The following is a 72,089-nucleotide window of genomic DNA, read 5'->3' on the forward strand; positions in this document are numbered from 1 at the left end:
AACTTTATATCCAGTAGCTGCTGTGCTTTGGAGTTAGTATGAGAATAATGTTAGTTGCCAGGTAATGTTTATGTTCCACTGGAATACAATTAATTTTCTTCCCAGTGACTGCTTGTTTTTAGATTCAGTATGAAAAGAATGTGGAAAATATACTGATGAGTTTTTAGCTGTTGGTAAGAAATCAAGGATTTTTCAGTTTCCTTTTTTTTTTGCTAGTGTACAGGTGCAGAGCCAGGACAACTAACCCAAACTGGGCAATGGAATATTCCATGCCATAACATCATGTTCAGTATAAAAATAGGAATTTGGCTGAAGGGTAGCCAGGTGATCTGAGTTCTGCATTCAGCATTCCGTGTTCTGCTATCACAGAGCTCACTATAATTACTACGCTTGCTGCTACCACTGCACTCACTGAAGTTACTGCTCAGGACAGTTTAATCATCTTGTGATGTGCGGTTGTATTCTGAGATATTAATTTATATTTATGTTCACATCTATAGTATTCTTTTATTGGTCTGGTGAAACTGTCTTTATCTCAACCCACGAGTTTTCATTTTGTTTTCTGACTTTTATCCCCCATCCCACTGCGGGAGATGGTGTGCGCGTGTGTGAGAGAAATTGGAGAGAATGGCTGCAAATTGTGTAGCTACCAGCTAAAGGATAATCTGCGGTAGAGTTAAACCACAGCAATGCCACAGCCCAGGAACATCACTTGTGGCATTGGAAACCTCCTAGTTCTGTAGATTTTTCAAGGTTTTTACCTGCTGAGTTATAGTCCCCAGTTTTCCAGATATCTGTGTCAAAGAGATAATCCTTAAAAAGATGACTTCTCACGTCTGCTTCCTTCAGGTTTGTCGAAGTAGTTTCCCTTTCTCCATTTTGCTTTCAGAGTTCAGTGCCCCAGATTTATTAGGCTTTGCAGCAATGTTACCACACCCAGAATATGCAATTTGGAATCTCACTTTGATTGCCTGCTTAAGAAATGAAATGCCACAGTGTGTAGAAATATCTTTCCGTTTGAAAATAAAGTGCATAACTTAATGCAGGGGCAATCAATACTTGCAATGACTGATGGAAAACGAGGGGAGTGGTGAAACTCATGCATGGATTATTATGGCTTCTGTACATGTTAAGCCTTACAAATAAGTTACGTGGAATAACTTCTCTAAAGTGTGCTGGCTTCTGTTTGAAATTAAACTCTATCTACAGGGTGTGAAAGTCTTACACGAGATAATTACTAACAGGGATAAAAGCATGACTTTGACATTTTGAACATGCATCTTTCTAAATTCTGTTAGAGTCATTTGTAGTATCTAAGCAGCTATAAAACAGATTGGTGGCATCTCTTCTGACATATTTTATGTGTGCAAGTTCCTTGCGCTCTACAAATATCATAACTACTTGCGGTGTTTTAATGCCTCCCTAGATCACAGCTGAAATCTTGCCCTCATCAAAAAGGACAGAAATGACATTGAATTTAGTTACATCAGAATTTATTCTCATGTATTTGTTAAACCTCCTCTGATCGAGGGTTCAGTGGAAGTCTGAAGATAGCTGTGGTGGTGATTAATCTGTCAATTTGACTGATGTTTTAAAAATATATCTGAGTAGAAGAATTTCCATCCACGCAAGAGCAGTAGAGAGTATTAAATCAGGATCTCCTGTGCTCTGCCAGGCTTGAGCCTTGGGATCACCTTGGATTACAGAAGGTACTGTGACTGACTTGTCCCCTGGAGCTGGGGCTTTGCAGGGTATGCACTGAGACTTTGCAGCAGGATGAAGCCCAGCAAGTTCACCAGCCTAAATGACCAGGGAAACAAAAGAGCACAATATTGTAGAAACAAACAATATGAATCAACAGTTTTGAAGACCAATGTACTGCTATTGACCTCACCACCAGTTCTATGACTCAGTTTCCCTGCTGCAAATAAAAGATTGCTTTATTCCTTTTAAAGACTTGAGAATTTCCAATAAAGAGCACGGAAGAGCTACAAAATAAAAAATCTGCATAGTTTGATGAAGAAATGTTTTTTATCCTGAGGGCATTATTCTGTGTCCACTGGGTTCCACTGTCCTCATTGCTCCTCTTGGATCGTTATTTAGACAGAAGCATGGAAGTAAAAGAAGTGTTGAAAACCTGTAACTGTTTTGTCTAAATTCCATTTTAAATTAATTGAAAAATAATCTGTTAGTGAATAAAATATGTCTGGCAGTCACAGGGGGATTGTGCTGCACAGTCTTGTGTTTCATCATGAGTCCACTAAACACTACAGCTACCAAAGACAGTTGGAAGAATTTTTTCCCCTTTTAAAGTGAAGACAAGCTTCCCATGGTGCAAGTCAGAGTGCTGTCCACTTCATGCAGCAGAAATTTTTGAGATCCATAGGTATTTTCTATAATTACTTTGCTGACAGTGTAGGTTCATCCATGAAAGAAAACCCATGGGCATGTGTTATATTATGAAACGTAAGACACTAAAAAACTGGTGAAGACACTTGTTCTCTATTCTCCAACAGCCTCAAACCGTCATGTACATGTTAGTTCAGCAGATAGTGTTGAGCTCTGATGTGTTTCATTTTGTTTAGAACCTCTCCTGACTCAGGGCAGGTTTCTACTTTCAGCTCATACAGTCATCGTTGCAGGTTTAATGTCTGCCAGGTACGGCTTTTGTAAGGTTCACTAAGTAAATATTGCATTTTTCATTCATTTGAACATTGTAAACTATGTTTTTATAGATAGAACAAAGACCAAATTCCACAAATTGTGACCTTTCATAGAGCTTACCACCGTGAACCTCATCACTGTGGAAGTATACGGTGAGCAGAGGTTAGGTATTACTGGCTGTTTTCAGTGGGTCACTCTCTTGTACACATGCAATGTACACCTTGACATCTGAGCTATATTTCATAGAATCATAGAATCGCTTGGTTGGAAAAGACCTTTGAGATCATCAAGTCCAACCATACCTGTCCACTACTAAATCATATCCCCAAGCACTTCACCTAACCATCTTCTAAACCCCTTCAGGGATGGGGACTCCACCACCTCCCTGGGCAGCCTCTGCCAGTGCTCGAGAACCCTTTCAGAGCAGAAATTTTTTCTAAGTTCCAATCTGAACCTGCTCTGGTGCAGATTGAGGCCATTCCCTCTTGCCCTATCACGTGTCACTTGGGAGAAGAGACCAACACCCCTCTCTCTACAACCTCTCGTCAGGTTTAAATTGATGGAAGAAAAATAAGTATTTTGAGGGACCAATTAATTTGGTGAATTGTAGATATATTTTTAAGGATGGTCATTCTTTTTTTTCTTGTCTATTGCCTCAAGGGTGAATTGTTAAGGTGTAGAGGTCTACCCCATAAACGTCTACACGTGGAGAGATGAATCATCACTGCAGAGTCCAGCACACCTCGTTAACAAATTCATGGGAAAGTAGCTGTGAGGTGTGTGTACTTAGATGATACATGTATGCTATTTACAAGCTGGTTTCAAAACATCATCTTTCTTAATTGCTTAGATAATCATAATAATGCTATGCTTTATTGTGATCTTTCCAAACATCACTGTAAATTATTGTGAAGCAATATCTGAGCTCCTCACAGCTATAGCAATTAAGTCGAGCAGAATTCTAAATTACAGATGTTCGTTTACAAAAATTGACAAGAGTATTTTAGAGCTCTGTCTACAGCACAGGTTATTCCTGGATGTCAGGTTATCCAGTGGCATAAATGCTGTATTACAAGTGTCATTTTAAATATCTTAAGATTTGCTAATCTAAACTAAGCATTGTGTCATTTTTCTTGTTTATCATCATTGACTGTTACTGTAAACGTTATTTAGAATCTACTAATTCTGGAAAGTATTTAATATCCTAAGCTTCAAGGGGTAAGTAACGTTCAATAAGAAGCATTAGAGATCCTGGCCCTGGTAGCAGCTTCTCACAGAATCTCTTACTTGGTTTTTAACACTCATATCTGATATAGGAGGAAATGGCCAGGGTTAGTGGAAGGAACCCGAGTAAGACATCAAACTGGTTTGATTCAGTCTGGTAGTTTGATTGTAGAATGTCAGCACATCACAGGCTTCAGAAATCAAAGAAATCACAACCTGTTGTCTAATTTGACCAAATGGCCATCTGCATTTTGAACTGTCTACCATCACTCTTCACCCTCAAGACCCTTGATAGTTCAGTATTGCCTTTTCTAAATTTGTCCCCCTCCTTCATTAGTGTTTTTTTTGTTACCTCTAAGCAGCAGACATGGGACTGCTGTGCACAGGTTGCATTTCTTGCACATGGAATCCGAGGCCACCACAACCCCCTCTGCAGAAGGCCAGTTCGCTGTCAGCTGCCTGCAGACAGATGGCTCTTCCATTCCCTCACCATATGATGAGAAAGAACTGTGTGTCAACTCCAAGTAGACTGGCGCAGTGTGTGGACACAGCTGGAAGAGCCATTTGAAGCAGTTCAGGTGCCAGAAGCTGCCTCTGCACTGGGCCAGGGATCTGCTGCGCTGGCACCCAGCCTGGAAGAGCAGCTGTGGGGGCTGTTTCCCAGCCCCACTGCCGGCTCCTGCACTGCCTGTGTGTGAATACATGGTCCTTCAACATGTGCTTGGCTGCCTTGAGGCCTTTTCATAGTGTCTTGTGTTTCAAACAGTAATTTTTTACTTGTAAGAAAGACTGAGGTCATTTCATCAACATTTCCGAAAACTCATACCCATTTTTTTTGAAATTCTATTGAATGCTTTGTCACAGAATCATAGAAAAGACCTTTGAGATCTTCAACCGTACCTGTCCACTACTAAATCAGATCCCTAAGCACTTCATCTGCCTGTCTTTTAAATACTTCCATGAGCAGTAATCTCCAGTCACTTTACCAGCTGAGGGTATCAGTGTTATTGAGATTAAGTCTCATCCTCCAATGCAATGACTCAATATCATATTATTGCATGTTCTCCAGATCCAGCCATGAATTTAGGCTTTCCTCCTTTCCCCTAGGGTTTCCAAAAGTGCAAAGCTAGTGCTACCCTTTGCAATCTGATTACGTCATGATCAGTGTTAAGCTGTGCGACGAAGAACCTTTCAGTCTCATTTTACAGAGTGAGGAAGCGAGTCATAGAGACTGGAGCAAAAAGTTTACTTAAATTTTGGTGTGCGGAGGTGATGAGGATGTGAGCTTTTTTTCCAGCAGGTTTAGCATGGGAAGGTAGCACTGCAGATGTTCAAAATGCAGCTCCAGTTGACTTTTGTTCCAGGTCTGAGAGCACACAGGAGGAAAACTGGAGGCGTGATCATTTTTATGATCACTTGAGTTACAGGGTAAAGACTACGAACGTGATGTTTCTTGCATCATGCTGTCTCAGGGGAGGAGGAAGCCAGGGAAGTGGATCCTCGTCCAACCCACGGCAGGCATTACAGCAACAGGCCAGCCGAAAGCAATAAAAAATGTGATTTGAACCAGTGATGGCACCAGTACTGAAATAAATGCAGCCTGATACCATCGACCGCCGCTTTATTGCTCAGCCCTTTGGGCAAAGGCTCATTAAGCCCACTGGGAACTGCACTGGAAGGACATTGTTGCCACATCAAGTGCCTGCTCCCCAAATGTTTTACCCTCCTGGGGTTTTACATCAGGCCCAGGCAGATGTGACCCCATCCTTAGAGGACCCAGAACTGCAAAATGATTGAGGGGCCTCTGGTGTATCAGTTCCACTGAGGACTGGGGTGAGCTGTGCAAAACGGTTCAAATTTTAAAAAGCAGACAATTTCAAAACTTTTCTCATCTTATCCAGGCATGCTTGTCACTCTTGGTTCTAAGGGGAATCACTCTTTGGTGAGGAGGACACACAGTCAACCCGTTCTCAGCAGCAGCTGTGGGTTGGGGCACCCGCAGTCCCTGCTCACGTGGTGACTTGCCCTGGTCCCAACGAAAGCAGGCTGGGTGAGCACGCTGAAAAAGGTATCATTTTCATAAATCCTTAGCTCCAGACCTTAACTGACCTGGGAGTTTTACAGGCCTTTAGGATGAGCAAGTATCTGATTGTCTTCTCAGGGTGACGATAAAGGACACTTTGGTTTTACGAGGATGACCTCTCTGTCAAATTTCTGAATCACGATGGTGTTAGAGATGCTCACCAGCGATTTTCAGCATGGGGAACACAAGGTATTTCCCCCAGACATGTTCTTAGAGGTGACTAAAGTCTGTGCTGACATTCCCTTCTCCCTCAGCCTGCTTCTTTCCACTGAAACAACCTTTTGGAGTTTATCAATTTCTGTGCTTGATCGGAACTGTCAAGCAACCCTGAAACAGGCTTTATCACCAACAGCCATTAAATCTGAGGTGGCTTATTGCAGTGATGAATAAGCACCCTCTCTCCTTCCACCCACAGATACACACCTGCCCTTGGTGACTATCACAAACCCTACAACAAATTCCTGTGGGCAGGACCTTAATTATTTCCCTCAGTTTCCCTCATATCTCCTTAGAAAACTCTCCAATGCAATGTTATCATTGAGTTGGGAGTCTGCTGATTTGCAAAGCAAGAACTCGTTAAAGGGTCTTTTAAGAGATCAGGGGTGCTGTAAGGTTAAAATTAACGGCATCTGCGCTGAGGTGCACGGTGGCTGCGATACCTGCAGCAGATGTAGCACGTCTGCATCCGACACAGCGGCACAGCTACCCTAGGTCTGTGTCAGCCTCAGCTTTATCACTGGAGAGGAAAAGGGCTGACTATAAGCCCAGCCCAGCGCTTGCTTGAGGCAGACAGGCTTGAGAACCATCCCTGAGGTAATACTGTTTTCTAGCAAAGTCTAGTTTACATTACAAGGCAAAAAAAAAAATAATGAAAAAATTCCTTTAATATGTAGCAGTTGCCTTGAACTTGTCTGAGCACAGTGAGTTCAGTGGTTCTCTGGACTGACAAAGTATATTTTCTCTGGAGCTCATTATAGAGCTGGACTGTGTCAGAAACAAAGAAGAGGCTTTATGTAAAGACTTGAAAGAGAGGGCAGAGGGTTTGCAAGCCGGTTCAAGAAAGGCGTTCGATGCAAAGGGGCCACAGAAGAAGAAGCTGCGGAGACAGTTGCAAGAGAATTTAGCACATAAAAATATGTGCGACGCTACACTGAGGGTGAATATGTAATATTCATAAGACTGTCTTTTAGATGCACTCTTCCTCTAGATTTTGAAGCTGTCTGAAACCTGCAGACTTTCAAACCACTTAAATATAATAAAGCCTGCGCTGATTATATCATGATTGCTGACATTTGGTGTCTGTCAGTCTGAAATAACTTTTCCTCCTTGCTATAATTTCCTCTAAAAAGCAAAGCAGAGTCAGTGATTTTCCACAAAGCTTTCTCTGAGCACCTCCTGCCTGAACGCCTTGCTGGTTTCTTTCTAAGGTCAAACACTGTTGCCCGAAAGCTTTTCTTTTCTTCCCATGTTTACTGCATTTGTTTGTCTGGTACTTTTGTGTCTGATGCTCCTGACTGACAAACTGGAGTGCTACCTTTGTATAAAAGAATGTTATTAAAAAAATCTTTAAAAGATCCTATTAATATTTTATTAGCATTTCTTTTCTTCCTGAGACTGAATGACAGCTTACCCAAGATAGCAAATTTTAATTATTTTTTCCAACCTGTATTCCTCTTGTCACCGTCTCTTCCAGCATCAATCCAGTCAGATGTTTTTCGTTATTATTACCATAAGGCCTCAGCAGCCTATAATTACTCTAAAGAATTTCTTATCTTTTATTTCTGAAGCTTAGATTTTTCCTTCTTTTCATTTTCTTTTTCTCTTTTTTAATATATTTTGGTAAGATCTGTAATTAACCTTGCAGCTGTTGATAGTCTGCTCCAGTCTGTAACTATTACATTTTGTGTCACTTCTTTCTGTCCCCACCCCCTCCTTTCTGCTCGTGAAGAGCTGGTTACAGTAATGATATTCCTGTCTTCAAAGCGAGGAACAAAATGTATACAACAAATTCCCTTTGGGTTTGCTTTGCGGAATCCATTTTTAATGCTAAGATGATTAAAAGTCCTGCTCTTAATAGCACGCAGCGCATCTTTCTAGACATTTCTACCCTGCCGTGGCCTGAGATTTCCAACGATAGGGATGCAGAGGAGATGGCTGGGTGGTGGCATCTCCTCCACTGGAAGGGAAGCAGCAGGAGTCCAGCGCTGGCTTTTGTCTGGGAGGGTGCCACGCCTCAGCTCTAGGAACTCAAATATAAATGATTGTGTAGATGACATGGCTACACTGCTTCCCCTGGAAATCAATCTACGCCTTCCACTGAAGAGGTGGAATTACAGAAATAGGAAAGAAATAGTTTTAGATCTGTGATGAAAAATATATAAGGCTGCTCTCAAGGCGCATCGCCTTGTCATTAGATATAAAAGGATTCTTTCAGGATACTGCATCATTTTCCTAGAATGTCTTGTGAGCAGAGCTAAATGCAGATGCAATGTTTCCATGATAATTGTCCTTTCTTATATTTTTACAGAGGTATCCCTGCCTTGCACAGGCTCCTAGACATCACTGCACATCTCTAAGATAGTGACACCTCTAAGAGATTTCTCTGAAAAGAAGGAAACTATGCCCAAACAGAACACGTGAGAAACGTATTTAATGAAGGCATTGCTTCAGCATTTCAAGATTTCAGTTTAGTCTTTTCCATGGGCTATTGAGAGAAAGTCCTCTAGTGATGGAGAAACCAGGTAAAGGTAGTCATAGATAGATCTGTATCATCAGTATTCTCCTTGAAGGCTTCTATAATGACCTCCACCATAACATGCAGAGATCACCTATTTTATGAGTCAAAGATCATTTTGGCTTTTCAAAACCTCAGGAATGAGGTCTGCCGAGAAGAGATTACTGATTTTGAAGTGGTATATGTCATGATTTTAAGCTGTGTCTCACAACAGAGGGACAGAACTGAAACTTCTCCACTTGTTTAATTTCTTCTTGTGTAACAGGCAAAATAAATCAGTATCCAGTTCTTCATCCATGAATTACTTCTTAACTTTTAGAGCTCTTGATAAAAAAAGACAATATAAAAGACGTTCTTAATGACAGCTGAACTCGGACTTGTATACTAACCTAATTCATTATTTGTTTCACTGGTTTGATTTCAACATCTCATCTTCTAAGTCCTTGATAAGGAAAATCAGAGCCAGAAGAAATTGAAGCAAGGGTAAGAGTCACCTAAACTACCTCTAGTTGTTTAAGTTCAGATAAAGCTGGTGACTTGGGTTCACTGTACTGCTGGGGAAGACAATCTGGTGCCCATTTGGTGAGCAGTTCACTCTATCCTAGCATGTGCCCAAAGAAGATGAGTGAGTTGGCTTCTAAACATGTCTGGCTTTCTCCGAAGAATACTGCTTGCTTCTTGAATGAGAAACATCGATTAAACACTTAACTTTTCAGCAGACAATTTTACATGCAGTGAGCCTTTCTGATGCAACTAAGTGAGAAGAAGTGTTGAAATTTAGCTGGCCTGTCTGTACCCAAGTACTCATATCACTGACATTTATATATTGCTGAGACAATAAAAAGCATAAAGATCTCTCAGGCAACATTTGTGAAGTCCTTTGAAAAGTATCCCAAACAGCTAAAGCAAAATAAAAATTACCAAATATTGCAAAAAAAATATTTTCATAATTATTTTTAAAAGAAGATTGAGCAAAATTCGAGAGCTCTGTTTTAAACAGAACAGCTCTCTGAGCAGCATTTGCTCAATTCATTTCAATACACATGATCTTCAGGACTGTAATAGAAAAGAATACAGCTGAAAATCCATCGTACGTTACATCTCAACATGTATCAGGCAGCAAATACATTAGAGCTTGGTACTTTTTTCTTACTGTGTTTCGGGAAACAGGGGTTTGTTGAAATTCTAACTGTGTTCAGACTCGCAGTAACCTGCAGTGGAAATAAAAATTTCCTCTATCCAGTACAGACGTAAGTCTATGGTACACTTCATCGCATGTTGTTGCTCTATTAACAAATCTAGCTGCTCGCTCCCTTTCTCCTTTGGTTCCTCTACAGAAATCTTGTCAAATTCCATGATGTACTATGGCAGTCAACACATCTGAAATCTCTCCTTTAGACTGGACCTATAGTGCATGTGAAACCACGATGTTCAGCCACGTGCTTCCTGGTAGCAGACAATTCATGAACTGTAGCACTCGCATGTAGTGACCATACAGCACCCTGGAAACTAAAGCATCGCTCATGTCAGCTTACAAGAATAAATGTCTTAAAGCAAAATGTAACAAGATGAAGAATTCAAAACAGCTACTGAAATGCATTTCTGCCTTGTCAGATTCCTTCCATGCAATTCTGGTTATTAGTCCAGCTCATTTCTCCTTCCCACCCCTAAACTGTTATCTGTCTGAAGAAGCACTTCTTCCAGTTCAGGCAGGATTCTTCTCTTTGCCTGTGTTGAAAAAAATTTCCTGTCCAGGTTTAAACTGGCTTTGAGAACAGCTGACATCAGCAAAAAAAAACCTGTCAAAGCTGCTGGTTTTGGCATTGTCAAAGAAACAGGCACAGTCGATGAAATTATCAGGTATTGGGTTGAAAACAAACCAAAGAAAGTGCTTTTTCACACAGTATATAATAAAACTATGGAATTCATTGCCAGAGGATGTTGTGAAAGCCCAACAAATACATGTTTTCTTAAGAAGGAACTCGTCCAACTCACGGAGGACACGTCCATCAGTGGCTACTGAATGCAAGGGTCAGATTTGACCTTTCTTTCTGCACTACCAACCGCAGCCAACAGGAGCTTCCTGGGGTGGATGAGGTCTTGTTCTGGCTCAGCGTGGTCACTCTTATTTTCTTGAATGCCTTAAGTGTTTGATGAACTATGTCTACCCTGAGCCATTCTTTTCTGTCTGTGTTTCAGGACAGATCTTTGTGAGTTTAAACCTGCGCAGTAAACAGGTCATATGTACAATATATGTCAGGTTTATTCCAATCTACCAGTTCCCCCTTTATTGTCATTTTAGAGTTCATGCACTCAAGTCTTCATGTACAATCTCTAGACAAAACTAATTGGAAATATTATTTGTGAATTTTGTCATTAATGATATATACAATATATAAACATATAATAGAATCATAGAATAAATGAATGGTTTGGGTTAGAAGGGACTTCAAAGCAGTTCCATTCCCCTGCCATGGGCAGGGACACCTCCCACTGGATCAGGGGTTCCAACCCCCATCCAACCTGGCCTCGAACACCTCCAGGGATGGGGCAGCCACAGCTTCCCTGGGCAACCTGGGACAGGGCCTCCCCACCCATCTCTTTGTGAAAAATTTCCTCCTTATGTCTAGTTTAAATCTTCCCCTCTCCAATTTAGAGCCATTCCTCCTAGTCCTATCACCACAAGCCTTTGTGAACAGTCCCTCTCCATCTTTCTTGTAGTCCCTTCGGGTACTGGAAGGTCACTATAAGGTCTCCTTGGAGCCTTCTCTTCTTGAGGGTGAGCAACCCCAACTCTCTCAGCCTGTCCTTTCATGGGCCTTTGTTTGCAGAAAGTGAAATGTGAAATAAAATAACACTTACATTAGTCACCAGTTGTTAGTGGTTTTAGAAATATTCAATTTATCTTACCTAACTGGCAGGAGAATTCTCTGGAAAAGCTGAGAAGCAGATAGACCGAGACAGCTCTGTCTGCTGAAATGTGAGCTTCATTTTTCTGACTCCAACCTCCAGAGCCCTAAGGAGACATAGCTGCCTGTGAGATTCTCCTTGTCCAATTTTACCATCACCAGAACTGCAAGGTAAAATTCATACTAATTACTGACTGATTACAATAACATCCATTTTCCTAAGCAGTCTTCTACACAGTTTTTTTGAACATATGCTATTGCGCTGTTTCATGATTCCTAAATTTTCCAGTTTTTCTTTTAAAAGCGAGCAGTAAAAAAAGAATTCTTCTTCCAGGACAATCCCTGTAACTTATAAAGTATTATCACTAATGCTCTGGTTGATCACAAAAGCCCAGATAGAGTCCCAGTTTGTGGGATTTTTAATCCATCTCAGCAAAGACAAAGGCACAATCTGTCTCCCAAGGAGAATGAAAATGGGCATGAAATGCAAAATTTTAGGAGAGAGGGGATCCATAAACAGAACTTGATTTTTCAAGGCGTTGGACAAGGAAAGAACCAAAACCACAGTCTTGTGGTTAGCAAAAAAATTTCATATGCAACTTCATGGTTCAAATAATGTTAGGGTTTCTGGTTTGGTTTTGATTTTGTTATGGTTTGAAGTTAGATTGGGTTGGGTTTGTTCTATTTCTTTTAATTTTGTTTTAAATAGCTAAAGGCACACTTGTTTTTCTTAGGAGTTCTTCCGTGGTGCATCGGTGGGCCTGGGGCATGCACCCAGGTGGATTGTGTTTGGAGGTATCCAAACAGAGCAGTGGACTTCTGGGTTAGATCTGTGAATAGATCTTTTCTTTAAAATGAAGCTACATTTGTGTAGTTTTGCTCATCCCCCAGCAAAACTTGAATATAAGAGCTTCTGCTTCTAAGTGTCTTGTTTTAATTGTAAGTGCCTTGGAACTGCTGCTCTAGTTTAAGAGTTGGAAAATTTAATTTACTCTTTATTGAAAACCTTCCTCCTCATACCCTTCTTAGTGAAATGATACAGTTTGGTTGATTTTGGAAAGTCAGGGGTCCCATCAGAGCTCTAGCATTGTTTTCAGGATCTTCAACTGTTTTACCTAACAGTGAGAAGAGATATCGGAGATGAGGTTTCTATTCTAATTTGTATTTTGGCTGACACAGGGAGGTAGACTCTGGTTTTGAACATTGACATTGATATCCAACATGACTTGCAATAGAACAATTGGGTGCTGGCCTCTTCTCCCAAGGGACAGGGGACAGGACAAGAGGGAATGGCCTCAAGCTCTGCCAGGGGAGGTTTAGGCTAGACGTTAGGAAAAAATTCTTTACAGAAAGGGTCATTGGGCACTGGAACAGGCTGCCCAGGGAGGTGGTTGAGTCACCTTCCCTGGAGGGGTTTAAGGCACGGGTGGACGAGGTGCTGAGGGACATGGTTTAGTGTTTGATAGGAACGGTTGGACTCGATGATCCGGTGGGTCTCTTCCAACCTGGTTATTCTGTGATTCTGTGATTCTGTGAATTATTCCATTTTTGTCCTGGTTAAACAAAAAAAAGAATTTTGAAGGGTAGACGTCCTTTTGGTTCGTGTTTGGTCTTTACAAGCTGCCATGTGTTTCAGTCACATGCCCACTACAGTTTCATTATCATTCAGTCACCTGACTTCAGGATTTCATGTTCATTACCACATTTCTGTAAAACAATAGTTTATTTTTTGTCTTTTTTGCCAGTCACAGACCAGTTCCACTAAAGTGTTCTCCGCCCCAGAGAGAAATCTCTGCCTGCTAGAATTAAACACACCAGAAAATAGAGGGAAATTTGACCAGACTCTTCCTTTCGGTGCATCACAATGTCAGTACTTCTTCTGCTCTACACTTTCTCTTTCTGAGTAGCACTCATTTTCATCCTTTTTACAACTAACATCAAAGCATCAATCACGGAAAAACAAATGTAATCTTTCTGATAATGTCCTTTTTCTTTTCTTACTTACCTTTCAATTCTCTCAGGAAATCACTCCCAGACCACGAGTAGACCACACACTGAATGAAACTACTTTGCTCTGAGAAAGATAAAGATGATTCAACAGCAGCGTGTTGCTGTTAGAGGATTTCACTGTCTTTATCTTAAGTCATCCCCTAATCTCTGTTTCACGTGTGCTCAGTATTTTAATGGAGTTTTGTCTTGACTCCTGAATGCTTCCACTTGTACTACTGTCATTTAAAAGTGAGAGAGTCCCCAGGTACAAACTCTTTGTCACATGAGGGCTGGCTGGTGAGATGGCTTGGGCAGAGGTTACGTGTTCACCACACTGGACTGAAAAGCAGGAGAGGATGAAGTAAATAGACTGGGAGTATAAACATCCATGAGCTGTAACAGGCTTTCAGTTTGAGCATTTCAGCTGAACTCCTTAATTATATAGAATCATAGAATCTCACTAGGTTGGAGAAGATCTTTGAGACCATCAAGTCCAACCATACATGTCCACTACTAAATCATATCCCTAAGCACCTCGTCTGCCTTTCTTTTAAGCACCCTGAGGGATGGTGACTCCACCACCTCCCTGAGCATCCTCTGCCAGTGCTCGAGAACCCTTTTGGTGAAGGAGTTTTCCCTAATGCTCAATCTGAACCTCCCCTGGAGCAGCTTGAGGCCATTCCTTCTCATAATATCACCTATTACTTGGGAGAAGAGACCAATACCCACATCTCTACAACCTCCTTTCAGGTTATCTCCAGGCTCATTCACTCTTTCATGCACTTTCTCAGTGGAGCAACTATGGTGTCTGTGGGATTTTTTTTAACATGTATCTTTGGCCACTGAGAGCTGGACCAAAACACTGTTTATTTTCATTCTGAGGGCCTTGTGTCTACACTGTCACTTCTTTCAGTTTTTTAGGGGACTCTGTTATTTCCTCTTTTTTCTTTTCTTCCAAGATGCCATTAAAAGATGACAAAAAAACCAAACAAAAAATGAAAAACAACAGGGAGAGAAGAAAACCCACTCTAAAGGACTTTAAACATGTGTTATACATGATGGGAACAGCTGCAGCCTTGTTGACAGTATAATACCACTGCAATCCCCAGGATATAACTCAGATACTGAATTTCAGACTGCAGAAGAAGGGTGCTCGAGGATCCTTGAAAAGAGTGATGTTTGAGTCCACTGGAAGGGGAAACAAAGTTTAAGTAAAACAAAGAGGAAGAGTGCTGGTGGTCCAGTGCAGAAACCACAAATACAGATTGGTAAAAAAAAATAAGAGAAAAGTTAGTACACCCGTAATAAACACATTCAGTTGATATGTGTGCTTATTCTGTTATAGTCTTAAGTTTTCAGGGTTTATTTGGTTTTAGTGCTGTTAGGGACTGAAACACATGGTGAAGGCTGCTGGTTTTGTATTGCTATGCTGTTAACAAGCAAGGAACACATGCTAATATTAGAGTAATGACGGAAATAAAAATAATATCAATGATGTAACTGAAGAACATTGACAGAACAAGACTCTTTTGCTCTTCTTCTCTTCCTGTAAAATGAGCAAATGTCAAGACTAGTTGCAAGATGACTTTTAATCCTTTTCCTCATCTTTAATTACAGTGATGTTTGCTTTCAGAAAGAATTCATTATAAAATATATAAGAAGTGAAAAGAAATACAACCGTAGACCTTGTTTCAGTTTCTACTGTGAATGAAAGTGTCCACTCTGCTAATAATCCCCCTGCAAAATTTCTAGAGTAAATTAAACCAGTTTGTTTACAGTATTATATCTTTTTCTTCGCTTTTGCTAAGCCTGTCAGTTCTATGGGACAAATAGTTCTTGGAAAAGATAGGAAATTCTTTATTAACCCCCTATCCCCACCAATTACCACTGTAGTCAACCTTTGCATTATACTTGCTTAGGAAGAAGAGGGCTCCAGGAAAGCTGGGAGGGATTTTTTACAGAATGACAGAATCACTAGGTTGGAAAGGACCTCCAGGATCATTGAGTCCAACCATTCCTATCAATCACTAACCCATGTCCCTCAGCACCTCGTCCACCAGTCCCTTAAACCCCTCCAGGGAAGGTGACTCAACCCCCTCCCTGGGCAGCCTGTTCCAGGACAATGGAAGTAGATGCTCTTAATGAATCGTACTTGCTGCACTCTAGTTTCCGTGGAAAATAAAATACCTGACATGCTTCTTCACATCTCAGCTAGGTCAAGCAACCCAGACAGTCACAATAAACCAAGGTATTCTCTTAGTCCTCAGAACTGTCAGATATTAGAAGCCGTGTAGCCTCCTTCTGTACACACCAGCTGTATAAACGGATACTTTTCTTATCTAAATGGTCAGTAAGAGTAAGCAAAAATAATAATTATATAACAAATAATTACATAACAGATTTGCCCTTATTCTTTCACACTGCTTTGACCTCCAGTAAATACTACCCTGCAGTATTTATTTTGCTTGCACTGGTAGTTGAGTCTGAGCTTGGGCTGAATGGACTGCAAAATCTTGCCAACACATAGTAAATTCAAACATAAATCACGGTTGGGGAAATGCTCAGGCGAGCTTAAGCTTGTCTCTCAGGGGAGAAACTTTACAAGACTGAACTTGCTGGCAGTAATAATATCTATACCTTCTTGAATTATATTTTCACCTTATTTTTCTTTTTTTTCCTTGCTCCCTCCCACTTTTCTTTTTTTTTCCTGGACAACAGTTAAGTTGCAGTTTTAATGCTTTCAGTGAGCTTCTGGAAAACAGTATCAGAACATTATTTACATATTGAAGCCAAACTATGTCTGGAGAATTTCAATCACATCGTTTTTATGAGATTCTACAAACCAAATGCTGAAATGACTTCTGTGGCACTTTTCTTTAAAGCAGAGCAGAAAACAGAGGAGAGGGGAAAACTAAGAAAAAGAGAGAGAAACTTTGCACTGCAAATACATGTTTCACTTTTCAGTAATAATCGTTCCTCAGTGCAGCTGTATTAACATGATATCCTTTCTGTAGACTGGATTTAGAGTAGCTTTGTATAAAAGCTATGCTCTGATACTGAATTTTATTTCATATAATCCATGCTTAATCTGGCCTTAATGAAAAAATAAATGTTAGTAAGTGGATAGTAAAATGTACAAGCTGTTCTCCAGGGCTGTGGAGGGAGTTTCGTGTCTCATACACAGTACAAAGGAGAACAAAAAATTGTGCACACCTAAAGCAAGCATGCAAATCATGAATTTAAAGTAGAAGAAATGCAGCAACAAACTCAAAAACTGAATTGAAGAGGGGAATTTGGCAGTGTCATGTTGATGGATGTAAAAGAGATGCAATAAAATTGTTGGTTTAGTAAAAAGTGATGGTTCTAACATGAACAGGTTAGTAGTAGGCACAGCAGGTCATGAGAGCACGGACAGTGTCACATTCATCCCATCATCATTTCTATTATTTCTGTGAAGAGAATGGCTAACACAGCAGCCAAGCAGATGATTTGAGAATGTCCAGGGGTTTTGTCGTTCTTAAAGAACCTTCAGCCTATACCTTATTAAAGACATACAGCCTGCCGATGGAGGCAAGATAAAGTTGCAAATCACATTCTCAACTAATCTTTCCAGTCCAATTAAAGCCAATGGAGCTACATGGATCATCAAAATACGAGATTCGTCCTTATATATGCCTCCAGAAGCTATCTAGCCAGCAGCAGAGATAAAATCCCAGCAGTCATTAGAGCTTTTATCTCTTTTCCAGGTAGGGTCTGATTGGTTGGATTCAAATCAGATCTTGCTGTTACCTTTATTTTTCTTTTTTTTCTGTTAAGCTGTTTGATTTTGAGGTAATTGATGAGCTTGTCGGACAACTGATATATTAAAACTGGCAGCAATATCTCAGAATGGGTTATCTTTTATCGAAAACCGATAAAACTACTCACTGTAAGTGGGTGTGGGCAAAGATCAAAACAATGGGAAGCTCAGTGCATCTTAAAACCAACAATATTTTACATCTTCAGTCAAATCATTGTGCAAACATTAAGTAGTCAATCATTTCAGTGATGCTACAACTTGGTAAGTACTAAATTTATTTACATCTCAACTGTATTTGTCTTTCTTTAGCTGACAAAAGCAAAATACAAACTAACAATATATTATTCCCGGCATTGCACCTCTTGAGTGTTTCTGTTATTTTGGATGGAAGGTCTTGATATCGTTCACCCCCATGACTTAGCAATGGTTTACAAAGTTGGTTTTTGGTTGTTTTTTTTGTTTTAATCCAAGGGAAGAAACTGCTGGGAGGCAGAGAATGGACAACAACACATCATCTTGTGTGTTTCCAGGTGCTAGTGTGCTTACTTTTAGTAATGTCACAAAAACATAGAATCATAGAATCACCAGGTTGGAAAAGACCTATCAGATCATCGAGTCCAACCATTCCTATCAAACACTAAATCATGTCCCTCAGCACCTCGTCCACCCGTCCCTTAAACACCTCCAGGGAAGGTGACTCAACTATCATGGCTATCATTTTCTAGCACTGCTTGTTGCTACCCAGCCTCTAGTAGCATGGCCACCATCATCTAGGCAAATTCTTCTGGAGGATGTAATGGATTGTAACAGCTCATCGACACACATCTCAGGTGCCAGAATGCAAGGTGTGCAGAGAAGGTGCATGTCACTACCCCATTTTAGAAGAAGCAGAAGCAGAATGGAATGGAACAGCAGTTGGTGTTGGTAGTCTATGGTCTTCCTTTCCAGTTAGATTTTTCTGCATTCTGAGTAGAAAGCGATAGAAGGAGAAGACATCCTTTCTTATGATGAGTCTTTCTTCCCCCAGTCCCTGCTTTCCCAGAAGAGTTCACTTCAGCAACTGCTACTGTCAAAGAAGATGCCACATCTGTACCCTACAGGACAACTCATCAGGAAAGCAGCTTTGACCAGAGCAGGTAGAGCCACATGTACCTCTTTTTCTTTTTTTTTTTTAACCATTTGTGTCAAGAAGACACCTCTTCAGCATGCTGGTGAGCAGGAGAAGGCCTGTCTTTAAGCTCTAGTCAGGCTGATCACGTATCTGTTTCTATATGAGACTGGCCTGGTTTTTAGATTGTGCAGCATGCATATATTTTCAAATATATGAGGTGCTGAGGGACATGGTTTAGTATTTGATAGAATGGTTGGACTCGATGATCCGGTGGGTCTCTTCCAACCTGGTTATTCTATGATTCTATGATTCTATGAATATATATGTTTCATGGTAGATTGGTCATTCTGAATGAAGTGTCTATCAGGGGTTGGAGTCCTTGCATATTTTTGTCTCTCAGAGGCACAATGTGGAGAACACAGACTGTCTAAGTGTCTCACATCTAGGTAACAAAGATATGGGAGGGGAGAAATTGCTGAGAGGTACTATCTGCCTGTGTAGACAATTTAGTTGCTTGGCCTTACAGAGGCTTTTCATCTTGCCTGTGTTGTTGTAACCCCACAGATATTATAGATGAGAAAGATTGAGCTTAGCAGAGTAATGGATGCTTCAAAGGGATGCTGCAGTTTATTGCATAGGTGTGTGAGAGAAGTGAGATGTGAATTCATGTATTCATTTATTTTTTAATTGCTGTGAGAATTGGGAAAACTAATTTACACTATATCTGTGGTATTTCATAAGGAGATGTGAGAGGAGGACTCAGGAGAAACATAATTCACATTTTTGAGTTTTTTATGGAAGTGGATTTAGAGAGTAAAGAAGTCTATCAATATTTTAGACTTTTTCTTTGTGAGGGAGACATTGGAAGGGTTTCTTTATATGTTATATGTCACGTTTGTCTACATTTTGTTTAGCAGTTGACTTGATGGCCATGAGGGTTCAAGCAATGTGCTTCTGGCTATACTTTGCTAGGCTTTAGCACTGAAGAGCACTAGAGAAAGCCCTTCAGCACGTGGAGCATAAAATGCGTGAATGGAGAACGTTTCAGCATGCGACACATGCATGGGACACCCCACAACCGCACCATACACACCTGGAAAATGATGTGAGCTGGGAAAGCTCTTGCACAGAGTCACAAAAGGGAGATGCAATAGCCATGAGACAAAGATTTGTGTCATTAATATGACACATGAACACAACTAGTCCTTTCCAGAAGTTCATATGGTATCACAGAATATTTGGAAGAGACCTTAAAGATATCTTCTTCCACTCTCCTGCCATGGGCAGGGACACCTCCCACTAGATCAGGATGCTCAAAGCCCCATCACGGCCTGGCCTTGAACACCTCCAGGGTTGGGGCAGCCACAACTTCTCTGAGCAACTTGCTCCAGGGCCTCACCATCATCTTTGTGAGGAATTTCCTCCTAATGTCTAGTCTAAATCTTCCCCTCTCCAGTTTAAAGCCATCCCTCATCATCCTATCCCTCCATGCCTTTGTAAAAAGTCCCTCCCCAGTTTTCCTGCAGCCCCCTCAGGTACTGGAAGGTCACTATAAGGTCTCCTTGGAGCCTTCTCTTATCATTGAATAGTGCAGACATGAGACACTCTGGTTGCCCTGGGGACCAGGGTGTCCTTCCTGGTACCAAGGTGAAGGTGTAGCTGTGGATGTACGAAATACTTTTTATAGGCCTGTGTCTCAGTGACTCAGTCTTACACAGAGGTCTCTGAGAAAACCCGAACTGCTCTGGACACAAATGGTGTAAATTAGCATGAGAAGCACTAGGCTGTGCTCTTTCTCCCCTGTTCGATGCAGATAACCATAAGTCAAACAGTGGGGAAAGTCAGTAGAGGCAACCCCCCTTCATTTGGCTTTAGGTCCAGATTTCATCCTTTTTCTGTAAATTTGTTATTGTATCTGTCTCAGTAATATGAGATGAGCGGAGCTGTAGCAATCCACGAGGGGAAGCTCTTCCGTAAATGCTTTATTGCTTCAGCCTTCTAAACAGCTGGTTTGTTTCTTAGGAAAAGCTGACAGCTCCACCAGACTCTGCTGCATTATGTATCGTACGTTTGGGGAGTGAGCTGCAGTATGTGATGCAGTGAGCCAAGCTTTCCATATACATTTGTCTAAGGATAAGACGCAGCTCCAAGTCCAGGAGGTGATAAACCCAGTGGCTTGTGTTCCAATCACTCAGAGCTGTGCTCAAAAACAATACTGTGTAAGTGCACATTAGAGGCAATGGAGCACAAAATTACACATGCAAATATAACTCAAGACACTGAGCTTATTGTCGGAAAAGAATTCTTCTCTTTTGTAAAAGAGCACTGAAGAGCAGTGCTGTTAACAGGGTTCTTATGCGTTCTGCCATCTAAATTATGACCCTGGCAGACAAAGAGAGCAGGTGTGAAAAAAGATTTCACTTGGGTACAAGAAGGGCTCAAGCTGCGTTTGGGGAAGTTTAGGTTCAACTTTAGGAAAAATCTCTTCACTGAAAGAGTTCTCAGGCACTGGCAGAGGCTGCCCAGGGAGGCGTTTGAATTCCCATCCTTGGAGGTATTTGAAAGAAGGGTAGATGAAGTGCTTAGGGATGTGATTTAGTAGAGGACTGGTACGGCTGGAGTTGATGGTCTCTAAGGTCTTTTCTGACTTAGGGATTCTCTGATTCTGAGGTGCCAAAGTGTTGTAGGACAATATTGATCCAGAAATTCTTTGATTATGAGAAATCTTTCTAATCATGAGGTTCTGTAGCTGGAGAAAAAGTGAAGTGTGGGCCTTGACACTAGGAGTCATGTTTATGAATGTCAATAATAAGATAAAATTATACAGGTTATAATTTCTTTATGCAATGTCAAACCCCCAAGAAATAACAAAAAAAGAAAAAATGCCTTTGTCAATGTCCCCCATGTAAGGTCACTCCACCTGAAAGACAACCCAAACACTCAACAAATTGCAGAGCTCCAGACCTTTGTTGCTGGGATAGTAGACCACCTCACCATGAACCTAAAGATCCTCCCAATTATACAAAGAGATTCACAGCCCGTAGCTCCCATACCTCACCACACACACAGCATGATTCCCTGTCATGAAACATCTGGCCCTGAACTTCTTGACTCTAATTAGCATTCTGTTCCCTCAAATTATTTTCCCTCACCCAGAGCATTACTAAAATAATTTGCTAGTCTTCAGCAGTAAATGTAGGTACTTAATAACTGTAAAGATGCCCACTAAATACAGCCTCTGGATATTTCCTTGAAAGGTGTAGTTCAGGTTAAGGATCTTCTCTGTAGGCAGTTAATTAGCAATAAACAAGTTGTCTTCTGCAGGCAACAACAACAATATGTTAACACCTTTCCAGAAAAGAAAAAAAATCAGCCTCCTTATTAATAGAAACCACTCAATATTAGGAATTTATTTTTATTAATCCCCTCAGATAGTTCTAATTCTGATAACTCAGAGACACTCTAGGTCTGCCCTGAGAATTAGTCCATGAGCCTAGGATGTTCTTGTTGACAGAATGTGTTCATTAAATCAAGAACACAGCTGACTCACAGTGAAACGAGAGTGGATGATTGACAGCAAGATGGGAAAAGGGTTCAAAACATGGGTCCAATGTGAGCAAAAGCACTGAAATGAGAGGAAGACTGATGGCAGAAGAAGAAGGAGGTGAGATACTAACAGCATCGTGGAGGAGACTGAGGTTATGAGAAGACTGGTGTAAGGGCATTCTGATCTATGTTAAAGATGAGTTGCTGATCTAGAAAACAACACTAGAAGGCTCCAAGGAGGCCTTATAACAACCTTCCAGTACATGAAAGGGGCTACAGGTAAGCTGTGGAGGAACTGTTTACAAAGTCAAGGAGTCATAGGATGAGGGGGAAAGGCTATAAACTGGAGAGGAAAAGATTTAGACTAAACCTAAGGAGGAATTTCCTCTCAATGAGGGTGTGGAGGCCCTGGCCCAGGTTGTCCAGGGAAGCTGTGGCTGCCCCATCCCTGGAGGGGTTCAAGGCCAGGTTGGATGGGTCTTGGAGCCCCTGATCCAGTGGGAGGTGTCCCTGCCCATGGCAGATCGGTTGGAATTAGATGATCTTTAAGATCGTTTCTGACTCAAGCCATTCTATGCTTCTACGATTCTATATAACTCCAATTTCCATTTCTACTCTTTCTTTGACATTACATTTGGAAGTGGTCACCTACCAACTCAGAGGAGCTTGGACACAAGGGTAAGAAAAATTTGGAAGTCTACCAGCCTCTGGTGGCACATTAAAGTTCTGCAGAAAGATGAGAGCGACCGGTGGAAGGCGAATCCTGGCTGTAATCACTTCTGCAGCTATTCGGCTGTTACCTGCTTGGGGTATTGGAGCAGATAAGTCACAAAATCTGACAGATGAACAGGAGTATCTAAATAAGAGACATGAATCCATAATTTTTCTCATTTTTGCCTTACAGAGAGAAAAAATTTGAAGGGTTTAATTTGAAGGGTGGGACATTTCTTATAGACTGAGCAGGACACGTGAGATCACTCAATAGAAATCCCACCTTGAATCACTAGCGCGTGAATAACAAGTGACTCCACTGAGTCAATGACAAATCAGTTTGGAGAAGACAATAGAAGTAGAATTCCACTAGATGGAAGAGTTGAAGCAAATATTAACAGACCATGTACGGAAACATAAGATTTGGGCCAACACATCCTATTATTTTAATTTACTTGGAATATGAGCACAAACAGCCAAAATACACACACTTGTTCATGCTTGGGAACAAGCTGAAGGGGTAATCTTGTGAGGTTTTCCTGTGTAAGACTTGAGTTAAAGGGAATATTTTTACCTAGGACCTTCCAGGTTTAGGACCAACTCACTAAAAAAGAATTTTAGTTCTTTAATTACAGAATAGTAGGAACACCACTGGTGCTAAAGTTATTATATATAAATCTAGCGTGTGAGATGAAAAAAAAATCCCATTTTAACTTCAGATTGAACAACTGTTTCAATTGTGGATCATTTAAACTTCTTTATTCTGCTTTTAAAGCTCTTCAGTTTCAAAATGCAAGGATTGTTTCCAATATTTGTGAAAAGCTGAAAGAAAAATACCTCACTCAAAGGAGATCTTGTTCCCTTGAAAGCATTTATACAAAACTTTCCAATACCTTCAAAACTGTTTTCTGACCTTTTTGTTTCTTAAAATTGTTTATAAAATAGAAAAAGTTGAAGGCCTGGCTGTTAGCTGTTGATGGGCAGCTGCTAATTGCTCTGAAATTACTTTTTTTTCTGAATTTATTACATTGTAAAACATTTTATCCTGCTCAAGGGCAAAGCCTAGATGCATGGAAGCTGTAGAGGGGCCTTGGAGCTCAGGGAATAGCTTTACCTGAAGGAAAAGATAATATCAGGATCAGTATAGGACTGTCTGGGAAAAGACAGAGAACTCCTTTCAGCAGGTCTCACTTCCTTCTGAAAGCCTCCTGCTTTTCACCCGTTGTTGCTGGCATTTTTGACACAACACCACTCTGGAAATTGGAAACCAAGGCTACCATGGTCAAGCAATATATCTCACTCCTTTGTGCACCTGGTCAATAGTCGCTTGTATTGCTGAACTCAGGGCACAGATGGTTTACAGAGCTGAAAGACCCACCACGCTCTTACTGCAATATGATCCACCACCAGGATTTAGTTCCTTAGGCAGCAATATTAATTGTAATTTGACTGAATGACTAAAACACTCTAATGAATTTCAAAGGTCCATTATAATCTACTTAGAGAATATAAAATTTTCTGCATTTTTTTTATAATGAAAAAACTCTAGGATACTAATGCATGTGTTCTGTAACATTTGTAGAAAGAGGGTTTGTTACATCAGAGACGATTTTCCTCAGACTGCATTTCCTGGATATCATTAGAATTTTAGAGTCAATAAAAAGATGTCATGAGATTTACTGCAAAGCATTAAGCCACATTTTAGTTGCAGTTCTTAGAAGTTGAACTGGTGCAGAGGCACTTCCAATAACACTCTGATCTGAACCCAGCTCCCAGTTTCATCACTGAAAGTCACACAAGTCTATTAGATACACAAAAGTCTTCCTGACCCAATTACTCATAATGGGATATACACAGCAAAAATCAATGTCACCGTCTTTTAAGGGATGTGTTCAGAATGGTTGAGAGCTGACTGCTATTGCATTCATTTCCAAAACTTTTGGCTGGTTCTGTAGTGTTTACCTTTGTGAATGACGGTGATCTATTATCTATGGGTGAGCAACACCCTCCATCAATGCATAAATGAGCATGAAGGAGCTCAGGCAATTACAGTGCAAGCAAGGCTGTCGTATTAACTTCAGGAACTAGTCTGAAACTGTTCATTTGATGGTTGCCAGAGCTGAAGATTGCTGAAAGGGAGGGGAATTGCCTCGAAATACACTGACAAATGAGCTTTAAGGACTTCTTTTAGGTGTTTCTGCCCGTCCTGTCTGAGTGTCAGAGGTTATCTTGGGCTTCTGAGGGACAGCAGCACTAGCCACAATGATTCCTAGGATACTGTCTGAATTTATACTGCCTGGGAATGTCAGTTTGACAAAGACACGGAATGCAAACAGACCTTGCTAGATGTGAACTCAAATCCTCCTAAGCTGCCATTGTGACATTGATGGCAGCTTCTGGCAAGCTAGTGAAAAAAATCAGGTGGAGATGTAAACTGCTGCAGAGAAATTTGCAGGAGCCCAGCTATGTCTTAAACTCCTTCTCCCCATGTACGAAACTCTGCTGATTAACAGCTGAAAAAGGATGCTTTCTCCAGCCATAAGTGAGAGCAGCACTGTGAGCTCAGCTCCCATCCTGCCTGCCCTCTGCAGTAACCTTTACTCTCTCTAACCAGGGGACTGCAGCCCGTGCTTCTCATTGCAGATATATCTTCCTCTGCCTCTGCTTTGCAGTTACTTTTATCTGTTATGTGCACCTTTACAGTGAACTCCAGCAATACTTCACCACCCATGAAAGAAGCTTTGTGGATGACAATAATCATAACTCGCTATCATACAATGATTTAATTGTTTTTATATTTTATCACAAATTAATGATTTGATTCATTTCAAGTTATTGATGCTGGAGTTTTCTTGGAGAAGCAGGGTCTGATTTTATTTACAGTCAATCCACGTATAGATTAATCCACTTCAGTTGTCTGAGATATTGCAGGGAAACTCGCAGAGCAGAAGTAAGTTTCTTTAAGGCTTTTCTCAGTTTTCCTTTCTTTTCCACTTTCTTTCCCTCTCAGTTCTCGTATTCAGCAATCAGATCTCATTGAAAGACTCACAACATTCACATACTTAAAGATATGCAGATGTTGATACTGACGTTTCTGCAATCTGGGTTCAAATTTATCCTTGTGGGAACCATTCTCAGAGTTGAAGACTATTGCAGATTTTGCAGAAATTTTCCATGATTTACTGTTTGTCTCAGGCAATTATCATAATCTTCTACTTCTCTTACAGGTGTTCCATCTTTTTCAAATCATAATCTGGATTGAATACAGCATACACCGATGTTTTTCAAGCAATTCACATAATTTGTGACTCTAATTGTGATCGAGTTTTGTTATACATAGCCAACATTTGGTAACAGTTAAGGGTGTATTTATAAATAGAGGAGATCACATCACTTGTTACACAATATTTTCCTAACCATAAAGTGTGTATAAATCTAGATCTGAGCACTCATCATCTCTCATCCAGAAGCTGAGCTGCTGGACTAGGAATGGAAAATTTGTAGGTGCAGAAAAAAAGGACAAATAAGAGCCAGCCCAGCTGGACAGATTAGTAGTAAGATTGCTGAGCTGTAAGGAGACCCAAATCTATCAAATTCTGCTCCTTGAAGTATTTCCATTTGTTGGTTATTGATTGTGTAATGACAATGCACTGCCCAGGGAGTGAGAGGTAGAACTTTGCCTCCGAAATTAAAGCCTTAAAGGTTGTGTCAGTGCCTGACAAAACATACAGACCACCAGTGTACCAAGAAACTCTCCCTGGGAAATGCTGATTCTGAAAAGAACACAGAGATATAGCGTAAGGAGCCAGCTGTGAGCCATCCTATCAGCTCCCTGTGTGATGCTGCACATAAGCAACTCTTGAAGGTTCAAAGAAGGATACTTGGAAAAGAAGGTAACTTCTACATGGAAGCACTGGATAAAATTGGAAGAACACCCCAACAAATTGGAGAAGATTCAAAGAAGGGCCTTGAGAACGACTGGACAACTGGACTTGTAATGAGACATTGAATGAATATAGTCTTAATAAGAAAAAGTTGTTCACCTCTGTGATGGACTTGTATGGAAAAAAGGCTGCCTAACTCGATTTGCGCTGCAATTTCAGGTGCTACCAAAGGGCCAGGGCTGAGCCGGGGAAGCTCTGTGTCTGCTCAGTAGAGATCCCCAGGAGAAAGTTCTGGCAACACAGTTTAGGCATGATGGTCCATCTGAAGAGTCCAAAAGCACTTGCCTCCATTGACCATGTAGAATGTACATCCCTGCAGGGAATGGGTTCCCAGAACTACATATATACTAGTTTATTAGATGTGTTTGTGACAACTGTCTGTCACTGAGGCTGAGTGACAGAGCACACCCTTTAGTCAGCTCTCTTACCTTCCAGAACAGAGCAGACACTGATGGCAAAGGTTTTTCTCACCTACTCTCTGCTGTCATGCAAACTCTTCCTGGGAGCTGCTTGAAAAGCTCCTACTTATTGGAGGAAAATGTTTCTACTATCATTCCAGCAATGAAACTCTATGAACAATTAAGTCCCAGTGCTTAGTTTCCGTCCTAGACTTTTAGATTTACTAGCACAGATTGCAGAACTATAGAATCACCGGGTTGGAAGAGACCTTTGAGATCATCAAGCCCAACCATATGTATCCACCACTAAACCATATTCCTGTGCTCCTCATGTGTCCATCTTTTAAACACCTCAGGGATGGGGACTCAGTCATCTCCCTGGGCAGCCTCTGCCAGTGCTTGAGAACCCTTTCCATGAAGAAATGTTTCCTGATGTCCAATCTGAACCTCTCCTGGTGCAGCTTGAGGCGATTTCCTCAAGCAAGATACATCTTCAAAAAGCAGGAGCGAGCTAGGTAAACTGGATTCTACACTGGTGTACTCCAGGCACAGATCTAGCTGCACCTCTGAAGCACATACTCTCTTTTTGGCAACAGAAAGATGACAAGAGTTAGCTGTAGATGCTGCAACCTGAAAAATGAGGGCACTGTTTTCTTTTTATAATTCTTGTACGTGGTCTTCTGGGCACTGAGAAATGGCCGCTTGGACAAAAATGGAATAGCTGAGGTCATTACAAAAGTAAGAGTAATAAATCTGGAATATTCCTTAATAATAAGTGGTCATTTGATGCATTGCAAAAAATTCCAAGAAAAATTTGGTTTAGCAGGTTTCTAACAAAAATTTGACTATCCAGTTATACTGGTTAACACGCAAATAGAACAGGGAGATTAACATAAACCCTGATGTTTCAAGTTGCAAAAATATTCTTAAATTTCAAGGATTAGCATGAGATCTTCCTGGCAAGGAGATGGGGACAGATTCTACCCCATGTGCCTGCTGTGGAATTTCCTACATGCTTTTCTGAAGCATCTGCTGCTGGCTGTCATATGAAATAGGCAGGACTGAATAAGCCAAGGTTTTCTGCCCCTCTGTCCTCCCCAAATGACACTTTCTGTACTTCCAAATCGAGATGGAGTTGATTGTTTTTTTGCTGACTATTTTCTCCACACCATTCAATGCATACGCCGAGATTTATGATTCCTGGGGTTCCTTTTGGTCATCATTCTCCCTGGTTTTATTAAAGCGCTAGCTCAGGGACCATTGTAATATGGGTTGCAATCAATAAATCTTCAGCCGTTTGCACTTACTTTACCAGAAAAGTTATATTTCTATATTGTAGTCCCCTGACACCTAGAATATTTGCTTATTTTTCCATTGTTCCCTCTCACTTCCTCAACCAGCTGAAGGGATGTTCTGCCCCATCATGAGCAGTCACAGGGAGTTAACAGCAAACTCCCTCGGTGCAGCACTTGCTGCTTTCCAGACACACGTGCTCAGGTAGTTTGCAACAGAAACCAGCTCTTCTCCTCATAAAAAAACTTCCTGATTATATTGCAATTAAATGATCCACCGTGTGCCTCAGATTTTTACCCTGGTAGAGTAATAGCTGCTTTGGGCTTCCTCTGCCTTGCATTCTCACCTTACATGCACAGACTAGAATACATAGATCAGCAGAGGATTAAAGACAGAAGTGTTGCAGGAGCTGTCACTTTAGACGTTTAATTAGTTTGAAGTACAGAGAAAGTGGAAGAAAGGTCTCTGAGTTAAAAAAAGAAATGCTGGAGGCTTGACAGCAATACTGGAAATTCCACCTCCTGCCACATTCCCCAGTCACCTCCACAGCTTGTGTCTTCAACCACCAATCCAGCAGTTGCTAACAGCTTCTTTTCAATGGAAGATACCTAATTAAGCACTTCGAAACCTTTGAGTTCTGGGCTAATTTCAGTATAGAGCTAAATCTCCAGCTTGCATCTCCTTGCATGTTAATGGCAGTAATGTGACAGTTTTGTTTGGTATTTCTACCTATTAGATTATTCTAATACATCCACGAGCATGCTCATCCTTTTTAAACAAGCAAAACAGAAAAAAAAAATAAAAAGAAGATAAACCCAGCCAATCCCAATTTTTAGCTAAGCTTTCAGATTTGCGATGAAGACACAAAGCTTCTGCAATGGTTTTAGTTCCACACTAGGCTGTTACAGACACTGTTTTGCGGGGGTTACTCTTGGCTGGTGCAGCCTTAGCTTCTCAAAATGCATCATATCCCTCAGTGCCAAATGTAATTGCCAGCATTTGCCAATTTTCCAGATCTGCAACAAAAGAAAGGGGCAGCAGCCTGCTGACCTGTTCTTGGAATGAGAAATTAGAAAAGCACCAGCTGGTGTCAGAAGACGTCCACCTATGAGGCAAAGAACACGGGGAACATCTTGAATAAAAGAGTTATCTGAACATTTGAGGGTTTTACAAATCAGAGCTGCTTCACAAAGGGCCATCTTAAAATTAATCATCTGGTTTACAAGGCATTTGTGACTAACGAAGGCATGTGCTCTGCTCGCTGTAAAATGCAGCTGAATGAATGAGCTGCAAGCACAGGGCACCTAGCAGGACTGAGACGAGCATAAATCGCAGAGTTACAATGTTCATTTGTAGGACACCAGCAAAAAAATTAGGTTCATCATTAAGTACTAATTAAGTTTCCAGCAGTTAAGTTTCTGTCAGACTTTGTCTTGAATCTGAGTTTTGTTTTGTTGCTTTATTATTACTGAAGTGTTTAAAGAGATGATACGCATAAGGAGAAACCAAAAAGCTATGAAAATGGATCAGAAGTCATTAATAGTCCCAGTGGAATTGTTCTCAGTGGCAGTAAGTACAGAGAAGTTGTCCAAGTCTAAGGTACATTACAAAAGTAGGGGAATGTTATCCTCTGCTGACACTTGCTTCCTTCCGCCTGTGACGAAAGGAAGCGCTGTGTGACCAAGTTAGACAATGAACTTATAGGCAGCTACAATTAGATTCATAGAATCATAGAATCATAGAATAACCAGGTTGGAAGAGACCCACCGGATCATCGAGTCCAACCATTCCTATCAAACACTAACCCATGTCCCTCAGCACCTCGTCCACCCGTGGCTTAAACCCCTCCAGGGAAGGGGACTAAACCACCTCCCTGGGCAGCCTCTGCCAGTGCCCAATGACCCTTTCTGTGAAAAAGTTTTTCCTAATGTCCAGCCTAAATCTCCCCTGGAGGAGCTTGAGACCATTCCCTCTCGTCCTGTCCCCCGTCACTTGGGAGAAGAGCCCAGCTCCCTCCTCTCCACAACCTCCTTTCAGGGAGTTGTAGAGAGCAATGAGGTCTCCCCTCAGCCTCCTCCAGGCTAAACACCCCCAGCTCTCTCAGCCGCTCCTCTTCTTCTCCAGCCCCCTCACCAGCTTCATTGCTCTTCTCTGGACTCTCTCCAGAGCCTCAACATCCTTCTTGTGGTGAGGGGCCAGAACTGAACACAGGATTCGTGAAGCAGTCTCACCAGTGAGGTGAGGAAAATTTCACTTTATTGTGACCAGGTTTATGAGGTAAAATCAGCATTTATTGGACTGGAGGGGGGAACTGTCGGGAAAAGAAAAGGGAGAAAATGGTTTTGCACAGAAGTGCTCAAAACCCTCCCTTTCTGCAAGGCTTTTACCTCCTGTTTCCAATGGATTCCCAGCCTCACCGCAAAGCTGGAGGCTAGAGGCAGTCAGGGGAATAAAACAATGACTTTGTCTTGGCAAGGAAAGTATGAACATGAGAAAAAGAAGGTGACTCTTAGAAGCCTCATCTTTAGATGCTGGAAGTGAGAATAGATTCATGAGTTGAAAGGACAACATATACCAGCTGAGATTTCAAGGGTCTTTAAAACCTCAGCACTACCAGCATCTCCCTGGAATACAGTCAGATGTCTGACAAGTTAGATTTTTATTGTTTTAATACCTGGTGGTTTTTTTTTCAAAATTTTTCTGTTCCTAATGCTGCTTTAAGGAGATTGTTTCATCTCTGGCTGTAATTGCTATTGCTCCCAGCGTGAGGAGACATCTAGATGATGGATATGCCAGAGGTGCTGGGATAATTGCTGTCAATGTACATAGGATTTCAGGCTCCAGGTCTGCCCTGAAAATAGGAGAACTGTGTGATGATCAGACCTCCAAACAGGTTACACCGAATGAAACCAAAATGACTATCAATTGATAAAACCCTCCAGTCTCAACTGGAACCTCAGCAGTTCAAAAATGCAAAGGAATTAGTCTCGTTCTGAGCTGCAAAGAGGTTTTTGCCCGCTTTGTGCCAAGCCCAGTCACTTTGCAAGATCTTCAGTGTGTTAGAAGGCGGCACAAGCACTGCCTGCCGCAGAACTGGGTTTTGGATGTCTTATGGGTGCATCAGGGAGCAGCTCTTTTGAGACCTCATCAGATCATCAGTGTTTATTAATAGCAACTATTTTCAAAGCTATTTCGAGCTGCATTTTCACTTCTATTTTCCCTTCCTGTCACCCTGTCCATTATACATTCCTCTTCTCCTCTCACCCACCATGATGTACAGCACGTGGGATCATTGTTTTTTCCCAGTGCGCTTTTTCCCCCTGTTCTTTCATACCCTTTCCAAGGCTTTTACTTTAATGACATCTCCAAACCGCTTCCTGTGCTTTCGTTAATCTTCCCGTACAGATCTGCTCTCGGCAGACCGCTCCTCTTATTTGCATGCCAGCACACTTTTAAGCCCTTTCAGCCTGATTTGAGTGATTGACAATTTTAGTTCCTTTTAGCAGTCTGGAACAACTGATTTACCACTGTGGGTGTAACTGCTTTCTCTCTGACACTGCTAATTTACCAAATGAATTGTGTTCTTGCACATTTAGTGAGGTTAATAGAAATTGGAAGTTAAAATTATGTAAGTCAGTTGCAAAGTTATTCTGAATATTTCACTTAAATTGTGTTTTATCTTTGCAAAAGTAGGTTCCATCTTCTGCCATCAGCTAAGGAGTAATTGATACAGATGGGTATCACATATTTATTTCTAAGTAAATAAAAAAAATCCACCTCTGACATACAGCTAATGTTCATAGAAAAATCAATATTATAGCAGTAAATTCCTGCACGTGCCTTTTATGATTGTTTTCCTCATTCTATACAACTACAAATGAAACTGAATTAAAAGCAAAGTATTTGCAGTTAACCCAGGATTAATTGCCAGTTCAAGACTTAAGTGAATTTACATTGAAGAAAACCAGTAGAAATGTAGAGGCAGTTAATTACTTTCATATACTTCATTTCAGGCTACTTCATGTTTTGTAAGGAGCAAGGAAGGCATGGCAAAGAATACGGTGACATTTTTGTGTAACTTAACGTTACATTAAATATCTTCTAGGTTTGCAGAGCTGCTCTCTGTGTCCTTGCCATGTCAAACTCAGCCCTGTGCTCCTAAGGAAGCAGGAGGTGGCTTCCTTGCTTTGCAGGATGGATGAGCTGAAATTAAACAAACACCAGTTGGAGGAGGGATAAAAGCTTCGCTGAAATTTCCCACTTATCAAAACCAAACCTCTTCTTTCAATGGATTGCAATTTCAAGCTTTTTCAGCCTTAAAGAAACCACACGGTAGGGTTTTTCATTTTTTTTCAGATTTGTTAAAATCCCTCTCAATTGATAAAAAAGTTCTGTTTCATAATTTCAGATTGGCTTGTTACATACTTACATTTGGTTATAGAAAAAAAATTACTAATTTTGACATGGGACTGAAATCTGTTCCTTAAAGGTGATTTCTCTTCCTAAATGTTATATGTCAAAATTACTCCAAGCAAGTTCTGACTGGGATGAGTTTAATTTTCTGGGGAAAAGAGCATTTACAATGAGAAATCTTTGGCAACTTTGGCAGAGGATGTTAATGCAGAACTATCTGCAAGGAGAGAACAATAAATCAACTTCTTTTGGATTTGCTAATAGAGAAAAATAATTAATGGTGAAGAAAACTGACCCAAATGACCACGTTAGTTCCATATGCAGGTCACGCCTTATTGAAGGACCAGATGAATGTTCTAAGGTAAAAATTAAGGAAAGTTTTAGTGTATACTGTGGTAAACCTAGAAAATCGCTGAGGAATATCAAACAGAATTTGCCAGGCTCCTGCTACACTTGAGGTTCATTGATGCAAGTAAGGGTGAACAGGATTCCAACATGTCCATCGCTCTTGGGAAGCTCCTCTGGCCAGCACCTACCAAGCCCAGTGTTCTCAGGGATGGTGCCGTCCTGGAGCACACGCGCCTCGGCACATACTAAGTCGGGGCTAATGCGTTTAAGCCTAGCTGGTGGTGGCTGATGAGGTCCAGGAGGAGAAATACTAGGGACACATGGTAGTGAGAGGTTAAGGAGCCAAGGGAAGACCGCCCAGGGCAGCCGGCTCACTAAAAACCACAGGTCAGCTAAAAAGTAGAATCATAGAATCATAGAATCATAGAATCACCAGGTTGGAAGAGACCCACCGGATCATTGAGTCCAACCATTCCTATCAATCACTAACCCATGTCCCTCAGCACCTCGTCCACCCGTCCCTTAAACCCCTCCAGGGAAGGGGACTCAACCCCCTCCCTGGGCAGCCTCTGCCAGTGCCCAATGACCCTTTCTGTGAAAAATTTTTTCCTAATGTCCAGCCTGAACCTCCCCTGGCGGAGCTTGAGGCCATTCCCTCTCGTCCTGTCCCCTGTCACTTGGGAGAAGAGGCCAGCACCCTCCTCTCCACAACCTCCTTTCAGGGAGTTGTAGAGAGCAATGAGGTCTCCCCTCAGCCTCCTCTTCTCCAGGCTAAACACCCCCAGCTCTCTCAGCCGTTCCTCATAAGGCCTGTAAGTAGCTCTACAGCAGTAGTGAGGAGGCAATTGCAGGGACCCTGCAAGGACCCCACGCTGGGAGCTCGCCTTGCCATGTGTTCACTGTTACTGTCAGCTGGCTGGCGAGATAACACTGATAATTTGGTTTACTCTGGGCTGCAACAGCCTTTCTAAGCAGGATGTGGATCCATCTCCTCCAAGGAGTTGCTGTTGCCTGTGCTAATCTCTGTGGGACTGAAGAAGGTCCCCCCCAACGCTTGCTGGGCTGGCAGCCCACGGCTAAGCGAGCAACATTTCCAGGGTAATGGATGCGGGCAGTTGCATCTCGGCGTAGGGTCAGTTAGAAGGCATGCAGCAGAATGTTTTGAAATGGACATCTGGCATGCAGTAAATGTATTTAGGAAGCAATAAACAGCTCATTTTGAATGACTTCTCCAATTGGTTTCAACACAAGAAGCTGATGGAAAAACAAGGTTTTAGAAAGGTCATTTAGCGCCGTATATAACCCATCTCTTGCAGTTAAACTGCTTAGCAGTCTACAAAGTGAATCCCAGTCCATTTCTGGCCTGATAATTAATAGTCTTCTGCTCTACAAAGAAAGTGGATGCGGTCCTTATTATCTGGACTTAATAACTCACCATTTGAATTGTCCAGCTGTCTTTGAAAGAAGCTGAGTGCTGAAATCTGAGTACAGGAGCTGTGAAATATTATATGTTGTTTCTTCAGGATGAACATGGAATTCACATGCTTTTGGCCAGTCATAGGTTACCGACAGCCCTTGGAAAAGGAGGAAAGGTTTTTGATCTCAAGATGTAATAATGCAATTTTCAAGCTGATATTCAAGGAGTGTAAGTAAAATATGAATACTAAAGTATTTAATTTTCTAGCATTTAAAAAGGAAAGATTTGTGGATTCCCCTTTATTTATCATTTGATATGATGGATGAGCACCAGAAATGTAGACTTCCTGTGATAAATAAAAGGATCAGATTTCTAAACCGTCCAGAAAAATTGACAGTGATACATGACAAATACATTGCAAATACCCTGAGAGAGGCTATTAGTTAGTTCCTAAAATAAAATAAGTATATTTGAACTACTAAGCTGTCACTTCTAGACAACAGTGACTCCACGTGCTCCAGATTCAAAACTAATCATCATCTTTGCTCCTGAAAATCATTGTGTTTAGTTCCGTTTAGTTCTATGAAGTCTGCACGTATGGAAATGACTGCAAGTAAATCACATTTCAAAGTGTGTATAAATATTGCAATGCCCCGGGATTGGTTGCTCTGATTTTTTTGTGCAAAAATGTTATGAAGAGACCTCAGTGAAGTGTTGGAGATTAGTATTTTCATAACTGAATGAATGACAGTGTCAGCAACTCTTCATGAACCTACTCTGTGGTGAGTGGAAAAACCAAAACGGGAGGAAAATATTGGAAAAAAAATAATTTTAGCATTTTATTTTAATGTATCTTATTAAAGCATACTAAAAAACCCCTTTTTTTAAATTAACTTTAATGTAGTAATCACGTTGATTCTTTTTTTTTCTGGCCAGAGCATTACTTCTTAATTTTACTGTTCATCATCACTTGGAAAAAAAATTGTTGATGTCATTTTAACCAGAAGTCCCACCCATGATGTGTGATTCTTCTCAGAAAATGTGTCTCCTTTTCTAAGCATTATTTTCTTAATTATTACTTAAGAATCAAGAGGCATACAAATTACATTTCATGGCACAAGGTAGAGATGCAAAGTTTGAGGTTAGCATTGCATTATCTGTGTGACCTCCTGCTCAGACCTGGCTCAGAAACAAGAATGTAATTTTGCCAAAAATGGCAATTTTTCAGACTTCGCTTTCATTTTGTTGAGTAAGGCATTCATTTTTTTCATTAAAAAGCCAGGAGAGCAGTGACCAGTCTGCATCCATCAGCTTGAACAGTCGGGTGGTGTAAGAAGGACCACAGAGTTCCCAGTAACTGGTCCTGTAGCCTCTGGGTACCTGCTGTGTTCTGACAAAATCTGTGCTCGGAAAAGCCATTGTCTTCTCTCAACAGCACTGACTTAAGACAGTGACCTGTCTTATGCTGATTCTAGGTTAGTGTCTGGTGATCTATGTCTGGTGGCATCTCTTTGTAAATTTGTAGTGATGAGCATTTATAAGAAGATCAAAAAACTTACCCTGTATGTGCCCTTCCTAGATCCCCCAATGAAAGGATAATTCTTCTGAAAGAGCCTTCAAAAAGGTGGTTAACACAGACCTTAAGCGCTCATAATTAAGTCTGTAAATTAATGAACTATTCAAGCCAACAAGTCCAGCTGCATTTCTTCAAAAATTGCTATTCCAAGTCATCTGCCTCCAGTCCTCGGCACAGCCTGACGGGAGGTTTTGCTGTGTGTGATCCAAGTCAATCTGAATCTCAGCAACTCACTGCAAATAACATCAGAGGTCAGCGCCGGCCAGTTGGTCAGGCACTCGCTTGACTTGAGGAGGGCGCTTCAGAAAGCTTCGGGGGTGCCTCAGCTGCCCTCGGTGGCTTCCAAAGCCGGTTAGGTCAGGTCAGGATGGTTAAAAGGAGGCAGCACCTCTAGTTACAAAGCCTGCAAGTCTCGCTTCACTGGGTGACGGGGAAATACGCTGGGCAAGAGTTTATCTGTGTTAACTGGACTTTCCTGGTCCTCTTGGCCATGGCTAGTGATGAGGGACTCTGATGGCCAGAGGTCCATCCAACCATCTGCATGGGTTCCTGAGGGATCTCTCTGAGTGTCCAGCTTTGGATAGAAATATGAACCTAGCAGCAGAGCATTTCTATTTCGGATGAAGCCCATCAAGAGCTTCAGAGGGCCCACAACAATATTTAAACCAGCAGGGACCAAATCATAATAATCAAGCCCACATGCAAAACCCACTTACTAACGTGCATCCAAACAGTTCAGCCTCCTTTTTCCTCGCTTACTCCTTAACACCACAGTTTTCCCCTTCGATACTCACTACCTGCCACGCAGGCTGATGAGACAAAGCAGCGGAGTCGGAGGCTTCAATCTGAACCCTTTCCAAGGGATTAGCACTGTTCAAGGGCTTGGAGGTTGCCAGCCGGGGAAGTTCACCTGTCTTGCTGGAAAAGTTAAGCATTTTGTTGAACACGGAGACCTGACAGCAGCGTACGACTCGTAGTGACTTTATGGAGCCTCGCTCAAAATTTATATGCATGAAATTATCCTGCATTTTTACCAGGATAAGGCTGGGGCGAACACTTATCAAAGTTAAGCATCTCTAGGAAGAACAGGTATGTGTAACAGTAGTTAATGGTTGTTCAGTCCTGATAAAACAAAATTTGAAGTATCAGGACTACAATAATTAAATAAGGGCATGGCTCTGAATCCCACCTGGCCACTCCAGCATGTCTGAATTTTATAGAATTATAGAGTGGTTTAGGCTGGAAGAAACCTGGTTATTCTATGATTCTATGATTCTACGATTCTATGATTCTAATATAAAATAAATTATCAAAAAAAGCTCTGTGCCTACATAAAATTAAGCAATAACAGAAACATGATTGCAATAGAAAATGTAGAAGAGTATAACTGTAACGTATAAAAGGTGTGGTTTTTATTGGACAACTTTGCTTCTTGCAGCTGTTGTTGAGGAGAACAGCGTCTTAAAGACAGATTAATTATCTGTTAAAAATTATTTTAAAAAAATTAGTTGGGTTTGAGGTGAAAGGAAGGGAGATTGTAAAATAAATAATTATCTCTTTGGCTTTCAGTGCTTTCAACAGTCTCTTTGGAAACAAGGAATTTAGAGGGAAAGGTGGAGCTGGCTGACTCTTCTCCTTATCTAGAGAAAGGACCGCACATATACAGACAGGTTGTATTCCATCTCTAGATATGAATGTCAGCCTCAGGTATTAACAGACTGGATCATCTGAAGAAATTATCTGCATGTCTTCTTGTCTGTAAAAAAACATTGCAATGATTTTGTGCCAAACATTTTTTTCGGCAAAGCCACAATGATCTCAGAGAGCATTTTAGCTGGAGGAATGCCTGTTTCTGACTGTACAGAAATTGCAGGTGAGCTAGGAGTGGAATAGATCTATGTACAGTAGAGGAAGGAAATTAAGATGGGGTCCTCGCACAGCAGGTCCTCTCACTAATTAAGAAGTGGGAAAAATGAGTGTGAGAAGCAGCTTTGTTTCTTCTGCTCCTGTAATTCATCCACAGTTACGTCAACTCAGCTGTATCTTAGGAATAAATATTACCTTACGTGCTTGAAAAATGAAAACCTTATCATTTTGGTCCTAGTAGGCACTACTGCTGCCTAACCATATCTTAGCACGCTGACATCTAATAAATAATATATTCAGAAAAAGCTAAGCTTTAAAATCCACCTTGATGGTGCGAGGGAGAATGCTTCAGAAAACCTCTGTCATTCCTCACTTTTAAGAACAGAGTCAAGGAGGCATCAAGCCATTATCAGAGCTACAAGTAGCCTGAGCTCACCATCTGCACACAACAAGGATGCAGAGGAATAAATATCCTCGGGCTGTGATGCGTCTCTCGCTCCTCAGCCACCTCCCTTGAAACGCTGAGAAGAAAAATGGAGAGAAAACCTTACAGAGGGACAGGGTGGAAGTGTAGTTCTGAACTATCTTCAGGAAGGAAATTAAGCTACCTAATTGTGTCCATAAGTCTCTTCTTCTCAAGTCTGACTTCTCTATAAACACTGTAAGTAAGGGGTGTGCTTGGAAGAAGTGCTTGGTGTGAGATATGGGCACACAGGGGCACCAGCTTCAGCAAGAAACGAGTGAGGGAGGTCTTTGTCCTCGGTCTGATCCTCACAAAGGTGTCTTCCCTCAAGAAAGAGCACTCTACGTGGAACTAATCCCTGATTTCACTCTGACCCTCGGTCAGATGTCACCATGGTCAACGTGCTGAAAACAACTGCTCAGCGTGCAAGAAGCAGAGGGTGCATCAAGACTGTGGGAGAAGACAATATCAGTAATATTATCATGCTAGGCAATAAGTTGATGGTATTCACTGATGTTATAAGCATTTAAATCCTACACTGCATGGATAGCCCAGGGTACTGGGTACAATAACTTGCGGATGGACACTCGGACATGCCCAAGATTCACACACAAGGCATGGGATGACTCTGGTCCACTGTGGACCTCCTAAGCATAAAGTATCACTGTCTCAAGGTAGACATCTGAACATCACTTCATGATCCAAGACAAAAAATGAGCATCTTTTCTGTTCAATCAAAAAAAATAGGTGTCTAACAATGATCAGACACATCACTACAAGAGGAGATAAACGGTACTAGCTCATACAATTCCTGTGTTGCAGACTACTTGACTCAGACATAAGGAATCACTTCTTCAATGTCTGTGTGCCTAGGTTTCCCAAAAGCATCGCATACAGATAATCTATTCAGAATGTACTGTATTCATGTGTAAAGCACTCACCTGGCCACAAGGAACAGCAACTTTGGTCACTCCTAATTAAAATAAAAAATAGATCAAAGCTCGCAGCGGTGTCTAATTTTGGTAAGGGATACTGTAGATAATTCACTGAGGAAGAAACTAGAGGATGCTTGCACCCCAAATGATGCTGAAGTCATATTCTTCATAGACATTTATCTCTTGTTGCATAGTGTGTAGAGTTACCACTTACTTTTTTGTTTGATTGCTTTCTTTTCTTTGAAAGAGGCATTCGTGGTGCTGCTAACCCAATGACTCCAGGTCTTGACCACCATTGGGAACCATGAGCAACGAGACCACTCCTAGCCTCATTTCTGGAGAGAATGGGGCTTAGTGTGATGGTGCAGCTTATCAGAGTCCCTTCTCCCCACATCCCCCGCAACAACCTTTGAACTCATCCCTCAGTCCCAATTGGGCAGTGTGTTGCCACTGTCACCAGCTGCTCCCGCATGAGCTTTGGTGCTTATTAAATTAAAATGCTGCTCCACATACTGCTCCTGGTGTAAATCCAGCCCCAAACCATTTTTATCAGGGATTCTCATTTCTCTTACATGAAAGCATATTTGGTTTTTTGTTTTTTTAACTGGTGCCACTGCTCACAGAGGGACTTCTCTGTTCTTCCTTTGGTCTTCAGGAAGGGCACGGAAACAGTGGGTGTTTGGTTCCTCTGCTGAGAATTACTGGTAGAAAGATAGGGGGAAGGAGAAGAGAAAATACACTATAGTAATTAACATTAATTGAAGGGACACATGATTAATGCTGTTTGTATAACAGCATTTAACCAACAGCAGCATCCTCGTAACGAGTGGTTTGAGAGAATATTGTGGCCAACGTGAGGAGCTGCTGTTGGTGGATAATAAAGTGCTCCTGCAAAAATGTCTTTTCATAGAATAGAATCATAGAATCATAGAATCACCAGGTTGGAAGAGACCCACCGGATCATCAAGTCCAACCATTCCCATCAAACACTAAACCATGTCCCTTAGCACCTCGTCCACCCATCCCTTAAACATCTCCAGGGAAGGCGACACAACCAACTCCCTGGGCAGCCTGATTCAAGCATTAGAGGTGCAAAACAAAAGCAGTAAGGGGGGGAAAAAATAGCTCCTGAGTACAAATACCAAACTGCAGCTGTACCTAGCCAATACCTTTATGAATACTGCAAGGATACTGACTTATCACCAATGTATTTTCTACATAGCACAGTCTTCAAATTGCTAATAAAACTAAGTGAAAGGAGCTGAAAGCCTCGTTTCTCTCTCTCTACCCTGCTCTAATATCTAAACCCTGTAAGAATCACCAAAGCATTGTTCGAAATATTTAAGCCTATGGATATTTTTGGGAGGATGATCCTTCAGTGTTATTTCTTCCAGTAAAAAATTGCAAGCAAAAGAAAAGAAAACTGCCCCGAACTTGTTCCACAGGCTAGAAAAACAGCCTTTTATTCTAAGTGCTTGCTCTGCTGTTCATCTGCAGCCTACAGGAAATCAGGTCTGTGAGGGTCACACCCTTAAAAAGTCATTTTTCTGTGGCCATCGAATGGTTTGTTCAAGTCACTTTTCCTTGCTGGTCCTGGAGAACATTAGGAATGTTCTGTTATATGAGCTGTGGCTCCAGCTCTACAGACATGTGTGATTTGCTGAATTTAACCCCCTCCAACTCTCACTGTTTTCAATGTAATTATTCATTTGAACAGAATAGCTGACCAGCTATAAAAATAAACACAGCTGAGCTATACATTCAGGATCCCTAATTGTAACAATAGTTAGCTATTATTGTCTTTCGATTTGTTAAGCATCTACGATTTGCTTAGCACTGGCCATCACACATTAAAAGAACATGAGGGTTAAACCTAGGACCAAAAGAGAAAATCCTCTGAGGCCCCAGCAGGGCCATTATTCAGCCTTGTGATTTGTAAGGTGAATCTTAAAATAAAATTCCCCACAACCTCTAGCTACACTTGATCAAATAGTGAAAAGAAAGAAATATTTAAATTGTTTGCTGAATGACAGAAAAAATAAACCACAATTAAACATGAAATTGTTTTCTTGGAGGTTACATGCTTCATTTCAATATTTTAAGAACCTTGTGATGTTCTGGTATAACAGAAATCCACATCAGGCAGGTATCTTTGCTGTACTTCTGCAAACAGGTGCACACCCAGATGCAAGAGCAGCAAAATATAGGCAACTGCAACATTTATATGGGAACTGGAACAGGAATAGGAGGGTGAATACAGGGTGATGCCTTCACAGAAGCAAATAGCACGGATTCATCTCTTCTGCTGTGTACACTATTGGCTCTTCTGCAGGAAAAGAGAATTTCCAGCTAATATTGCTGGCAACACGAGATGTGCTTCGGGGCTTATGTTCCCTTCACCTCCTCTGATGAAGAAACAGCAAATTCCACAGGTTGGAAGCAATGATTTTGTTGGAAGCAACACAGATGTGTAATAACCTGTGCTGCTTTTGGCTGAGATAGAGTTAATTTTCTTCACAGTAACCGGTGTGGGGATATGGTTTGGATTTGTGCTGAAAACCATGCTGATAACACAGTGATGTTTTAGTTATTGCTGAGCAGCACTTGCACAACATCAAGGCCTTTTCTGCTCCTCACTCCACTCCACCAGAGAGGAGCTTGGGGATGCACAAGAAATTTTGAGGGGATGCATCTCAGACAGATGATCCTGACTGACCTAAGGCATACTCCACGTTATGTCCTATCATGCTCAGTATGTAAAGCAGCAGAAAGAAAAAGGAAGGGGGATGTTCAGAATGATGATGTTTGTGTTCCCATCACTGTTATGCATAATGAAGCCCACCCTGCTTTCCTGGAGATGGCTGAACACCAGGAGATGGCTGCAGATGGGACAAAGTGAATAAATTCCTTGTTTTGCTTTGCTTGTGAGGGCAGATTTATTTTACCTATTAAACTGCCTTTATCTCAACCCATGAGCTTCCCCTCACTATTGCCCTTCCAGTTATCTCCCCGATGCCATTGGAGGGGTAAAAGAGAGCAGCTGTGTGGTGCTTAGTTGTGGGCTGGAGTTAAACCGTGACACAACCTAAACTCCTCTGGCAGCTGTTTTCCCCTCCCTTCAGGCCCACAGATAGCTAAGAATTGCTGGTTTAAAACTTGAAATGCAAAGCCTGGTTGTACCTGGAATAATTCTGACAGGGAGAATAAAGGCAGGCTGACACACAGGCAACACCTTTTCGGTTGCTCAGTTCCAGCTCAAAAGCCAAGCAATATGCAGGTTGTTCAGTTTGAAGAATCATGTGAATAAATTAAAAAAAATACAGGATTTTTTTTTCTCTGTTGTCATTGGAAAAAAAAAATCCTGATTTAACCTTTTTTTTGGGGGGAAATCAAACTGTGGCAGATATCAGGTGGGCAAAATTGTCATTGCTCACAGGTAAAGTCACAATATTTTAAACAATTTAAACCCTTCAATCAATGGCATATGGGACTCACTGTAGGCATCACAAACTATCATGCTACATAAGCAAGTGACCTTTCCATTAATTTAAAAAGGCTGACCTTCAAAAACCAACAAAGATATTTTTTTAAATTATAAATTGTGCAATTAACCAGGTAACACATCACCATGGGGAACTGATAAAGTCAAGCTTAGGTAAGAATTGCAATGAAATTTCCTTTTCTGACTTCAGTAAAGAGGCTGCTCAACAATTAAAATTAATTAGAATGTCCTTTCTTTTTCAGTCAGGGATAAAAAGATTCAGGACTAGAGTCTTTCAGGATGGGGTCTAACACATAGCATATTTGGTATTCCTATATAGAATTTATACATAATAATAATTTTTCATTAAAAAATCCAAGTGTTACATACCATGCCCTGTTATATCCCATCATACTCAGCATATAAAGACGTGGAAAGAAGAAGGAAGGGGGGATGTTCAGAGTGATGATGTTTTCCCATCATCACTATGCATAACAGATCCCTGCTTTCCTGGACACAGCTGAACACCTGGTTGCCAATAGGAAATAGTGAATGAGCTCCTTGTTTTGCTTTGTTTGTGAGGGCAGCTTTTACTTTACCTACTAAACTGTCTTTATCTCAACCCACGAGCTCCACCTCACTTTTGCACTTCTGATTCATTTTCCGATCCCGTCGTGAGGGGAGGAACAGAGCAGCTGTGAGGTGCTGGGCAAGAAACTGGGAGGGGACACAGATAAGACAGCTGACCCTGAGCGACCAAGGGGATATTCCATGTTATATGTTCAGCAATAAAATCTGAGGTGAAAATAAATAAGAGGCTTTTGAGTGATGGCATTTGTCTTCCCAAGTCTCAGTTACACATGATGGTTCCCTGCTTTCCTGGAGATGGCTGCTGATGCGAAGTAGTGAACGAAAGCCTTACTTTGCTTTGCCTGCACCCACAGCTTTTGCTTTACCTATAAACTGTCTTTTTCTCAACTCACAATTTTTCACTCTCGTGAAATTGAGCAAGCAGCTGTGTGGTGCGTGGCTGCCAGCTGGGGTTAAACCACGATGCTATACCAGAACATTAATTCCCACTCTTCTTCTTGGCTTTGTGAGCCACACGGGCTCCAAATTGTGCAGCTGTTGTGGTAAAAAATGCGTGAAATTTCATCTTTAAGCCTTGCTTTGTGAATTGCTTTAAAAATAATGGAGTGAAGCTTTAACTTTGCATCATGAAATGAACGAGGATTATTAAAGATGCTCAAGCACCGGCCAGTGGCAGGGCTTGGAGACTCTCTGTGTGTTCTATGATTCCTCTTCAGGCAGAAGCAGCCACAGGGGATTCAGCCCTGAGGTGAGAAATCTTTTGTAGGTATTTCACAAGGAAAGGTGGAAAACTACTTACGAAGTTGGAGGAAGATTTCAGCATTGAGCTGCCTCACACAAAAATATTCAGATCATGTCAGCAAATCAGAGTATATAAAAGGATGTTGGACTTTTGGAGTTTCTCGTTTAATTTTTTTTTGTGTTTTACTGACAGAAGTTTAAAGTGTAACACAGAGATAAATGTTTTTCTGAAGAGAAACATAACTATTATGAAATTGGAGAATTCCAGTAAGATATTCTTGATCATCTCCACCCAACTGTAATTCCTTTCCCAAGGAGATTTACTCCCTCTTACACTCACGCATAGTCATGCCCAATATGATTTCTATCCATTGCAGCCTCTGCGATATTAATAACAGTTGTAATTACCTTGTGCCTTCTGACCTCAGTTAACATAACACACTGGAGTTCACGCACTAAGTAAAATGTTTAATCACGAGCGTGCTGAGGGAGGAGCAGGTGTTCTCAATATCTTACCTCCAAATGCTTGCCCTATGGCTGGTTTCCTCTCACACACCCATTTATTATAAAGCTGATGGAACTCACAGCTCCCACCTCCCTGAGCTTCTTAAGTAGTGCCTCCGGCATCGGCTTTATTAAAAAAATAAAATCAAATGGGAAAGAAGTAAGGCAGGTGGATGGTCATAAGGACTTGGTGCTATTTAGATTACGCAGCTCCTTAGGTATGTCCTTACATTTAGCGATGAGCATTTGGTACCTGCAAGTATATAATCACCTCAGCTCATGTCATTACTTGGTTTAACAGCTAATGCTTAAATCATGGTTCTTGATGGATTGACAAGAGAATGCTTTTCCCTTCCAAACAAACACAAAGGACAGAGATCCAGGTTTCCTTTTTTCTAAGTGCTTTTTTTTTTTTTTAGATTACTTCGTTCCTGAACCTGCAAGGGCTAGTCAGGGGTTTTCATTTAATCATGTGAGAAATGTACTTGATACAAAACCTGTGTCATTCTGTGCAGAAAGGTAAAGCACGGGTCACTTTCCTTTCAGCAGAGAAGAACTATCCAGCGTAAAATAAATCATAGAATCATAGATGGTTTGGGTTGGAAGGGAACTTAAAGATCATCCAGTTCCACCCCCTGCCATGGGCAGGGACACCTCCCACTGGATCAGGGGCTCCAAGCCCCATCCAGCCTGGCCTTGAACCCCTCCAGGGATGGGGTAGCCACCACTGCTCTGGGCAACCTGGGTCAGGGCCTCCCCACCCTCAGCATGAAGAAATTCCTCCTGTGTCTTGCCTAAATATTTCCTTCTCTAATGTAAAGCCATTCTCCCTTATCCTATCACTCCAGGTCTTTGCAAAAAGTCCATGGAATGGTTTGGGTTGGAAAGGACCTTAAAGATCATCCAGTCTCACCCCCTGCCATGGGCAGGGACATCTCCCACTGGACCAGGCTGCTCAAGGCCCATCCAACCTGGCAATGGTTTATTATTCTGCAGCTCTGAGGTTCAAATTAATGAAAATGAATCCTTTGAAAATTTCTTAGGATGCAAGGAAGGCACATGCTTATTAAGTATGACAGATATCTCAATGAGAATTCTTGCAAATTGTTACCACTTGTATGTTTGTAACACTCCTGGAGCTTTCCCAGGGTTGACTTGTGTTTTCTCAGGGATGACTTACGTTTTAGGGCCAGAAATGCCTGCTATCCCTGCCACTGCTGACCTTCAACATGACACAGACTGGGAAATACTGCTTGGAAATTCTTAACTAAAGTCCATATCTCTTGATCAAGCTGTCCTTTAAAAAGCCATCCAGTCTTTATTTGAAGATCTTAAGTGATGAGAAATGCATGAAGTGATTAGATAATTAACTCCCGTAAGAAGTTAATTTTATATAAAAACTCATGTTAATTCTAGCTACCAAACTGTATGTTGTCTGTTGGGATGAAGAGCCTTCTTCACTCGAAAACAATCTTTCCAAGCCAGTAGTTGTACAACGTGAGCAAACCACCTCTTAGCCCTCCCTTGGATACACTAAAGAAATCACACTTCTTTGTCCTCTGGCTGAAAACATGTTTTTTCTGAGCACGACTGTTTCATATAACTCTTGTCAGCCTTTTCTAATATCCCTTAGCAGAGACCCTAGGACTGAGAGTAATGGTCTTATTAATGCCAAGGAGAGCTGGACTGCTACTGCTTTATAATTTTCCTTGTTTCCACTTCGGAAGTTCCCACATGTTCTTTACACACTTAATAGTGGTGGGAATGGGTGCTCAATTGGTTTACTACTGTGATCCTGCATCACCTTCAGCGATCGGTAAAATAGAATCTTATCCTATAAATGTGACCCATTTCCTTGTAGTTGAATATATTAAAACGTGAGTTGCCAATTAGTGTTTATAACGAATCTCAGATCGCTCTGTAGAACTGTCCTGCTCTTAGCTTTATTTACTGTTTCTCAGATTTTGTGTCAGCTGCTGATTGTCTATCTTGTTCAATTTAGCATCGCTGTCCCATTAGTTCCCTCTCAGACTATTCTATGACCCATTTGTTCTCACCGAGAGGAAGTTTTATTCATCTTAGTCCTTTTCCTTTCTTAAGTTCATCCATTACTCCTATTAATATTCCTTTGTGCAATCTGAAGTCTTTCTTCTTTCACTCCAGGAGACCAGTCTCCAGTGCTAAGCTTGGCAAAGGCAGTGATTGCAATTGGTGAAAATCTGTTTTGTTTATTTTTAACCTGCTTTCTTCCCACCCTCGGCAGCTGTTCTAACTGATTTGGGAATGACCTGCAGGCAGTCACCAAGCACCCCCTATCCCTATTCATCATAACTTGCCCCATCTTTTATTCTGCCTCATCAAGTTGACTAAAGCATTTTTCAAAGGATCTGGTGGTTTTTGTTGTTGTTGTTTCCAGTATTTTCCTCAAGACAGTGCAGGAACAAGGCTGGCACATGCCCTGCTGCAGGCAATGAAACATGCCTTATGCCCAACTAAGCCATTTTCAGAGCCCAAAGCTCAGTCAAATCTTTATTGCGCATCCCCTCTGCTATTCCATTGTCCACTCTGCAACCCCTACATTAGGAAAAGTCTTTTCCCCAAAAGAAAAACAGCTTAGACTAAGAGTTGCTGCTTTGTACAGCACAATATGTGTAGCTACTTGGAGTTGTCCCATGTCTGTCTGTAGGGTAACACTCTCTGCTCTAGCAAGCAGCATATCTTCTTACACTACCCACAAATGGATCTTTAATCATCATTCATAGGCTACTGAGAACTTTTTGACCGTGTGCTGACATTCATATCACAGCATCTTGCTCACGTGTCAATACTCAGGTACCCGGCTGAGCTGATGCACTGATAATGCACTGTGTTTCCCAGCTGGAAATAGCTTTGCTTCTCATCCAAAACTGTACTCACTGAATATCTCAGCCTCTAAAAAATATTAAAAAAAAAAGAGAGATTGTTTCCTCTTATACTGGGAAGTGAAAAATGCACCTGAGAGAAAAGTAACCTGAAGGCAAATCCATTTTCCACCTGGTTTTGGGGAAAGAATTTGATTCCAAACTACGGAGGAGTCACCTTCTTAATAGCTTCTTAAATTTCAGTACAATAAGGGGCTGATGCTTGCATCCTCAGTCCCAGGAGAGAGTTTACGCTTTTGATCATATCAGGGCATCTCCCTTGTCTTCTGGTGGAACTGCACCTCCAGGCTGCAAAACACCCGCAGCGCGTGGAAGGGGCCAGAAGCGAGCAGGAGAAAAGCCTAACGCTCTGGATTAGGAGTCTGGATTGGAGGAAGCAATCCAAATATCTGGTCTCTGCTGCACGGGATGCTGATACGTGTTGCCCGATGGCTTTTCTGTGTAAGCTGTGCAAACAAGGTGGCAAAGCAGTAATTCTGGAAGCACTGATCTGTGCTCTGTAGCAGCTGTAGGTGTCTGCCCTCAGAACAAAGTTTTGAACTAGAGGGGGTACAAATTCCTGCCTAAAGCTCTCCTTGAGGTACTCAAGAACTGGAAAGGAGAGGAATTTTACCTCTCCTTGCTGAGTATTTCTTATTGTTACCAGTAAAGTGAACTTTATTTAGTGTACAGAATTTCTATTGGTGTTCTTTGTTTACCTTTGGGTAATTCAGAGCCCTGGATGCTGTTGTGGATCCTCAGGATGCTGAGGAGGCAGGTACCACAGCAGCAGCTTGGCTGGGGGGCCCCATCCTGTGCTCTCCAACTTCAACAAAAGCAGGAGAAAAGAAGTTTTAGAAGGGGTGGGTAGTGGACCTGCCTTAAACTGGGGGAAATTATGACTACGGAGGGGAAGTCCCTCCAGATGGGATGCATTAGGGTAGGATCTGAGTGAAACAGATTTTTTCCCAAAGAAGGAGTTGAAACACAGAAGAGGGAAAAAAAAAGACATTTCTATATGTGAGAAAACTTTAAAAATTGCAAAGGTGTAGTAAGGCCCTAGGTAAGAGTATCTCACAGGAACATTTCTTCTTTTGAGTCACAGAATAGATTCCTGACCAAAAAAAATGTTTTTTTCTCAGTCTGAGGTGGTCCAGGGGTCAGAGTCTTTCCTGCCTCTTTAGTCCTTAAATGGTTCTCACCACTTGCTCTCCCTTCGCTCTTTTTGTTTATCCCAAACGGAGCCATCTGGCCCAGCTTTCCCAAGGCTGCTCGGTACCTCGCCGAGAACAGCCTCACACTCTCTTATTCCTGTCAAGCTTTTTAGTCAGACACCATTTATAGGTTTTTTTTTTTTTTTTTTTGCTTTTTTTACTTGTAAAAACTACAGGAGCTTGGAAACAATAGCTTCTAAATAAAACGATTTTACTATTGTAATAAAAATAGGAGGTCACAACAATAAAACCACTCTTCTACATTCATCAAATTAAAGCAAAACAGTGATGATCTGATTGAAAGATAGGAAAAAGGGGGATTTAAAGCTAGGATTAAAAATGCCTTGTTGCATGCAAGCTGACCCTGACTGAGTTGATGCTGCGTGCGGGGGAACCAGAATGTTTTTTCAAACATCTCCAGCTTCAAACAAGAAGTATATCTGAATTTTCTGGATTTTCACATACTCAGAATGGGGCCTGGTATTTTAACCTTTAGCCAGGCCCATGTGCTGACCCTGCTTAGTTTATCAGTTTAGCTCTAACCATTGTGGCCACATCCATTCTGCTCATTGACCTTAAGTAAGGTTGATTTTACATACTGAGCCTTGGATGTGGAGATACCTAAAATACAATCCTTTGGTCTGTCTTAAAAACACACAAACATGCAAACAAAAAATACAAGCACAGAAACCAAACTCTTTCCTGAATATGCAATTAAAGTTTTTTTTTTCTGAACTTTTTGTCCTTTTGCTTTAACGTTTTGAAATTTGGATGCTGGAAATCGGTTGAAAAGAAGAATCCAACCATTCAAAAAATACATTAATAAAAATAATAAATGAGAAGTACTACATAAGGAATGCAGTTTCAAAACAGGGAAAATATTAATATCTATCATATTAAGCTGTTTAACAAACAAACATGCCTGAAGATGTATATTTAGTCACAGATTAGACTTTGACCACTACAAACTGAGTCATCGTAAGTTCTATTCATTAAAAAAATGTTCAAATTATCACATAGGAATATAGCAATGGTATAAGAACTACTTTTTATCTCACTATAAATTATTTTTAGAGGGAGTAATTGTTATCAGATGTTGAAAATGCTCTTTCTACTTCATCCCCAAAGCTGACTTCAGAAGTGACACTTCAGCTACTAAATGGGGAGGTGGACAACCCTAAGTGGGCAGAGGTCAGCTTGCATCATGAAAGAGGAGGCTTGATGAGCCTAAAATTTCTGACTTTGTTTTTACAGATATCTAGGTTTATTTTGCCCCAGTCTATGAGGAAAACCCTTTCCCTTTTAACTTATTATTATAGCTCCAGCCCCAGTATTTCTAAAAAGAAGAAAATATTTGGTAATGACCTTGCTGGATATGGGTAATGTGATTTGAACTCCCAAAAGGCTTGGAGAAAGTTGATTTTCCATATTGTGGGGTCAATGTATAACTGGTAGGCTAGCGTATAAGGAACAGAAGAGATGTTGGTACTACCAGTTCAGTACCTGAAGGAGCTACAAGAAAGATGGGGAGGGACTTTTTACAAAGGCTTGGAGTGACAGGATGAGGGGGAATGGCTTTAAATTGGAGAGGGGAAGATTTAGACTGGATAGAATCATAGTATCGTAGAATCGTAGAATAGTTAGGGTTGGAAGGGACCTTAAAGATCATTAGGAGGAAATTCTTCACAGTGAGGTAGGGAAGCCCTGGCCCAGGCTGCCCAGGGAAGCTGTGGCTGCCCCATCCCCGCCATGGCAGGGGGTTGGAACTAGATGATCTTTAAGGTCCCTTACAACTCAAACCATTCTGTGATTCTCTGATTCCATGATGCTGCTTCCCCTTGCAGTGCGAAGCATGATGGATGTGAGTATGTGTGAGGAGCCTCATACTGGAGAGCAGCAGCTTGCTCAGAATTTACATTCTGGGTGTCAGTTTTTCCTGAAAGATATCTTAGCCTTTAATTTTAGATATTTAAACATGCCTGCCCTAGAGGAAATACTTTCCGTCCTCTACAGCTCTTTTTCAGTTCTGCCACAGACAAGCATACCTCAAAACCATAACCTGCTTGTTCCCAGCACAACAGCCCAGAGGTCAGGGATGGTGAGTGGTCGGGGGGAGCTGGCCCCCTGTCTGTGGTCAGTAATGAAAATTGAAGGTGATGGAGAGACAGAGGGAGGTTTTCCCAAGGCACAGCATATCTTAGATATCTTGTGTCAGAGTGAAGGTTAAAAGTGTTCCTTGAACTTGTATGCCTCACTTCCCAGGCCCTGCTTTAATTATTATGAGGCTACTTGTCTTTGCAAACCTACTTTGGGAATCCTTTGCAGCACAGAGATGGTGTCAGAGCACACCTGCTGCACTAGGTGCTAGATAACCATTCCTGGCTTCTCAGTTTATGGAGAACTGACCTGAAGTGATGTGGTTACAGTGTGTTTTTCTTGTGCTGTGTCCTTGAAATAAAAACGTAAAATTCACTAGAATACAGCAGACTGGATGAGAAAGCAATAGCTATTGAACAAAAGCTGCTTTGATGACTGAAAGTGCTGCAGAACACTGGCGAGAACTTTGACTGTCACATGAAAATGCAGAGTTAACTGCACAGTTATTAAAAGCCAGGCCATATTTTCCATCCATTTTTATTTGTGAGGTCTCCTTGAAATGACTTATAAAACTCGGGAACCTAGGCAGCTTTTCCCTAGGGAATATAAAACTATAGCAGCTGATACTGGTAAAATAGGTTATATGGAGCCTTAGAAATGACTGCTTGATTTGTCCAGTATTTATTGCCTGAGTAATGTACAGAAACAGTAAAACAGAAGAGCACAACTTTCCATCTGTGCTGCATTATGCCGTACACAAAAACTATTTTTCATTGGAAATGGTGGTAGCCCTGTAGGCTTTCTTGCTTTGATATCCCATGCTACCACACGTGATATGATAGAGGATAAACAGACTGACTGTAAATCTGGATCTTTACAGTTTTGAAAGCTGAAACATTCCAGCACTCACTTCCCAACAAACAGGCTTCCTAAAGTGTAGCCTGAGTCAGGTGCTTGGATTTTTTTAAGTGGAGACCAAAGGTTGTTGCATCAAAAACCTGAAGCCAGCCAGGAAAATAGAAAAAAAGACTCAAAACAAGAAAACAAAGTGTCCACATCTAGCAGATCAGTTGTACAGCCCCAAAGCTCATCAGAACATAAGCAAAGGGTTTGCTGTTTTAAACAGAAAACTTTCAAGCATTAATTTCCCTTTTATTTTCTAAAGATTAGCTCATAATTTAGTGTGGTTTACTTGTCACTGGAGGAACACGACCCTCCTTTATATCCACCCATTTGCAACCAGAGAGATGGAGCAGGTTAAAACAAAAGCACTGGTAGCCTTGAAAGGGATCAACTTTGCCATTTATCTAGAAAGCCTTTTCAGTTTGGGTTTTCTTTGCTATTCTGTGCCTTTTTTTTTCTTAAGAATATAAGTTGGAACTCCGATAACTAAGTTTCTGGAACACAGTGGATTTTGCCAATTAAGCAGCTTTCATTATTTCAACTTTTTTTTTATATATTTCTAGTGCTGAGGGGCTCTCTGGATCCCAACTAAATTATTTTGACTGCAATGAGGAGGGTGGAAGGACAAGTGTCAAGTATTCTGAACAAAACCTTTCTGTACCTATGGATAGGAATCCACCACTGGTGGCAATAAAATCTGTGCATGAGGTTTAAATTAAAGAAGAAAAAAAAATGCCATAGTGTCACACTTTTTCAGCAGAAATGAATACAACAGCAACAAATCACACTGGTAAGGAGAGGGCAGTGGAGAAGTCTAGATGCTTTCTCCACAGTGTTGTACCACTTCCTTGAGATGCTTCAAATCCTCTTGCTGGAAAAGTGAGGAAGGAAAGGTGAGGAGACTCCCAGGTCCAGAGGGATCAGGATGGTGGGAATGAGGGTCTCAGTTGTAGCAGGGAACCATGAGCCCACAGTTGAGGGGCAGCACCACATGGTTTCCAAGAACTTCTACATGCGTGTGCAGCAGCCCAAATATACACACAGAGCCACAAAGTTTTCAAATACAAAACCTTATGTTACTACATAAGGAGATCTAGGCTGGACATTAGGAAAAAAATTTTCACAGAAAGGGTCATTGGTCCCTGGCAGAGGCTGCCCAGGGAGGGGGTTGACTCACCTTCCCTGGAGGGGTTTAAGGCACGGGTGGACGAGGTGCTGAGGGACATGGTTTAGTGTTTGATAGGAATGGTTGGACTCGATGATCCGGTGGGTCCCTTCCAACCTGGTTATTCTATGATTCTGTGATTCTATACATTACCAAGAATGCAGGTACTCAGCAGGAGGAATCCTAAGAGGGCCCATCAGCAAAGGTCAGAGAAACTGCTGCATATTCTAAAATGGCTACAAGTCCTAGAAATGGTGAGACTTGAAATGTGTGTGGGCAGGAAGATATTCTTGTGTCCTCTGTCCACTCCTCAAGAAAAAGCTGGAAAAAAATCGTTTTCTGTTGCAGTTATTTGCTTGTCTAAACTAAATTAATTTCTTTCCTTCAGAACTACATTATGTATAATTTTCATTATAAAGGAATCATAAAACCATAGTTCTATGCATTGGGTTGGAAGAGACCTTAAAGATCATCTAGTTCTGAACCCTGCCATGGGCAGGGACACCTCCCACTGGATCAGGGGCTCTAAGCCCCATCCAACCTGGCCTTGAACATCTCCAGGGATGGGGCAGCCACAGCTTCCCTGGGCAACCTGGGCCAGGGCATCATCATGAAGGAATTCCTCCTAAAGTCTAGTCTAAATCTGCCCCTCTCCATTTTATAACCAAGGCCCCCAGTCCCATCACTACAAGGAAGAACTGCTAGACATGTTTATGAACCAAATTACAAATTCTTCTCTCTGAAATGACAGGTATCTGTATTACATAAGGAGTTGGTCTACACTCCAGAGTGTTTATGCACATGCAAGCTCAGACACAAAAACCCTAAGATGAACCCTGTAACTCGGGAATGGGAAGGGAGACAGAGAGATGGTTATAGAACATGTTCTAACCTGTCATAAAGCTCAGCTCGATCATTTAATTCAGTAAAAGTGGTCGTGTGTTCAAACTGTAGATGTCTTTTTACCCTCGGTCAGAAAATGTCACTGTGCAAGGGTGAAGAGTGGGTTAACATCAAGTTTCTTGTGAAACTGAAGAAATCCACAACAAAAACTTTTTAAGTATTGACTTATGGTGAAAAGATCCCAAAATCCAAGTTGGTGCTCAAAGGAAATAATTTTTTTGTCAATAGAAGGTCTGAAAGCAAAAATGATTGAGATCCTCTACGGCCTTTCAGAAAATGATCTGTGGAATTGCTCTGGACACTGGCAGCATCGTATGCAGCTGTGTGTCAGCTCAGAAGGGAACTGTTTTGAAGGTGATCATAGCTGATTTTTTTAATCCGTTAAATAAAAAGAGGTACAGACACAATCTGGTTTTGTTGTTTTTTTTTTTTTGTCAGACCTCATATATATGCATATAAAAATACTATTTCTAAAAACGGAAAATGTTGAAAGTAGAAAGCATCAATATCCTTGGCTTGCAAACAAAAAAGAAGACTCTGACTTTGAGATGTGCAAGATTTCAAATTTTATAGTGCAATTATTAAAGAAAAAATATTTCCAGGGGAGAAGTGGGAAAACAAATATGATATCCCCATGTATATATTTGTTATAACGCAGCCCCAGGTGATTATGGATACACAGAATGCACACTGTAGGACTAGCAAAATTACTGTTGCTTAATACTAAAGATTTTAAATGAAATTATTTCATATCTTGTATAAATTAAAAAGATGTTCTGAGTGACTGAAGTGCAACAGCTATGTCATTTTAATTTTCTCTCTAAAAAAATATCTTTGAGTGCTTATCTAATGCAAAAAGACAATTTTTTTTTTGTTAGGCCTTGAGTCAGGGGAAAAATAGTCAGTTCCCTCCACATTTCCCCCAGTCACTACTTCTCAACACTCCAGATAACATTCTTGAAAACAACTGTGTGATGCTAGATTTTTGTCTCAACTTTGCACTAACCAACCATTCTCCAAAACGCTGACTCAACCCCAGTTCTGGGATCATGTTGTTACTAAAAAGCTAGAGCAAAGCACTGACCAAACGTGTCCTCACAGCCCAATAACTTGTTTTGCCAGCAGCTGCTCACAGTTTCCTTTGACCCAGAGTGAACAACAGAGCCCTCTGCACGTGTCTGCGTGAGGACAGACCTTGCCCTTCGAAGCAACGTGTGTAGCTTCTTTGTAAAAAGAAAAAAATATGATCTTTCAGAGTCAGGTATAATATGTCAAGTGCTTTCATGACCTGTGGTGTCAAAGGCAGATGCCCACCTCAGCTCCATTGCTTGCAGATGACTTACTGATGGGAAGAGGGAATCTTCCAGGCTTGAATCAGGCTGTTGTTTTGTTTACCTCATCTGCTCAAATTGTTCACGGCTAGTTGGGTTTCTTGCGATGCATGTGTCTCTACTGAAAGTGCTCCAGGAACAGCCAGAGCCTGCCCTGTCTCAGCAAGACTGTGAGGACAGGCTGGATCCTGTAGGACTGGAGCTCTGCAGGAGCAAGCAAGACCAGCCTGGCTGGAGGAGCTGCACTTGTTGGGCTCCTGTCAGATGTGGGGAGACAGACCATCCTCAGAAAACATTCTCGGGATGGATGTGGAGGCCACAGGCTTTAGTGCTTGCCAGTCCCTCCAATGCTACTCTACGGAAGGGTCTAGACCCTGCTCAACTTCAGTAGAGGCTGTCATGGAAATAAGGAAGAAAATGATTGAAAACTCTCAACGATCAGGAGAATCACACTCCTTTTGTCCATTCACCGCCGACACCAAACTTTACGGCTTGGATGGATGTAACTCAGGTAGAGATTTCTATTACCTGATGTAACACACTAAAACACCTTAAAACTAAGCAGTATCATAACCATACATAATGGTTCATTTTGAGTATGCCTTTTTGGGTTTTCTTATCTGAAACTTGTAGCTGTTACACTTGACTCCGCATAGGAATGACCCTCTAACTTTACTTATCAGCTTTCAATTCAACATGCTTGTTAGAAACAGAGTTTTTCCCCTCAAATTTCCCTTGCCCGGCAATTTCCTTAGCTGGAATCACGATGGCATCGTGAGCCTGGCAGTCTGTGAGGACAGGCATTAGCCTTCCTCTGATCATTTCATAATAAATCTTCTTCTTCACAGAAAGGGTCATTGGGCACTGGAACAGGCTGCCCAGGGAGGGGGTTGATTCACCTTCCCTGGAGGTGTTTAAGAGATGGGTGGACGAGGTGCTGAGGGATATGGGTTAGTGTTTGATAGGAAGGGTTGGACTCGATGATCCGGTGGGTCTCTTCCAACCTGGTTATTCTATGATTCTATGATTCTATGAAATCGTCCTATGAACTGTCCTCACCTTGACAGATCATTTGAAATCAATTTTCTTTCAAAACACAGAAAGCATTTGTGATGCACGAGCAGTTCTGCCTGGGAGTTAGTAAATACTTTCTCTAGAAACACAAAGTAAGCTTCCACATTAGATCTAAACCTGGGTAGTTAACTACCTAACACATGCTTGGCTCAAGATATTGGTGAAAATGACTTAAAAAACGTACAATATAACCGTATATGGGAGAAACCGCTGCAATTCCAATTTTGATTCTAAACTGATAATTCAAAATGCAAGTTATTCAGAGAAAGATAATTCCAATTAATAAACAATGAGGAATCAATTAGTAATCAAAGTACAAAAAAAAGAGTGGTGTAATAATGGTTTGCATATTTTGCATTCATGAAGTATGCATATGCTGTACCCGTTAAAGCGACTTAAGTTACTTAACATTCAATTGTGCATTTTGTGGAGTGAGTCAACAGAGTGAGTCACTAGCCCTGTAGTCAGTGCCATATGGGAAACTTTCCCTCTCCTGAGCAGATGGAGACTAAGCATGTCACAGACCAAATGTGTTTTGTCTCTGGAGAAAGGATATTGGCTGCTTTGTTCTTAGACTTTTTGACATGCCAAGCCTTCTGCTCACATTGGGAGTCCTATGTTTTGGGGTCTCATGGATATTTCAGCGTGTGTCTGAAATGCTGAGCTGCAGAAAACTGACAAAACCATGCTACCAAGAACCCTGCGAGTAAAATATGACTATTACTGTGCAAGCCAAGATGTAGCTGGTAAGAGAGAGCAGAAGAAATCATCACCTTTGCTATCCTTTTAACACATAATCCCCTCTGAGGGAGACAAGTGCTTTCCATTTCCCCGTGGAAGATTTAGATAGAGGGTAATTTAGATGGCGTTATACTTTTGCAGGTGACCGAGGCCACAGAAACCCTATTTTCTATTCCCTCTGGCTGCATCCACTTAGAACTACATTTTCTTTTCTTTTTATCTTCCTACATTTTTTTTTCCCCTGCATCCCTTTTGTACTCAGTTTTGCTGCTCTACTTTTCCTCATCCCTCTGGGTGTGAAAGATGACCACAGCCTTATGAAATTTTTCTGAAGATGGCAGAAGAAGAATACTAAGTTGTATTACTATTTTCCTTCCATTCCTAAAGAAATGCAGCCAACACTGCATACACACACCCTAACTTTTCTAAGTTAACAGGGGCATCAGGGAAAGAAACTCAGGCATCGTTGGTTGTGCCAGTTGTCAATGGGCAAAATTCAGATTATTCAAATGTAAAACATCTTCTGAAAGTATCTGCCTATCATTGCATGCTGACCATCTTGGAACTTAAGGCAGCCTCTAATTTAAATGCATCAAGGGCTGGATGAGTCTGAGTTTATGCAGTGACTTTCCAGCACCTGCATAGGCTTCAAGGAAGCTGGGGAGGGACATTTACAAAGACATGGAGTGATAGGTTGAGGGGAATGGCTTTAAATAGGAAAGGGGAAGATTTAGAGTAGACATTAGGAGGAAATCCTTTACAACAAGGGTGGTGAAGCACTGGCCGAGGTTTCCCAGGGAAACTGTGGCTGCCCCATCCCTGGAGGGATTCAAGACCAGGTTTGATGGGACCTTGAGCAGCCTGGTCCAGTGGGAGGTGTCCCTGCCCATGGCAGGAGGGGTGGAACGAGGTGATCTTTAAGGCCCCTTACAAATCAATCCATTCTATGATTCTATATGCAAGGAATCTAGGCCTACACATGACCAAGTAGAACATATTTTTTTACAGCTCTTTCTTTACTACATCTCCATAACTTTTCAAGATTGTGCACTCCAAGGCTCAACAGCATACATGTTCTGGTTTTGCAGTTCTACCATGTTGAGATCCAGTCTAACCAGTCCCTTGAGCATAAAGATTCTATGGCCCTTGCCAGATTAAACACCACATGAACTTTGGCCTCTCTAACCCCATTCTGCACACTTAGACAGTGTCTCTGCATTCCTCCTGGGTCATAATCCTCCTGTGGGGGCACTGTCCCTGATCCCACCCTCTGTTCACTTTCTTTTCATGTTTAAATTCAGTGAAGAGCATTTTGTTCACCCATGAAGGTCTCCTATGACATTTGTTTCAACACTTAAAAGGACAGATGAATCTTGAGCTAAGGAAAAGTAATCCCTGAAAATCAACCAGCTCTTCTGGACTCCTATGCTGTTTCATTGTTTCCAAGATCTATTCTGCCAACATCACCCCACCCCTTCTTACCAATCCAGTCCACAAACTCTTCAATTGATTGTAGGTCATCATCATCACCCCTCCCTGCCCCTTCATTCCTAGCTTAAAACTCTCCTTATCAAGTTGGCCATCCTGTTGATGAAGATCTTCTGCCACTTGGTACTTGCTCTACTTAGTCAGGTGGGAGCCTTGTTTAAATCAATCATCATCGAGCATCAAAAAGTTGTAAAAGCCAACCCCATGTTGTCAACACTGACTGTGCAATTGTTTTTGAACCTCAGGATCCACCCAGTTTTCATCAAGCCCTTTCACCTCACTGGAAGAATAAAGGAGATGCCACCTGGGCTCCTATTTCCTTGGCCTTCACCTCAACTTCAATATATTTATGCTTGATACACTCCAGGTTTCCCGTGCCAGTGTCATTGGTGTCCACATGGAAGAGCAGCAGGGGGAAATGGTCTGAGGACCAGACAAACCTTGGCAATCTCTCCATAGCATCGTGGATTCAAATGCCTGGCAAGCAGCAGACATCCCTAGACAACAGGTCAGACCAGCAGATGGAAGCTTCCATCCCCTGCAGCAAAGTCTCACACAGCTAATATTCCTCCTTCCTCCTAGTGCTGTTCTAAAGTTTAGGCTTATCCAGATCAGATGCTTCATCTGACTCAGCTCCCAACCCTTCATCTGCTACCTGGGCACTGAACCTTCTTCAGTAGGTGAAGACTTGCAGATAGGTCAAGAGTTTTGGTCCTAGTGTGAGGAGTCACAGGATGGGGAGGGACTTTTCACAAAGGCTTGTGGTGATAGGATGAGGGGCGATAGGTTTCAATTGGAGAGGGGAAGATTCAGACTAGACATAAGGAGGAAATTCTTCACAATGAGGATGGGGAGGCCCTGGCCCAGGTTGCCCAGGGAAGCTGTGGCTGCCCCATCCCTGGAGGGGTTCAAGGCCAAGTTGGATGGGGCTTGGGCACCTGATCCAGTGGGAGGTGTCCCTGCCCATGGCAGGAGGTTGAGACTGGGTGATCTTTAAGATTCCTTCCAACCCAAACCATTCTATGATTCTACGATTCCAAGAAACAGGGATCACTGGAGAAAAATTCACCCTTTTCTGAAACAAATGACAGCAGGAGAGACGCTGTGGAGGTGTCTCCCTCTTTCTGTTGAAAGAAGGGCTGCCAGTCCAGATTCAAGTAACTGTTTTTCATGTGTGAAATGTTAGGTGAGATGGATCGCACCTCCAGTGCTTGAATTAAGAGTCACAGCTATTTCTTTCCCACCAGCTGTAGTGGAGGCAAAATCTGGCAGGTCTGCATAGCCTGGATCACTCATCTCACTCTTAAATTTAAGCACTATATTAGCAGCAATGCCTAAGTTAGTTATGTAGAGTAGGTGGCTTAAATATGGTCCCTGATCATAATTTCATATGCTTTTAGAGTGCCTGGAAACACTTGGGCTTCTTTCCAAACTGAAACATCCAAACGGTATTGCATTATAAAGATACTGTGAATGATGTTTAGCTCTGTATCACAAAGTAATGGATAGCATTATTATCTGTATTTACTTTTCCCCTGGATGTGGTTTGAACAACCCTAGCAAGGCTGCTGATATCAACCACAACGGTGACAGAATATGATTGCACCGCTCTAAAAGGGAAAAAAAAATTAAAACACAGATATTTTTATTTTATCTCTGAATTTTCCTTTTTTCCCCTCACATTTTTGGAAGATATTACTTCAGAGATTGACCATTTCAGTTCACTTGAAGCTTTAAGAGGTAATCACAAGGTTGCAGACCTTCAAGTTAGACTTATCGGGTTATTTAAGCAAAGAATGTGTGCTAATTGGATGCTGAACAAAATATTGTTTGTTCTGCCAGGAAAAAGTACCTCCAACTCAGTACCTTGTTAGCTTACAGTTCATTTAAGATGGGGAAGGTTTTATAGAATTTGATGTAAGCCAGAAAATGCAATTTCTCGTGGCTCTCTTGGGTAAAGCATTATTGGACACCAGGATAAAGGAAAAAAAATATAAGAACTTCGAAGCAATCAAGGTTCCAGTTTATGGGACTGAGAAACATAGGTAGATATAAGTCCAAAAGAGTTTTTTCTGCTTTTGGTTTCATTTGTTGGGTTTTTTAAAAAAAATCTTGTGTTTAGTTTTTCTATTCACAGAAATGGCACCGATATTGAATTAATAGGAATCAATGCAGACACGATCCGGAAAGAACCTTGAAAATATGAGGTATTTAGCTTCTGTAATTAATAAGTATAGAATTACTATACGTTATTCTCTGTATCTTTATTCATATGAGACGATGGAGGAAGATGCCTACTTTTGGAAAAGCATCGTCCTGCCTGCTATGGAAATCGTCATCTGATTTAAATGTAATTGAAAGTTACAGAATCATAGAATGTTTTGTGTTGGAAGGGACCTCAAAGATCACCTCATTTCAACCCCCCCTGCCATGGGCAGGGACATGTCCCACTGGATCAGGGGCTCCAAGCCCCATCCAACCCGGCCTCAAACCCCTCCAGGGATGGGGCAGCCACAGCTTCCCTGGGCAACCTGGGCCAGGGCCTCAGCACACTCAGAGTGAAGAATTTCTTCCTAATGTTTAGTCTAAATCTCCCCCTCTACAGTCTATATCCATTGCCTCTAGTCCTACCATTCCAAGCCTTTGTAAACAAGCCCTCCCCAGCTTTCTTCTAGCCCCTTCAGGGGTGCTATAAGGTCTCCTCGGCGCCTTTTCTTCTCCAGGCTGAACAACCCCAACTTTCTCACCCTGTCTTCATGTGAGAGGTCCTCCAGCCCTTGGATCATCTTTGTAGCCTCCTCTGGACCCGTTCCAACAGCTCCATCTCCTTCTTCTGTTGAGGATTCCAGACCTGGACACAGCACTCCAGGTGAGGTGTCACCAGAGCAGAATAGAGGGGCAGAATCCCCTCCCTCACACTGCTGCCCATATTTCTTTTGATGCAGCACAGGACACATTTGGCCTTTTGGGCTGGGAACACACATTGCTGGCTCTTGTTGAGATTCTCATTGACCAGCAGCCTCAAGTCCTTCTCCTCAGGGCTGCTCTCCACCACATCATCCCCCAGCCTGTATTGAAAGTGCGAAGAGATGGAGAGTTTCCAGTTGTGCAGGAATTCATTGGAGTGTAGTTTAAACCGACTCCAGAATGTACTTGGAGATGCCACACAAGAGAGAGGAGGATTCCTCTATTTAGAGAGAGCTTTGAAGCAGAGCCTTTGTTGATTGTATTTCAATATTTTAGCAGAGAAACACCAAATATAAGCTGCCTAGTAGACAATTTCTGGATGAAGGAAAAAGCTGTAAACAGAAGTTCAGCAAGTCATGGATCCTTAAATATTTTCACGTGACACAGGATTTAGGGCCACTGCAAAGCTGGACTGATGAGGTCACACTACAGAGCTACGAGCTGAGAGACCTCCAAGAACATTTAGCAAGTGGAATCTGACAGCTTCTCAAGGTGAGGTCAAGAGTAGGTAGTGTTGCTAGAAGCCCATGTTAGTAAAACTGAACCATGGGTTTGTATGAAAGGAAGTATTCAAAGGTATATTTATTTTTAATCTTCTATTATTTTCATAAGAATAGATTTAGGTTAAAAGTACTCTTTTTTAAGCTGCTAAACAGGAAATTTACTTTCATGAGTAACAGTAGAAAAATAATTTCCTGGCTGGTATGATATGAAAGACTTTATATGCATAAGTGAAATCACAATTGGTTAGGAAATGTTTGATATTTTTGGGTTTTTAAGCATTAAATTTAGATGCTGTGTAGGTTTTTGCACACATATTTTGACATTAACACTCATAATGGTATCTGTAATTGTAGTCATGTTTGTTCAACACTGTCGATTATAAAACCATGTTTCAAGTATTCATAATTTTGTTAAATTTTAATAATCCAAGATGAAATTTCCCATAGTAGAAGCCTGCCTTAGGCTTATTTCATTTTTTTTTTTTTTAGATTTTGTCTGAATACTTTAGATAATGTTTTAAAGAAAATGATAAAAGCAATACATACAGAGGAACTGGTTTGCATAGGGACAGTTCTTCATATTCTGCAAACGGGCAGCATCACTTTCAATGGGAGAAATCTCTTAAAGGTGAAATATTGTGGATTGCATGCATCACATGCTATGATTCATTAGTCTTCCCATCTTGAAATGAAAACCAGATCCAAGTCACAACTGGAATCAGAATGAAACCTTTTTTAAATGTTGCAGTTTTGTGAAAGTGTCGTTTTACTGTGTATTTCATGGCTGAGTAGGAGAAACCAAACTCTGGAAGGAAAGCTGTTCCTGCTGTGCCATATGTCTAACCAAACTGGAAAACATAATAACAGAACATCCCATGAGAGATTGTCCTCATGAGATTTACAAATGTGAGAAATTGTTAAGATAAGTACATGAAACCATGAGTGCTTGAATCTCAGAATCTCAAAAGATTTGAAGTTTGCCTGTTGTTTATAACATATTTTAGTCTACTTTTTTATGACCTTGAAGTGTTTTAAGTTCTTTTAGGTTTCTTTTTAACTCTGCAAGGCTATTTAGAGCAGCCTTTGACGGCACCATTGAGGTCAAAAAGTTTTATAATACCAGGGAGTGAATAATTTCCAGAAAAGACAGAATATTTTATTTGCTTGCACATACACAATGAGCATGTGGTGTATTTTGTGCAGAGCTTCTAATCATGCTTTTTAAAGAAGCACAAAAGTTTTGATTCAGAACACATTAGTCCTGACAGAAAGAATAGGAATTCCTAGAGAATCGAAGATTTATCCACACATCTCACAGCAATATTAGAGAAAATCTTCCATGTTTTGTTCAACCTACTAACCTTGATTTAAAGGAGGAAGAAGTCAGTGTTTGGAACAATCTCAAAATCACTTGTACCTGTAATCATGAAGGTTTTTTTTTGTTTTTTTTTCCAAAAGGTAGTTGTGATTTCTCAATCTCAGAATAGTGTGGCTTTACCTAATGTTTCTCCTGATGTGAGATTAAATGTCTAAGGTCAAATACCAAGAGCAGGGCTACCATACTGCTATAAAAACAAAATTCCAGATGGTGGCCCTTGTCAAAGGACCTAATCCCAAGACCAAAGGCTACAGACAAAGTCACAGAATCACCCAGAATGACAGAATGACCTGACTTGGAAGGGACCCACAAGGATAATCAAGTCCAACTCCTACCCCTGTTACGTCAGGTAATATATCTAGAGTCTATAATTTCTGTCTTGATCATTTCAAATAAACTCCCATTCATATGTTTTGCTACGAACTTTCTATTTCACTATTTTAAATACTTCCCTGTTCCTTAGGACTTCCAAAAAGCTGCTTCTGAAGACCACAAATCCTGTTCCACTGGTGCTCAGTAGTGCTGACAGCAGTAAGTCCCATGAGGTGCTACATCTCCACTGAACACTGAGCTGAGCTCCAAGGACAGACGTTTTTCAGTTTTCATGGAGGCACAGTTGCTAAGAATGATGCCATATCAAACAGCAAGATGTGAGGTAGATAGGACAAATGCAGGCTGTAAAACAAAATTTGTGATTGTTTCACAATGTCTGAAGGTCTTGAATAATGATAAGAAAATGAGAGTAGAAAGACTGTGCAGTGCAGGTGACGAGGTGATTAAGATGCTGCACTGGCATGAGGTGCCGTAGCTTCTCTTCCTATTCCGTGATGAAGCATCAAGGCTGTCCCTGTTTCAGGTATCATCTTCTAGCTTAGAACGATTTTGCTGAGTTCAGCTGTAAATTTACTGTGACCTCAACACTCACGTCTTCATACATTTCTGAAGCATCTCAGCACTTCATTAACCCAGGCAGAAGGAGTGTGGACTCTGCTCTAGCTTTATGAGAAGAAACTCTTGAGTTTTTCAGAAATCTTCACATTCCCAACCTGCAAAAGAAATTTCACAAAAAAAAAATAATTTTATAAGGCCATTCCTCCTAAAGTTTCTGCTTTCTTTCTCTTACAGGTTTGATTGTTCAGCCTTTCTCCAGAGCTTTTCTGGCTCCCCTTCTGAGCTTGTCCTCCCTCTCTTTTCTTTGCTAGACTTTTCCTCATCTGTCTCGGTCTCCTTCCTTACTTCTTTCAGAAGGGTTGGGGGTCAGGACTGGTCAGCCATGCTTCCTCCAGGCTGATTGGACACTTCTGTCTGTGTTTGACAGATTAAATTCCCAAAGCTCCTAGTTAATTTTAGGGTGTCTGGGGGAGGAAGGAGTCTGGCACTGAACCAAACACACATTTAAATGTGCCAGAAAATTACACAGCAGTCAGAAAATTGCAAAATCTGCAATTTCTGCACAGCCCACAATTTTCTAGAGGTCTTGATTATCATCCGGAGTGCAGTGTTTTACAGGAAGTGCAAAAGGTTACATATCCAGTGATTTTTAAGTGACCTCAGAACTAAAACACTGGAAAAAAATCATACCAGGATTAACCATTTCAGTGATATTTCTATCTATTTCAAAGAAGTCAACATGGAAAGAAGGTTTTTAATGAAGAAGATTGTGGTTACAAAGGTGATTTCCTCAAGGTTTTTGTCTGTGAGAAATTATCCAAGCACTGGTGGATCTAATGCCTTTTGTCTTCAGGGAGATCCAAACCAAAAATTCTGTTGTAGGAGTGTGGTTTTGTGCATCTCTGAATAACACAGTGGAGGTTTGAGAACAATATCTTACAAAGCAACAGCAGTGTAAGTTATATGTTATGCAGATAATGTTAATAAGATGGGAATTTGTAGCTCCTGCCTGTAGAAAAAACAGAGAAAAATGAAATGGACTTTATCTTGTCACTGATCTTATAATTTTCTCCAATGTGGCCACTTTGCATGAGCCCTAAGCTGCCAGGAACCAACTTTTGAGCTTAGGGACAGCTGGCAAAAACCCACTGGAGGTGACTTTAGAGGTGCCTAATGTACAGATTTTCTGTAATGTTTTTTTTTTATCACAAAAAAACTCCTATTTCTTTCAACATCATCGTTAAAAGGAATGCAAACCCACAAACTTATACCATGAATTCTCATGGCATGCTTGCTGCCTTTTGTACATAGGCAGAGTTCATAGAATCATAGAATCACTAGGTTGGAAAGGACCCACAGGATCATTGAGTCCAACCATGGACACTAAACCATGCCCCTCAGCACCTCATCCACCCGTCCCTTAAACCCCTCCAGGGAAAGTGACTCAACTCCCTCCCCGGGCAGCCTCTGCCGGTGCCCAATGACCTTTTCCGTGAAATATTTTTTCCTGATTTCTAGCCTGAACTTCCCATAATGTGATTTGAGAGCAGCCCTGCAGAGAAGAACTTGGGGTGCTGGTGGACAAGAAGCTTGACATGAGTCAGCAAGACATTGCATACCAAGACATTCTGGTCTGCCACATGTGAAGTTGCAGAGTCACTTTTGACCTACCTATCCTGAGAAAATCTTGCAAAAAATACAGTTTCTAACTGATGCTAGTGAAATGGATGTTGCTTGCAAGACTGGCTTTGTCCTTTTAATAACATGTCATCTCTTCTATTGGCGCACTTCCGAAGCTGACATTTAAGAACAGCATCAGAAATATGTATTTATAAGCTGAATTTCTCCACTCTTGCTCTTCTCATAACTTACAATTATCCATCAACTTACAATCATGCTCCTTTCCTGGAGAAATGGTGATGACTGTGAGGTTGTTTTTATAAAAAGAAGACTAATAAAATTAAGCAATAATCTATAAACATGGGAAGGCTACAGTTTTAAATAATATCTCCTGTTGTGAACTGAATGGCAAGGTAAAGTAAAGGTTTTAGCATTTATAAATGTCAAGGCAACACAGACGTTCATTTTAACAGCATGTCATGCGTATCATGTAGAAACTTCTTGTGCCTAAAGACTGTTACCACGATACTACACAGATGGTTTCAGGGTCCAACTTAAAATTTTAAAAGGTTTTGAGTTTTAAGGCTTTGTTGAAATAACTGACAATTCTACTAAACATCTTATTGCTGAAGCCAGGAACAACAGTAATGTTATAAAAAGCATCACATTCTTACATGATATTAAATGTTCCATTGAGAAAAGAAAACCGTAAACAACCCTGGATGCTGTCTCAAATATTCTGATTAAAAAGCACTACAAGTGGAATTGGCCAGAAATGTCATTTAGCCCAAGCTGTATTTTCTCTCTGCTCACTGTCAAGAGACGGGAGAACTGATAGAATGAAATGGTAGAGATTCAGACTGTCATCAAGACACCGCACTTCCAAAACACTGCTGAAATATATTTACTTAGCCGGAAAGAAATGAGGTTGAAAAAGTGAGAGGTGTCATGTCAGCACCTCCAACTGGGAAATAAGATGTGGTCTATATGCCAGTTTATTACTCTGATCAGGGACCCTGACATTTTCCTTCCCTCTCCCTCCCTCCTATCCGCCAACCTTCTCAGCTGAAAAGAAGGAAGAAAATGCACCATGGTGGTTTCTTCCAGGATGTCACTGCCATTTGGTGATCTAATTGGTCCCAGAGGGCCACTCAACCATTTCCATCAGAGATAGAAAAGATTTTCTTCCTTCTGCTAGAGTCTGATAGGAGACATTAATTATGCGGACAGCATCCAAGAGAGCAGCAGCCATTCTCAACTAAATCAACATGCAAAACAGCCATGGAAATTGTCACATCACGACAGCAAATGGCTATGGCAGAAGGGAAAAAAACCCCAACTTATTATGAATAAAAACCAATGTAGAATCAGTTTTGATGTGCAGGTTTTACAAAAATACAAAAGCTTGTACTTGATATCATCTCTTTCATTAGAGATGTGATTAAAAATACAGTATTTCCACAGTCTCTTAAGAAAAAGATACCATAATAAAAGCCAGACAAGGATTCTTGAAGCTTTTATTTGTGCTTCTTAAACTGTCAGGAAACAAAGATACATTTCAGCCAGCCATAATGCAATATGTTTACTTTATAGGATTACTCTTCTCCCCACCTTGAAAGACTAAAAAAAAAAAAAAAAAGGGGAGAAAAAATTCAAATTCCAGTTATTTCTTTCTCAGAAAACATGAATGCTTCTTAAAGTGTGAGTTGAAAATCCTGGGAGAGGAAGAGAAAAAGAAGAGGTTTTGGACAATGAAGGCTGTTCAGTTTTCAGTACCGATGGGACAAAATGCTCCTTCAGAAAAATAAAAAAGAAGCAAAAGGAAATATAATTTACAAAAGAGGGGGGGAGGGGGAGGAGGAATTATTGAAGGAGGAATATTGATAAGAGAAAACAAGGGAAACAGGCAGCCTCAGTTCTGCAGAGTACGTTTATATTGCAGACAGCTGCATAATTTACCCAGGAGAGAGGTGTCACATGGAGCTATTGTCAGTAACAACGTGAACTTGTTTGAATTTCACTCCATCCCCCTGACACCACACTGCCACCCCTGAGGAGCTACCCCACTATCAGCTCTAAGGAGAAAATTCAGTCTTCGGAGGAAGCTCCGTGCTCTGCTGTCACTGTGACTCACCTGCACCAGGGACAACAGGCTAAACCTGTGGATGATGCTTCCAGAGGGAAGGCTGGGGTCTTGGCCAATGTCAAGGAGCAGCACACACACCGTACAGTGCAAATACACTTGCTAGTCAGAAAGTTACAAACATCATAGAATCATAGAGTGATTTGAGTTGGAAGGGACATTGAAGATCCTCTATTTCGCCCCCACTCCTTCTTGCCATGAGCAGGGACACCTCCCACTGGATCAGGTTACTCAAGGCCCATCCAACTTGGCCTTGAACACCTCCAGGGATGGGGCAGCCACAGCTTCCCTGGGAAACCTGTTCCCATGCTCACCCACCCTCATCACGAAGAATTTCCTTGTTATGCCTAGCCTAAATCTTCCCCTCTCCAATTTATAGACATTCCTCCTCATCCTCTCACTTCAAGCCTTTGTAGCCCTTTCAGATACTAGAAGGTCGCTATAAGGTCTCTTCGGAGCCTGCTCTTCTCCAGGCTGAACAACCCCAACTCTCTTAGCCTGTCTTCATGTGAGAGGTGCTCCAGCACATAGTAGCTGGCAAATAATACTATGTACACATAATGCTCACACAATGGCTGGCAAAACCTCATCGTTTGAAAGGATAAGTAAAACCAGTGTAGGCAAGCTCATCCTTTGAGCTAGACTCGTGTTTCTCTCCCATGCATCTGAGCACTTCAGCTTCAGTAAGGGAGATGTCTTTCACAGTTTTTCACTGAAAGGGTCATTGGTCCCTGGCAGAGGCTGCCCAGGGAGGGGGTTGAGTCACCTTCCCTGGAGGGGTTTAAGGGACAGATGGACAAGGTGCTGAGGGGCATGGGTTAGTGTTTGATAGGAATGGTTGGACTCGATGATCCGGTGGGTCTCTTCCAACCTGGTTATTCTATGATTCTATGATTCAAAGAGTCTCTGCTCTTCCTGTGCCAAAGAACATGCCTAAGTCTCTGAGGAAATTAGGGAACATCCAGAGAGCTCATCTTTCTTCCTTGGTGCTTGACTTAAGCAGTCAGTGGAATGCAGTTAGGTGGATCTCTCCTTCTTCCATCTTCGGAGTAGTAGGAAAAGTTCTGGCCCAATGTTTGGAAATTGTCTCTGTGAGTCTGATTCCAGCTGAAAACGTTCAAGCCAATGTTAGACATAACATTACTAGACAGCAAGCCTTAGTCTTCACAGCTGAACTCTTCCCTCTAGTCTTAGAGTCCTCCAGGAACACTACTCTTGAATTCCCAGCAGGAAAATCCCATGCCGCACAGACAAGGCACAATCATTCCTCTGCAAAGTGTGGTTTGGAGAAAGTGTTTACCGACATGATACACCTGGTGGGTCTTCCCTGACAAAAAAGTAACTTTCCCAGGAACTCAGATGTTAAGAGGACCAAGTCAAAACAGTGAAGGTGAAAGCGCAATGCTCAGTGTCATTGGTTTTTATCTGCTTTTCCAGTGCTCCTGACTAGAAGAATCTCACTTTTTGCACAAGTGCCTGTTGTCAATCAGCCCCCATTGAAATTGTCATAGGTAACTGCAGGTTAAATCACATCATTTCACAAGTCCCAGGATTTCATGATAACATATCAAACATTTTCAGTATGCCAACCTATCTGTCAGCATCACTATGAGAAACAGATTCCTTTTAAATTAAGAAAAGATGGTAAATGTAGTTAAAATGGCAATATAAGCAGTGGAGCCAGAACATAGTAAAGTCAACATTGTACAGTGTATACAGTGTATTTTCAGCTTGAAAGAATGTCTTTTGACAGCTAATGACCAGTAAAATATCCTCCTGGCTTAGGAAATCTGTTTCATCTTGAAAGGTAAGGGGTTATGTGGTTTTTTGCAAGCAATTTTCTGTGTTAGGCCCTGCTCATTCTCAGGCTGATGCGCTCTATTCCCCACTGACCATTGCCTGCAGTCATTGGTACTTCATGCAGAAGCATCTTCCCACACTGTGTGTGGCAGGACTATCATTCTGCTCTGGTTAAGCACTTAAACTGGAAGCACCTGAATACAGTAACACTAGTTACAGAGTGAAAACTGATCATCAGTTGAGAAATCAGCCAGATCAAAGACCTAGTAGATTTCTGAGAACATGAACTCCTTCCACTCTAGACACCGCTTTTCAGAGGTAGAAGCAAGAGTTTTACAGCTGGAGATGGCTTGGTTTCTGTCATCTCTTTTTTTTCTTTTTAAATTCTGAAGTAAACTTGTTTTAATTGGAAGCTAATGGAAAAGGATGTCCCTTATATTTAAAAAGAGGCAGAAAAATGTAGAGCTAGTTGCATGCTGCCGTCATTGTAACACAACATTAATTTGTTGGACCTGCAGGGAAGCCGGGGCGAGACGGTAGCGTGCGATCTGTGCGTGCCACAGATGCTACCCGGGGATTCAGGTTAATTACATACCAGGTATGCATAGGGACCATCCATGTAAAGCAGCTGCTAGGATGGAGGCTTAAAACTGCTCCCTGCTGGTCCCACCACTGCACGCTGCCCTCTTCGATTCAGCATGAATCTCTTCTTCTGGGCTAATTTACTTCAGCCAGGATAAGTAACTCCGATTCACTTATCTCTGCTCTCCAAGCCTTGCTGGCTTTGGAATTGATCCTCTCCCTTCCCTACCTCCTGTATTGCTTCAATTGTCTGAACCTAAAGAGTTTATTGACGTGGATGGATAGAGTTTTCTAAGTGCCATGCTCATCACCGCAGAAGCCAAGGGAAGCAGGTATTAATTTAAAAGAAAAATCAGTAACAAAGGCCCTCTCTTGTGTGTGCACTCATCTACCCAAGAAATGATTCACTGTTTTACTCCATGTTCTGCTGTAGTTACACCAAATACTGTTTTCTTATCTTTGCTGTACTACTGCATCATCTGAGATGCCACTGAGGTCACCCTGCTACATTTGTCTCAACTCTGCACATCTAGAGGCTGCTGGCTTCTAGCCGAACCGCTGCAATGCTTCAGGATAGGGAGGACTTTGGGGATGTTGTTTTAAAAAAAATAACATATTATGAACACTAGCATGATCATAGGTGACAGAGGGTAATGAAATATATTTGAGGCTAGTCTCACCCAGATCATGAATTAGATTTAATTCCTTAAGCCACTCCATAATCATAAATTAAAATGGTGATAAAATGTCCTCGGTCTTAGAGCTATCAGTTAAAAATGACCATCATGCTCGGTATAATTTTTATTATTAGATATTTTTCCTGTATAGAGCAAATACAATATTTCAAGAGGGTGGTTATTACAGACTGGATATTGTCAGGTAGGTTTTCCTAAAAGATTTTGTAAATGGAATGTAATGAGTAGTGCTAATGGACAGGTTGCATTGTGGATGCTCTCATTTTGCTTAGTCTGTGGAAAAGAGATTTGTTTTTAGATACTGCATGACAAACTGCCTGTAAACAATGTGGGCAGTCAAACAGCAGTCTCTCATGGTGAAAATACTGCGCAGACTTCCACTTCCAACCTCCCATTCTCCCACTGTAATGTCTTTTAAGCAGAAGTTTGCTCCTTGATTTCAGTTTGCTTTCCTACCTCAATTATTCAGCAGGCAGCGTAAGACCTAGCTCTGGCCCCAATAATCAACGTTCATATTACTGAAGACCCTGCTCCAGCACTTGTATGTAACTTGAGTAACTGCTAGCACTTGAAACTCAATCCAGAGCCCACTAAAGCCACAGAAAAGACTGCCACTGACTATAGAGTAGGCTCTTAAGCAGTGCTGTGTGCATTAGTTCCTAATTCATGGGTGTTTGAATCTGTGCTAGGATCAAATTCAATGGCAGATGAATCGGGCCCTACTAAAAGAAGCTGTCCTGAAGCTCCACCGTTTTATCACTCGTGTAAATAACATCATGTCCTTTGATCTGGACAAGCTTACTATGAGGGATTTTTTGTAACTGTTAACAGCAGTTGAAAATGGTGATGTAAATAAATTTAGAAACTTGACACGGCCTAGGAATAGGAGCAATGTCCGGTAAGTGGGAGTGAGGGAAATTCATTATATGTTCAGTGACCAAAATGAGAGGTTGA

This window comes from Phaenicophaeus curvirostris, chromosome 2, assembly GCF_032191515.1.
Source record: "Phaenicophaeus curvirostris isolate KB17595 chromosome 2, BPBGC_Pcur_1.0, whole genome shotgun sequence".
Taxonomy (NCBI): domain Eukaryota; kingdom Metazoa; phylum Chordata; class Aves; order Cuculiformes; family Cuculidae; genus Phaenicophaeus; species Phaenicophaeus curvirostris.